This window comes from Lotus japonicus, chromosome 4, assembly GCF_012489685.1.
Source record: "Lotus japonicus ecotype B-129 chromosome 4, LjGifu_v1.2".
Lineage (NCBI taxonomy): Eukaryota > Viridiplantae > Streptophyta > Magnoliopsida > Fabales > Fabaceae > Lotus > Lotus japonicus.
Genome location: NC_080044.1, coordinates 30,057,941 through 30,130,029, shown reverse-complemented (window position 1 = coordinate 30,130,029; position 72,089 = coordinate 30,057,941). Strand labels below are relative to the sequence as shown.

Genomic DNA, 72,089 nt, shown 5'->3' with positions numbered 1-72,089 from the left:
GGAGGTAGTTATAGGATAAGTGAACCATAAGGCAACCTTTTCTCTGTTGATGCCACAATGGCAGTTAATGATGACCAAGAATAAACTAGCCGTTAACACACTGAGGCACGCTAACTGCTATGCATCAGAAAGACAAATCCCTAGACTTCCTCTTAATTTTTCAAAAGTGATTGCATCAAGGGGTTTTGTGAAAATATCAGCCAATTGCTTGTCGGTTGTAACATGCTCCAAATTGACAATTTTATCCTCCACCAAATCTCTAATAAAATGATGTTTAATGTCAATATGCTTGGTCCTGCTATGTTGTATGGGATTCTTAGAAATATTAATTGCACTGAGATTGTCGCAGTACAATGTCATGACATCCTGTTCAACATCATACTCCTTCAGCATTTGCTTCATCCACATGAGTTGTGTACAACTACTTCCTGCTGCAATATATTCTGCTTCAGCTGTAGACAATGAGACACAATTCTGCTTCTTACTAAACCATGAAATCAAATTATTCCCTAGGAAGAAACATCCACCAGATGTGCTCTTTCGATCATCTGCACTACCTGCCCAATCTTCATCACAGAATCCAACTAAAGAGGAATTTGTATCATGAGTATAGAGAATACCATAGTCACTTGTGCCATTGATGTACTTGATAATTCTCTTGACTTGTAGCAGATGACTTGCTTTAGGAGCTGCTTGATATCTAGCACACACTCCGACAGCAAATGTGATGTCTGGTCTGCTAGCAGTGAGATACAACAAGCTTCCAATCATGCTTCTATAGAGACTTTGATCAACATCTTCTCCCTGCTCATCCTTGGAAAGTTTGATGTGTGTAGCAGCAGGAGTTCTCTTGTGACCAGCCTTTTCAAGGCCAAACTTCTTGACTTACCCTTTAGCATACTTACTCTGTGATATGAACATAGAATCCTCCATTTGTTTGACTTGTAGTCCTAGAAAATAATTCAATTCACCAACTAGGCTCATCTCAAATTCAGATTTCATTTGTCGCACGAAATGCTCCACCATTGAGTTCGACATTCCTCCAAAGACAATGTCATCCACATAAATCTGTGCTATCATGAGCTTACCTTTGTCATTCTTCACAAACAGAGTTTTATCAATTCCACCGTTACTGTAACCATTGCTTACAAGGAATTCAGTTAACCTTTCATACCAAGCCCTAGGTGCTTGCTTCAAGCCATACAAGGCCTTCCTTAACTTGTACACATGATCTGGGTGATGTGGATCTGTAAATCCTTTAGGTTGTTCAACATAAACTTCTTCACTCAAATAACCATTCATAAAAGCACTCTTCACATCCATCTGATATAGTCTGAACTTCAAGAGACAAGCAACACCTAACAAGAGTCTTATAGATTCCAGTCTAGCTACTGGAGCAAAGGTTTCATCAAAATCAACTCCTTCTATCTGAGTATATCCTTGAGCAACTAGCCTTGCTTTATTCCTTGTGACTGTTCCAGTTTCATCTGATTTGTTCTTGAAGATCCACTTAGTGCCAATGATGTTTACTTCTTCAGGTCTAGGTACTAACTCCCACACTTCATTTCTCCTGAACTGCTCTAGCTCCTCTTGCATAGCATTTATCCAGTATTCATCAGTGAGAGCTTCATTGACATTCTTGGGTTCTATCTTAGAGATGAAACAACTGTGAGCAATTATACTTCTGGATCTGGTAGTCACCCCTTCTTGAAGATTACCAATAATGTTTTCTTGAGGATGATTCTTCTGAACCCTGATTGATGGAGCTATGTTTGATGTGATATCTTTGTCTTCCTTTTCATCAGCACTTGTTTCTGACTCATTGTCGAGGGCGGTTACTGGAGCATCGGCTGGAACATCAGCACCATCATCATCTTCATTCAAAACTGCTTCTTCCTTCTTGCTTGGTTCATCATCCACAGTCACATTCACAGATTCCATCATGGTCCTTATGCGAGAGTTAAACACTCTATAAGCTTTGCTGTTCATAGAATACCCCATGAAAATTCCTTCATCACTTCTAGGATCAAGCTTCCTCTTAGGATCACGATCTACAAGGATATAACATTTACTTCCAAATATGTGAAAGTATTTTACAGACGGCTTTCTACCTTTCCATAGCTCATACTGTGTAGAGGATGTCCCTGCCCTGATGGTGACTCTATTATGTATGTAACAGGCAGTACTCATAGCTTCAGCCCAGAACTGGTGTGGAATCTTCTTAGCATGTAACATTACTCTAGCTGATTCCTGGAGAGTTATATTTTTCCTTTCAACTATTCCATTCTGCTGTGGAGTGATGGGGGAAGAAAATTCATGGCTAATACCTTCTGTTCCACAGAACTCCAAGAATTTTGAATTCTCAAACTCCCTTCCATGATCACTTCTGATTCTCACAATCACACAGTCCTTCTCATTCTGAAGTCTCATACATAGATTCTTGAATATTTCAAAAGTCTCTGATTTTTCTCTCATAAATTCAACCCATGTATACCTTGAAAAATCATCTACACAGACAAACACATACATTTTTCCTCCCAAGCTTTCAACCTGCATGGGACCCATCAGATCCATGTCGTGGTCTGATGCTGGAGCATCTTGTGTGGCACCTTGGTTTGCTTACCAATCTGACATTCTCCACATAGCTTTCCTTCTCCCAAGCTCAAATTGGGCAATCCCCTTATTGCTTCATCTGCAAGAATCTTTTGCATGCTCCTGTAGTTGAGATGTCCTAGTCTTTGATGCCATACATTCACCTCATCTTCTTTAGTTAACAAACATCTGGAAACATGAGCTTTTTCTTCTGATGTCCACATATAACAGTTGTCTTTTGATCTGACTCCTCTCATCACAACTCTCTCATCATCAGTGGTCACAACACATTCTATCTTATTGAACTTCACATCATATCCTTGATCACACAGTTGACTTATGCTGATTAGGTTGGCTGTTAAACCATTTACAGGTAAAACATTGTTCAAGTTAGGAGATTCTGTGCTAACAAGTTTTCCTACTCCCTTGATCTTTCCTTTAGCTCCATCTCCAAAAGTAACATAGTTGGTGGAGTGACTCCTGATGTCTTGCAAGAAGCTCTTGTTTCCTGTCATGTGCTTTGAGCAACCACTATCAAAATACCAATCTTCCTTTGATGATGCTCTGAAAGACGTGTAGGCTACCTGACATCTGACTTCACCCTTGGGCTTCCATTGCTTCCTCATCTGAACAGGCTTTTTATCGTGCATCTGAGGATAACCATATAACCTGTAACAGTAGGGCTTTATATGACCATTCTTACCACAGTAGTGACACTTCCAAGGTACAGTTTTGTCAAGCTTAAGCTGGGGTATCAAATGCAGAGGTACATGTCGAGGCAATGAATCTGGCAACTGATAATTTCTGGGCTTCTTGAATTCAGTTTGTTTTGCAGCAGACACAAATTTCTTTGAACCTTTCTGATTTTCTTTGTTTGTTGTTCTATAGTCAAAGCCAATTCCCTTCAAACTCCCTCCTTGCTTGCTAGTTTCTTTCAGAATTTCATCAAGCATATCAGAACCACTGTTCAACATTCTAACAGATTTGTGAGTAGCTTCAAGCTTTCTTGTCAGAGTTGCCACTTCCTCTTGAAGTCCTGCATTAATCAACACTAGATTAGCCTTTTCCATAACATCAGCATTATTAAACTTACTTTGCCATTCCTCCAGATCTTCCTTCAGCTTTGTGCTGAGCTCTTTCAGCCTTTCATTCTGAGAGACAAGTTGTTCTATCTCACTTTGCTTTTCTCTCACAAGTTTACATGCTTCTTCCCACTTGATGTGTAGCAGCTTGTAAGTCTCAGCCAGTTCCTCATCTGTAATGTCCTCATCACTTGTATCAGACTCACAGATGGTTCCAGAGATGGCATTGACTTTGTTTGCAGATATCTCCTCCTCATCTTCAGTGTCTTCATCTGACCAAGTTACCATCATACCTTTCTTCTGCTTCTTTAGATAGGTGGCGCATTCAGACCTGATATGGCCATATCCTTCACATTCATGACACTGCACTCCTTTATTCTGACCAGATCTTTCTTCTTCTTTGGTCTTCCTCTGTGAATTAGAAAACTTGAGTTTGTTATCGAACTTCATATCCTGGACATTAGGCCTGGTTCTTTTGTCAATCTTTCTTAATGCTCTGTTGAATTTTTTTGCTAGCATGGCCAGAGCCTCAGAGAGATTTTCACCCTCACAGTCTTCATCATCACCTTCATCAGTGTTTGACACAAAAGCAATACTCTTATTCTTCTTCTCAGATTTTCCACTCAGTTTCAACTCAAATGTCTGCAAAGAGCCAATAAGTTCATCAACCTTCATGTTCTCAATGTCTTGAGCCTCCTCAATTGCAGTGACTTTCATAGCAAACTTCTGAGGAAGAGATCTCAAGATCTTCCTTACAAGCTTCTCATCTGACATAGGTTCTCCCAAAGCAAATGAAGCATTAGACAAGTCACGGACACGCATGTGGAATTCTGAAATAGTCTCTTCTTCAGTCATCATCAAATTTTCAAATTGAGTAGTAAGCATCTGAAGCCTTGACATCCTTACTCGAGTAGTTCCTTCATGTGCAGTTTTCAGAATTTCCCAAGCATCCTTTGCCACAGTACACGTATTGATCAGCCTAAACATATTCTTGTCAACTCCATTAAAGATAGCATTTAGAGCCTTTGAATTTCCAAGAGCAGCTTCATCTTCAACACTGGTCCATTCTTCTTCAGGTTTTTCCACAACAGTAGTAGAGGTGCCTTCAACCTCAGTCTTAGTGGGGTGCTTCCAACCCTTGACAATAGCTTTCCAAGTCTTGTTGTCAATTGATTTGAGAAAGGCTGTCATGCGAACCTTCCAGTAGTCATAGTTAGTACCATCCAGAATGGGTGGCCTATTGACTGATCCTCCCTCCTTGTTATCCATGAGAACTTGAATAAATCTCCCTGGATCTCACCCAACCAGAACAGGGTGCCTGCTCTGATGCCAATTGTAATTCAGGTTCCCTCTGATACGATTGTCCTGCACGATGCTGGGACAAGAGATTCGACAACCGCTTAACAGTAAAACAAAACTTAACAACAGAAACAATAACACACAGTAATTGTTAACCCAGTTCAGTGAAAAACTTTCACCTACGTCTGGAGGGTTTGCACCCAAAGAAAGGAAATCCACTATCTCAAGATTCAGGAATTACAGAATCTCATGAACAACTCAGTTCATAGTTCACTTCCTAATCTACCCAGTGTATTTCTACTTAGAATCTCAACCTAAGTATGAGAGCCCCTCTCACTTCCTCTCAATCACTGCCACAGTGATTGGTGAACACAATGAACAAGTAGAGTTTGAACGCAATCAAACACACATAACCTCCCTTTGCTTTATAGAATCAGTGAGCAAAGAGGATTCACAATTAACAAAGGACAAAGCACAATAACAAATCCTAAAACACTCGATCTCTCTCTATCAGCTTTGGTCATCTTCATGTTTTAGGTCTTCATCCTTTTATAGACTTCAGCAGCGGTAGCATGGGCTTCAGGGTTGGCACGGGTTGAAGAAATAGATTACTGTAACAACAATTCAAAAACGCAATCTTGATAGATTCGGTTTCTTATTGCACAAGTAAAGATAGAAACCAATCTTTTAACAAAGATTGTTTCAACAAATAACAACCCAACAATTAAAACCCTTCTGGAATAGCTACTTGCTCCTCAAGTAACTCAAAAACATATCTTCAGTAAATCTTCAAAGGGCCCACAACAGAAACACAAGCTGAGGACTGATGCCCTAGCTTCACGAGGACAGATGCCACGGCATCTGCTTCGACAATCGGTTGTTTTGACAAAATGCATGGCAACATGTTCCATGTAACGCCCGATTTCTCGGACGTCACGAAAAACCAAAAATCATGATTTTCACAAAGAATTTTCGCCGTCCATTTATTAATCTTCATTAAATGACAAAGATCCAATTATTACGAAAGTTCTCAGCGTTAAATATAAATCAAATAAACAAACGTGCGAGTAAGGAAAACGAACGATTGATATAAATCCAATAACTGAAATAATGTACGGTGGCCACACCCATGTGTGTAAACAAAACCACCCTAGTAATCTGACAAAATTGTTTACATTTGAAAATCAACTACAAGTACTTCAAAGTAAAATAAAAGCTCCAAAAATAAAACAGCGCTCTCAACCCAATCAAGGCCACTCGTTGCAGTCTGCATCTTCTCTGGCCCACATGTTGGAAGGCTCCGGCGTCTCCTCTCCTGGCTTCGGAAGCTCAACTTTCATGTCCAGGTTCCACTGCCTCAATGCCTCCAAGCTCCACCCAAACCCTAATGGTACGGGATCCATGAGTCCCTGATTCAGCTCTTGCTCGGGTGGTGCAATGGGGCTCACCGGCTCCTCCTTCGGCACCAAAAGTCCCTCTGTCGGATTCCGGTACTCGGAAGTCACTGAAGGCTCGCTCCCCTCGCCTGACTCGTAGCCTGGCCCCTCACTAGGGTCCGACTCCGAACCGCTGAGAAAATCCAGCCCTAAGGGGAGTCCAAAACGGAAGGGTGCGTGAGGAATCCGAATCTTCCCTCTGATAGGCTGAGTCTCAACAATCTGCCCAGCTTGGTCTCTTTTGAAGATGGTCGCGCCGCCGACGTACACGTTCTTCTCCTGGCGGTAGTCGACACCCCAGGCCGTGTCCTCATCAAAACTATGGAGATAAATCTCCCAGTCCTGATCCACTAGCTCCTTCCGGATCACCATCTGTTGGCGTTAAGCGCCCAAACGACAAATAGCAAATAGAGAGGGTCAACTTCTGACTCTCAAATATCTCTAGTCTCTAGCATGTTATAGACAATATAATATCATCATTAATCAACAGAACATAACTAAAAGGTTAATCACATAGCCTAAGTTTCAGTTAGTCTATGCGTCCTCACTTTTCACACAACCACCTTTCACCTTGGATCCAACACCATTCGTCCAGCAGACGAACAACACCATGAGCAAAGCTCACAACATCATGGCGTTCCTTGGAACGAACACAGCACACCATGGGTCAGACACCCACAAGTCATAACATCACGGTTCAAACCGCATTCACCCTCGCGTGCAAGTTATCCGTTTTGTCTCTAACGGAACCACTGTTCTCATGGTTCATAGTCCTAACCAGACCTATGTTCCACTAATCATAATTTACTTGCATGCGAGTAAACATCATAAAATCCTAGTCTCATGTTACTACTTCAAGTAAATAGACAGGCATTTTATCTCATGTTATTGAAATTAAATAACATCATGCATAATTTCACTTAGCAAATAAGGCATACTTGAACTAGCATACATCAACTAACTAGTTCTATAGCATACTAAGAATTTATCATATTAACTTAGTAATAAATCATACATCATATCATCACTTAGCATAATATTGAATACTAATACTAAGCATGTTATCAACCACACTCGCATACAACTTCACATGCAGGAAAGCAGTAAGACTTCTCTAGACGGAAGTGCCCTCACCTTGGCTACGCTTTCCACGTGAGATCGAGTACGTTCGATCTAACCTTTCCGTGCGCGAACCTGCACGGACCAACAAACTAGGGTTAGAATTTGAAGGAAAAAGGAGCATCATTTCCCCCCTTCAAATATTCGAACCCCATCCCCTAAAACCAAACAATATTTTATCTTCTTCTTGTAAACAAGAAGAAAAAATACTTGAGTTCACTACTTCCCGAAGGAAGCAGAGCTTAGTTACTATAGGAATTATTTCCTATAGAGGTCAAGAAGAACTCTGGAGAGGGAGAGATAGAGACTCACAAAAATTTGGAGAGCTCTGAGTTGTGATTTTCCCTTCACTAGAGACTCCTATTTATAGTGGAGGGTGTGGAGGTGAAAATACAATAAAACCCTTATTTTCAGCCCAAGCCCAGGGTTAAAATATAATTTTAATAAACTTTAATTCAAATTAATTACTTAATCACCAAGAAAAATCAAAATATCCCAAGATCCCCTCCAAGATGCCTTGGCCGCCCCCCTCATCTAGGTAGTTAGGATATTTTTCTGATTTTCTCTTCAATTAAACCCTCAAATCAAGGAAAATTGGTTTAAATTTCAAAATAAAGCCCTAAACCCTAGCAACTAGAGTTTTCGGCCACTCTCTCTCTCCTTAACCAATTTTCAAAAATTAAAAACCTTCCATATTAGTTTAAATAAAATCTGAATTTATTATTTTTTTTTTAAAATAAAGATGACCCAAAGCATTTATTTCATTATAAAATATCTCCAATATATTTGCCCTTTTAAACCAAATTTTCGGCCAACATAAAAAAAAAGTATATCTCCAATTTTCAAATCCTATCTTCTCAAAATAAATTAATTCAAAATAAAAATCTGATTTAAATAAATTCCCATAACACTTTATATTTATTTAATAAATAAATAAAACTCCTCCTCCAATATAATAGATATGAGTCTCGAAAATTCCCTTTTTGCATATTTTATGCACTACCCAAAATTATGCATGTGCATGCATGCATATCGACTACTCGCGCTTTACGTAATAATTAATTACGTAATAAATTACTATACAAGCGTTATAGTAACAATTAATCAGTATTTTCTCCTTACTGAAAATAAAACATCGTACTTTATATTATTCTTCAATAATACAAAACATAAATAAATCCCCGGGTCTTACATTCCAACAAAAGAAATTGCTTCTGAAAAGCTTGTAGTAAACACAATGAATTCAATGAAGAAAGAATGCTTAGAAGATTTGAATATAGCTTGCGCGTATGAGTTTCTTCCAACCGCATCTTTCAGTCTTCAGCCTCTATATATACTCCAAGGATTAGGGTTTGAACTCTGCATGGAAATGCTACCGTTGGAGGGCAGATCTGGGATTTCCAGCTTCTGCTGTGACTGAGTATGTTAGGTTAGGTCGTCAGGATAGTACATTTGCTTTTGTACTTTGGATAGTGACTTGACCTTTAACCTTGTTGACTTCTGATCAGAGGAATGCTTCGTGTTGGAACTTGTGAAGCTTGTTGATCAGAGTCAGAGGGATGCATGGATCCTCTGACCGTTGTACCTTCTGATTCTGAACTCAGAGGAGAAGTACTTGGTCTTCAGAGCCATTTTGCTTATGGACTTCAGAGTCTTCATTTTTCAGCTTCTGGATCTTTAGAGTCTTCTACACCATCAGAACTTCTGAGCCTTCAGAGTGTCTGGGTTATCAGAACGTCTGGATCTTCAGAGCTTCAAGTGAGTTGAGTCCACATTAGAGCTTGATTAACTTCAGATCTTCTGAAGCTTTTCTACTGTTCAGATTGAACATAGAGATTGTGAAAGCGTTGCTAGGGTCACTCTTAAGCAAAGTGCTTCTGATTTGTGTGAGATTATATTAAGGTCAGAGCCTGTTAAGAGCACACTCAGAAAACACGTTAGAGTACCATAATTGTTCATTAATGGCGCGAATGGATGAAGTTGTTAAGCAGCGTGGTTTGGATAATGTCTCTGAAGGGGCTGTGGCGAGAGTGCTCCACGCGTTCCACTACTATAGGCACTCCGCCCAGGATGCTGACGAATTACGATCCAAAGTGGCGCGCCTCTGCGCTCTCAATCCTCAACTTGCTGAGGATCGCGAAGTGCTCGCCGCTCAACTGATTGCCAAGGAAAACTTCTTTTCCAAAGAGCTAGCCGAGCAGTCCGCTCGTGCTGAAGTTAGCTTAGAGTTTCGAGATGGGAGGATTTCTGAATTGGAGAAAACCCTTGCAGAGCTGCGGCAGGAGGCGCAGCTAGAATCGAGCGCGAAAGCAGACCAAATAGCTTTGACGGAGGCCGACCTTGAAAACCTTCGATCTGACCTGGTGAAGAAATATGATCTTCTATCCTCAGCGAAGACTCAAGCCCATCTTGACGCGAAGGCCTTAGAAGAAAGATTGAGGTCAGAGGCTGCTGTTGCTGCCTTTCCTGAACGCGGCCGAGGCTTCTTCCTCGCCAAAGCCTAAGTCAAATATCTCCATCCTCTGATTAATCTCAGCCAGATGGGGGCATTTAAGACGGTTACACCCACAGGATTGTTCGGGCCTTACAATCCTCCAGGCTTCGTCGTCGAGCGTTTCCTAACGAAAGAACACGTAGAGCCAACTCAAAATGTTAGGAATCCTTAGATTATCTTTGTTATCTTTGTACCAAGGGTCTCCTTTTTTTTCTTCTTTTTAATGAGAACCCCAAGTTTTTACTGCTTTTGCTATGAGTCTTAATTGTACGCCTCCCGCTGGGAGATAAACTATGCGGGACGTTCCTCTTAGGGAATTTCAAACGTCTGCCCAAGTGCTTCTTTTCCACGTTCCAACGGTTTACTGTTGACCACCGGCCACGAACGCTCAAGCCTTTATTGCAAGTCGCTCCTTTTCTAAGAAAAACTCCTCGAGAAACTGCTCTAGCAATAACTTCCGGAGACTGAACCGGGCTTATAAATAAGAACCAAAACGCAACAAACTTCACATCTCATCCGCTTTCTAAAACTTCAAGGAAATGGCATCCTACATTGCCTGTTTGAAAGAGCTCAGAAAGAAAGCTTTTGATGAAGATCTCTTCATCAACGTTAGGCATCCGGAGGATCCCAACGTTTACGACCTGACCAACAAGCTGCTGGGAATGGATTTGAGTCCAAAGATGGACGCTATCCTCAGAAATTTCCTCTGCTTCGTGGAAGAGAATCAAGAGCTCTGCCAGCGGGAGCTGGATCTGCTGGAGGAGACAGGAGCAGTGAAAACAGCTCTGGAGACGGCAGAAGAAGGTCCTGAGAAGCTGGAGCTGAGCCGAAGACTGTGCAACCTAGAGTACAGGCAATACCGTTTGGAGCATGAGAGGACAGAGCAACGCAAAGAATGTAGGAAAATGAGAAGAGATCCTCCCTTTTGAATGTATAAAGTCAAATATTTGAATAAAAGTTTTGTTTCCTGAATTGTTTTGACGTGCATCATTATGAATCATACGAGCAAACAGATAACCGAGTTAGTAAATCGTCACGACACAAACAGATAAATGAAGGAATAAATGAATAATTAAATGAGCGAAGGATAGTTAAGTGGGCGAGGCGGGCGGCCCGCTACTTATCTTCGCCTTTCGTTGATCGCCGCTGAGCACGTGTTTTCAGTGCTAGTCTCCCAGTTTTGCGTGAGTAATTTTCGAGAGTGTGCTACGTATAACTAGGACTTTCGCTCCGTATTTTACCGAGGCTTTTGTTCGCACCAATATTTCCCGTAAGAGCAGGTGCGGCCCCTCCAGCCTTATTAGGTGGGGACTTACAGTTGCTCGGGGCCCAATGGCCATATGAGTTTACCCGAGACTTTTGGCCTAGTTAAAAAAGGCTTCCCGCGTTTCAGGAAGACTCGACTCGCCCAAATTTCGGGGAGGTTCTTTGGATAAGGAGCTTTATTCGCGCACGCCGCCAACGGGTGGCGACGGAAAGCTCATCCGCACACGTCGCCTGCAGGGGCTACGATCAGCGCCGGACTTTCCGGAGCGATCCCCAGACATCAAGGTCGTGTTGGGATCGCCACCTTCAGGGAATTTTTCCCACCAGGCTGCCGTCTTAGTTCGATAGTTAGGTGTATTGCTAAGAATATCCTTTTGTATTTGATTTGTTTAAATTTTTACATCGAGGGATGCCTCGTTAAAAAACTCCCGTGTCGGAGAAAAAGAGTGCATCTTTATTTTGGTCCTTGCTTTTTGGTCTCCTTTTCAATCAGAGTATTACTCCCAGCATCCTGTCTTCCTCGCCTTCTTTGCCTTCTCTGCCGTGGCGAGGGATTTCTCCTTGTCCTTCCTCGCGATTGGCGGGCCGAGCTGACTTCGTTGGTCTTCTGTCCCCATCCCTTTGTTGCTGGCCCTCCCTCTTGTTACCCCTTCCTTCTGCTCTTTTTTTTCCTTCATTCCCGGTCTGACGATGAGTTTCTCCCTTTCCTGCCTTCCGAGGGGGCCAAGCAAATGCAGGCGGCTCCCCACAAACAGTTTCTCTTTTCCCCCAATTAAAGAGGTCAACCTTATCTTCTACTAGTTCACCCAAGCGTTGTTCTTGTTCCTTGGTGAGTCTGGGCTCGATTGCCAGTATTCCCCTACTGGTAGCGTTCATGTCCCAGTTCTCGTCATACCACTCATTATCTTTTAGAGCGTAGAGCTTGCCTTCCCTTATCCTACGGGATTCTTCGCCCTGATTCCTCCCCTTCCTTTCGTCGCCGTCGCTCTGACTCTGTGCTCCCAAACGCTCTTGTTCACCTTCACCGCCTTCAGACGTCCCAATCTCGTGGCACTTGTGCCCGTCGCCAGCTCCTTTTCTGCCATACAGGTTGAGGCAATGGCTAAGGCACTTCCTCGCCCCCTTTTGGTCTACTGCCAGTTTCCTTATCCCTCCGCAAAGTAGGGGATACTTTACCGCAAGGTGGGCCGTAGATATCACTGCATGGAGGCGATTTAAGGTACCTCGCCCTATGAAGACGTTATAAGCTGCCACAACTTGTTGGACCAGATATTTTATCCTCAAGAGCTCGGCGTCCTCCCCCACTCCGAAAACTGTATCCAACTCTACGTAGCCACGTACCTGAACTTGCTTCCTGGAGAAACCTACCAAACTTCCCGTGTATGGCTTTAAATCCTTGTCTGTCAGCCCCATCTGTCTGAATGCGTCATCATAGATTATATCCGCCGAGCTGCCCTGGTCTAAAAGCACCCTCTGTACATTGAAACCTTTTATTCTTATCATTAATACTAACGGATCATCCGTATAGGCCTTGATTCCCTTGAAAACCGCGGTCGACATCACTATGTATGGATGTGGGCACCCAAATGGTCCTGGATACACCTGTACCGATGGTGTCGCCCTCACTGTCTCCCGACCCGCCGCCGATACGTTGTTGCAAACTTCGAAACCTCCAGCGATTGTGTTCGTTGCTTCAACCGTTCCTCCGCCCTCGCCGCTATCAGCTTCTTCAAATTCCTTCCCCTTCGCCTCTTGCGGCCGTTTTGCCCTGATCAGCTGCCTGATTCGACCCTTCAGCATGAAACAGTCGGTGGTGTTATGGCCCTCTAAGTTGTGGTACTCACACCACCTCAGCGGATTCCTCGCCTCGCTTCTGGGGTCCTTTCTGCGCTCGCCGACTCTGTTCCTGTTCTCAATTTCCGCCTCGAGAAGTAACTTTGCTAACTCCTTGTTTGAGCATCCCTGCGACCTCATTCGATGGCTTACCTTCGCTTCTCGGCGGGGGAACCAGTGCTTTCTATCCCTCGTTTTCAGGCGGAGTAGCTGTCCCTTATTCTTCTTTACGAACCGGCCAGCTTCCCCAAACCTCTGCTCGCGACTTGCTTCCTTGTCTTGTATCCTTTTCCTTGCCAGCGACACCTTTGCCGCTCGCTCGCCCTTCCTCTTGTGCGCTTCAATTTCCCCTTTTAAGATGTAGTCCTGCGCTCGGGCGCGGACTTCCACCATTGAGCATGCCAGCTCCCTACTCAGCTCGCAATAAAATTCTCCCCGAGACAGACCGCCTTTGAAAGCGCAAACGCACACGTGTGGCTGCAATTCCTCAAACCTCGCGGATATGGCACTGTATCGTTTCACATATTGTTTCAAGGTTTCACGTTCCTCCTGCCGAATATCAAACAGATCCTCGATCGTCCTCGCAGAGAAATGGTCAAGGAATTTTGATGAGAAATCGCGGAACTTAGCTATGGATCCTGGAGGCAGATTCCAACCATTCCTTTGTCGCGCCTCGAAACGTTGATGGAAGCATCCTGCATTTCACAGCGTCGGAAACCGCGTACTTCGCCATCTTCGCATCAAAACGAGACAGATGATCCTTGGGACTGGTTTGTTCGTCGTACGCCTCCAACACGAGGTTCATCATGCCGTCCGGTACAGTCACCTCTTGTGCTGCCGCCGAGAAAGGCTTGGTTCTGGCCGTAGCCGCAGCTTCCTCCTCCTCTTGATTCCACTGCCGGAGGTGATAGTACCTTAACTGCTCCTGTAAACACTCATTTTGCATCTTCAAGTCGCCACTTAGCGGTCGACGTGCTTCTGCACAGCGATTTCTATCGCTCCTTGCGGTGCGCGGGGAAGAGACGTTGTTGCCACGTCGTTGGCATGAAAACGAAAATTCCGCCAAAAACCTTCGAATTACGGAGATTCTCTTAGAGGATCAAACTTTTCGAAATCAAATCGCAATAACCCGAGAACCAAGTCTGGATGAGGAAAATCGTACAGAAAAGCAAGCTTCACTCCACTGAATCATAATCCACATAGTCTGGGAATAGAAATCTACTGATCCCCACAGACGGCGCCAAATGTCCCGTGCTAGAACATAGAGAGGAAGGGTAGTACCCAAAGTGTGAGGAAAGTGATGTGAATGCTTAGAGAGAGAAACTCTAACTGCTTAGAGAGAGAAAATATAACTGAATTTCGATGCTATTATTTCTCAAATGAGCTAAGAGTCCCTTACAATTGGTATTCCCCTCCTATTTATAGAGGTGAAGTTGGGCTTTGGCGCCTTTAGTCTGTCTAAATGGGCTAGTTGGGCTTCGGGAAGGGAGGCCCAAGGTCATGGCGTGTCCTACGCCCAAGGTCAGGTCTCCTGGGTAAGGGACCCTGAGGTCTCGCCCAGTCCAGTGTTAATGAGTTTTATGATTAAACAGTTTCATTTCTGCAAACATTTACTCACATTTTTGGAAAATGGTTACTAAAGTGACCCTCGAGAAATCGGGGTATTACAGTTTCGGTAAGTTTGACACGAAGTCAGACAAAGGTATATTTCTTGGCTACTTTCCAAATTCAAAAGCTTATAGAGTTTACAATTAAATAACTATGGTTGTAGAAGAATCCATTATTGTCAAATTTGATGATCGTACTACTAGTGATGATCTAGTGATGACCCATTATCGTCTGACAAGGATGCTCCACTAATCCAAATTTGATCGTCCACACTATAAGACATGGATTTTGAGAAAAAATATATTTAATAATTTCTGACTTATGCCTAGGTTTTGGTGTTGGCGCAAGGGTGTTTGTAAGAAGTGTGTGCTATAGCTTGCGAGTGAACGATATAAAAACCTTATTTATAACTAGAAATGCCATGTTAAGAAAAAGGATATCAGGAAGTTTCTTGATGATATTTATGTTAGTGAGAAGGGAACCGTAGTTGAAGAGTAGATGGTGAAACTTAAAACATGCATAATACTGTTTTTTAGTTTGATTCGAGCTTCTCTTTTGTTTACAGTTTTATGTGATGAGTACTTAGAAACAACTTTTATTAGCTTCTTGAGATTGGATATTAAAGTTTTGTGTCATGGAAGTTATCTGTTTTGGGATGATCTTGTTTGATATTATTACTTTTATATGAATTGCTGCATCTTTGTGATTTCAAAAAAAAAAAATTATAGCTACTTCGAATGCTAAGTCTAAATCTTATTCACAGCCTAATTACAATTTGGAATATTTGAAACGTGATTTCTTGCCGTAAATATACAAATTAAGTCTGATTCTTAATCAGAGTGGAATAAGACCTGGCAGGGTTCTAATTGTGAATGTATGTCTAATCTTTGAACTTTCGACATTAATATTGATATGGTTTCGCTTTAGAAACCTGAAAGAGGTTTTTCTCGTCGACTGAAAATGTTCAGTAGATGACTTTCGGGTCACGACCAGGTACGTTCAGGACCACGGTTCGAAAATCCGTGATTTCAATTAAGAAAACAGATGCAGCTATAAAATCAAAAATTCCTTCGCCGAGGAAAATTTTTGGGTCGAAAAACGTAACAATCGGTCTTGGAGCAAGTTGCTCCAAGATGTTTGTGGGCCCCAAAGATATTTTCTTTGGAAGAGGGACCCACATGGACATATTTCTACTTCTTGTGGAGGGATACATGTCCAAAACATGTGGCGGAGGAGGCTCCATGCTTCTCCACCACATGTTCCTTTCATTCTGATCTATTTAAGAAGAAAAAAGTAACTATTCAATCTCATTTCTTTGTCTTGACCGTGAGGTAGAAAGAGGAAGATGTTAAGTTCAAATGTTTAATCATGTTGTTTGAAATGTATTGTATGATAACAATTTTAAGGATTTATGTGGCATACTAAAATTTCCATATTTTAGAAACACTTATCGTCATCATCTAAATCCGAGGGAGCGCTGACCAAGCACAAACAAGCTACACAAAGCAAAGGATCGAGATAGTCTGTGAAGAATGGATCGTCTGAAGAATGCGCGCCAGTTTTGAAACTCAAAAAGATCTCAGAAAAGCTTGTAGAATAAGTCTCAAGAGAGGAAGAGCACGTGATCTGACAAAACTCAATGGCCAAAGCTCAAGTAGAATGCTGTCACGGTCAAGTTGTCATTCTTGCTCTTCAATGGATTAAAATCCAGACTTAAAGCAACCTACCAACAGACAGACTACATCCTTACGGAAATAAGCCTTCATCAAATAGTTGTATGCATTTAATGCACCTGACAAAGGTTCACAAAAGCACTATTTGATCCAATGGCTAGTTCTCAAGATGCTCTACACGCTTAAACGACTCTTAACCTAACCAAGCAGCACTTGAAGTATAAAAGGATAAATTGAAGTTGTTTAGACTCAAGAAAATAAGCTAGAACTTTTCATCTGAATCATTTTCTTCAACAAGCTTAAGCGTCAAATACTTATCGCCTGAGAGAAGAACCACAGGTCAAATCCTCTATTAAAAACTCTTTAGATTCTGAACACAAAGTAAACCTTAGAGTCATACCTCATCCAAACACTTTGTAGTTCATTGTACTGAAAACGACTACAATCCCTCTTGTAAGAAAAGAAACCCGTAGAACCAGAAGATCTTGCAAAAGACCTTAGGAGGAGTCCTGTAAAATACTTGTTAGGAGAAGTCTTTAGAATACTTGTTGGGAGAAGTTCTGTAGAATACTTGTTGGGAGAAGTCATGTATAATACTTGTTGTAGGAAGAACCCTTGATACTTGTTAGTGAAAATCTTGGCACTGCCAAGGACTGAACGTAGCCCCATCGTTTGAGGGTGAACCAGGATATATCGCTCTGTGTGCTTATCGTCTATTTCTTTATTATATTATCCGCTGCAACCAACAATTGCTAAAACGTTTTGAAAACTTATAATTGTTTGAAAAACTTAAGTTTTGGGGAGACACAATTCAAACTTCTTTAAAGTATGGAACATCTGTAACACCCAACAACATAGCTGCTCCAACAGCACAACCACAATAGCTGCTCTAACAGCACAACAACAAACGCTGCTCCAACAGCACCACAACATCTACATACTCGAAGCCCCTCAACTTTCTCAATGCTGGGATCCGACGACACTTCTCATTTTCCAAAACTATGATTTGCATCCAAAGCTTCCTTCCGAGATTATTACCATTACTTAAAGATTTAGAGGTTGTTTAATGCCTTATGAGTTTTCTTTACAAAATAATTATCCTTTTAGTCTTATCGCGAATCCTATAAGTTCTCGAGATCTCCTAATCCCCAAATGACTCCAGAGAATGTCTCGATCCATACAACACCACAACAAGGCCCGAATCTCATTCGTCCTTTCAAGCTTTCTCAAAACTCTCAAAATAAAATCGGCATGACCTGCCCGCTTTTCTCACCGTTCAGAAACTCAGATTATAGTGCAAAAGCAGAATTAACTCATCATAATCAATCAACATGTCATATGTCAATATCTTAAGCAATAACCACATAGCACCTAGCATATAAGGCATGCACCACACATCCTAAATTACCCAATTAGCACTTAGCATGTCATTCACTCATCAAAAACATTCAGTAGATGCATCATCTACATTGTCAGCCGAAGCCTCAGAAAACATTTTCCAATCACACACAATTCCAGTGCATAAACAGTAAACAATGTTGAAACATCGACCCTAAGCATTAACTAGAGATTCAGTGAGAAGCCCTCACCTGTAGATTCTCCAGGACGATCTCCTAACACTCGTTCACAATCAAAGGCTTGCTCCTCTGGGAATTCCTCAAAATCACCTTTAGAGCAAAACCACAGAAATACTATCAGAATCTATCGAAAACTAAGTTATCGATACTTACTAAGGTTACTCGAAGTAATCTATACTCTAAGGTACGATAATCTAGCGCGAAAGACAAGTTTTCGGAAAAGGAAATTTTCCTCCTCCTCCCCTATAGGGCTCGGCCACTTTTGGTAATTGTGGGGCTCGATTTTTCTTCGATCAAACTTGGTTCCTATGCTTTCATAAGCCGTAACTAAGGGTATTCTGAACTCGGAAAAATTATCGGATCAAAAACTGTCGCAGGGGTATTTTGGTCATGATTTTTAACTTAGGATTTTCAAAACTGAAATCCCAAAAATAAAATTTTGCAGGGACGTCACCAACGACGTTTATGACAACTAATCCTACTAGCACTAAGCTAAGGCGATAGTTTTCAGCCTAAAGGTTGAAGCTTTACACCAAAAACTCCAAAAATGGGTATTTTAGGCTCAAATTGATTCCGGCGGAATTCCGGCGACATAACGGAAAATCTAATCCGGCAGAAGTGATCTTGGGCGCATAAGGAAGAGGTTTAGAATCAGAAATGAAAGATTCAGGATAGTTTTGCAAAAACCCATAAACTATCCGCTCAGAAAACTCTACAGAAAAGCTATGGAAAAAGCGATCAGAGGTAAGGATTAGCGACTATACCTCGAAGCCTTGAAGTAGCAACTGATTGATCGACGATCAAGCAAGAAATGAACAAAAGCTCTTCTTCCTTCTTCCTCTTAGCAAATTCGCAGGTTTTGGAGAGAAATGGTGGAAATTTGTGATATTTTCTCATTTCTTGGCTATATATAGAGGTTGGCAAAACGCGGTAAAATGAAAGTTTCGCGAATCTGATTTTTCCGGCTTCATTCTCCATGAATTCTAAGATAGGTTTTGGCGAAAGAATTCCAAAACTAAAATGAGGTCTCCTTATATTTTAGGTGACTAATGCAAAGTCGGTGTAAAACTATTTTACCCGATAAGTTACTTTTTGCATCGAATGTCGGAATGGAAAACTTCCTTCTGAAGAAAGATTGAAATCATCAAGAGAAATGGGTGTACGCGTGTAGAATATTCATTTGAAGCTCTGAATAGAAAAAGTCTTCATTGACGGTTGATTCTAGGGTTTTGAAAAACCAGGGATTCGGTTTCGGCAAACTTCCGATGATTGGAATCGGACGTTCGTAGATCCTAGAGTTTCGCCTCGAAATGATTGTGATATATGGAAAAAGAGAAGTTCTAATATTTCTCTAAAGATTTTTGGACTAAATTCCTACAGTGTTCCAAAGCTGGAAGTTTGTTGGAAATTATATTCCTATAGTGTTCCAAAGCTGGAACATAGTTTTGTTTCCTAAGGTTCTTGTCCTAGGTTTTAAATGCGAATATTAGTCGTGCTATAACTTAAATCGACTTCGATACAATCCTTAGACTTTTCCTGAACTTTCTCCTTCATACATTTATTTCATTTACTAAACTCTTGTTCAGGTTTCCCTTCGCCATGCATCAAACCTACTGGTGAATAAGAATTTATTCACTTGGTATAAACTGAAAAACTTGGGCCTTACAACATCAATATTATATATTGGTGCCCCCTTAGGTGACAACCCAAGGAGGAGAAATTTTTTGCAACTGTTCTGGTCTAAGGTCTAATAATGGATATGAAGTACCCTTGATAAACCCTAGCAGAGCTAAAAGAATATAAGTGATGTAAGAATAAGGAAATTATCTCATTAATGATAAAAAAGGTACCTAGTACAAGGTGAGGACACCCCTTTTTATAGTGGGAGTGGTCCTTATCTAGAATATTCATGGATTTGGGCCTTACATGCAAGGCCCAAATCCCAATGTCGAATAAGACAAATACATACATCATCAATATGATTAATACAAAGCAACTCGGGCACACTTCTTTGCTCTGGGACCCATGTCCTTATCCAGTGGGTGTCTGTCTTACTGGGCGGGTCCATGGGCTTGTTCTGACCCGCCCAGTCCAGCAACCAATACTAGAAAAGATGCGTGTAAAACTGTCATCCTAGAACTCCAAATTTCTATCAGTGAGTGGTAGACTAGTACTCTTAAAATCAGCCATCGCTTCCATCCCTGTCTACTACATGTCGGTCTTCAAAGCACCGGTTGGGGTGATAGGTGATTTTGAAAAGCTTATTAGGTATTTTTTATGGGGAAGCTCCCAAGGGAGAAAACAGATCTCATGGGTTGTGTGGGAACAAATTTGCAAAAGCCAAGAGCTTGGGGGCTTAGGTCTTGGTTTTCTTGGGTGGAAGAATAGAGCTTTGCTCCTCAAATGGGCATGGCGCTATGGCAAAGAGAAAGATGTGCTATGGAGGAAAATTGTGACTTCAAAGTATTTTTGGAAAGCTAGGACTCTTGTCCTTCACTTGGTGGTGGATGGCTACCCGGTTTGCTCTACTATGATGCAGGATATTCTAAAGAATCTTCTGAGTGATGAGGTCATGGCCAAAGCATTTAGAGAGCAACTATTCTGCAAAATTGGTGCAGGAAACTCGATCAGATTCTGGCTCGATCCTTGGGTAGAGGTTGTCCCTCTTCTTATGTTTCCTCGCTTATTTGCACTGTCTACAAACATAAATGCACTGGTTCAGGATGTTGGATGCTACATTGGCGGTAAATGGAGTTGGCCAGTGAACCTACGAAGGCAATGCTTTGGCTGGGAATTGGAGGAAAGGACCAGATTTTTCCAATTTATTAACTCGGTTCTGCCCAGCAAAGGTGAAGACTGCCTCTTATGGTTAGGGGATCAAATGGGTAACTTTTCGGTGAAAGCTATCTATAATGCAACTAAACTCAAAATTCTTGGAGCTGATCCTCTGATTATATCAAGAAAAATTACGAAAATAGTACCTCCAAAGGTAGTCATTTTCCTTTGGCAAGCTGCACTAAATAGAGTTGCAGTAAAGGAAAATCTGATGAGAAGAGGTGTGGTGATTGAGAATGATGGCTTGTGTAGTGTTTGTGGAATCTCTTTGGAATATACCTCTCACCTCTTGCTCCACTGTGAGATAGTTTGAAGCCTATGGTCCTCTGTTATTAACCGAGAAAGAATACATTGGTGCTTCCCCCAACCTCTCGAGGTTGTTCTACTAGAATGGAATACTCTTAGGCACTCCACAGATCTTGTGTTATGGGAACTGGTACCATTCTCCCTTTATTGGAGCATTTGGCTGGAACGAAATAATCTCATATTCCAGAATTCACAATTCTCCAGCGATGGCATTTGGGACATGCACATCTCTCGGATTTCTTGGTGGATTAAAACATGGAGAAAGCATTGCCCGTATGCAATAACAGACTTCTTACTGAATTTTGAGCTAATTTCTCTTAGCAAAAGTATTGCCCCCTCGCTCTGTTTGCTGGTTCCCCCCACTAGTGGGGGTGCTCAAGTTCAATGTAGACGGGTCTTCCCTCGGCAACCCAGGTCAGAGTGTCTTTGGAGGCATACTAAAGAACTCGGAAAGGCAGACCTTTGGGCTTATGAAGCAGAAGTAAAAGCGATATTGAACGCCTTACTATTCTGCCAGCACTTTGGATTCCGCCGCGTTATTATTGAATCAGACTCATCCCTTGTTGTGGGATGGGTGGCGTCTGATCAGAATAGACCATGGAAACTGGCCTAGGATCTAATCCAAATTGAATTTTTGATGAACGAAGTTGAATGCCTTGGTGTAAACTATATCTATAGAGAGGCTAACAATTTAGCAGATTATTTAGCCAAATCTGGTTGCCACAGAGAAAACGCCATTTGGGCTAAATTCTAATATGCGTTATGGTAGTTTTTGATGCTGCAGGACTCTCGATCCCAAGTCATTGATATTGTGGCTTTTGGTGGGTTTTTGGTCGCTTGATATCTGTGCCTAGTTTGGGGAGGTTACTCGTTGGTGCTCCTCGCCTGTAGCTGTTTTCTCTTTCTAGTTTGCTGCTCTATGCTTTTCTTTGTGTGGTCTGTTTTGCTTGTTTTCCTAGTTTATTTCTACTGTAACAGTGTAAGACCCTGATTGTATTAGTATTATTATTTTGAATAATAAGTGTGAAATTCAAGTGAAGAATGAATTTATTTGTTTGATGATGTATGTCAAATTTATTATTTTGAGATATATGAGGTTGGGTGTTTGAAAGTGATTATTTTGTGGGGTTGTGAACCTCAAAAATAAGATGATTTGTGTGTTACTTGGAGGCCAAGGGTTGTGAACCTCAATAATGCCATAACAATCTGAGCGGAGAATCAATGACTATCAGGGAAGCCCCATTTAGGAACCCCACAAGACAACATCGAGACTCCTCTAATCCTATGGTTTTTCAAGACTCGGGTATAGAGTCTAAAATGTGTTAGGTAAGTGACAACAATTTTACAAACTACCCCACCTGTAAGAAACAACAAATATATACAACTGATCTAATATCTAACACAAGTAGTCATCTATCCTAGTGTTCATAACAAATAAAACATATGTACAAAAGTGATCAATAATATATACATAAAAAAAACAAAAGGGGTAATATGAATAAAAATAAAGTTATAAAGCTTTTCACAATCAATCATGTCAGACTTGACTCTCAAAGTCCCCAGCAGAGTCGCCATCTGTCGCAATCGGGGTCGCAGCGGAACGACGCATAAAAAGTTTATAAAACAGAAGAGTCGCCAATAATTTATTAAGGGAAATTGGAACCCTTGAAATAAAGAGAAAACTTGGTCTGCTTCAGAGTTCCGAACTCGGGAGTCATTTACGCATGGGGAAGGTATTAGCACCCCATGACGTCCGTAAAACGGTTACCTCTGATTGATTGTGCAAAATTAAATAACTTTAGAGATCTTCATTTTACCCAAAAAAGAAGATTTAAATTTTGATATTCAATGATTTAATATTTACAAATGAGAGAAAAAGATTATTTACATGGAACCCTAAGTTTTTTTAATTTTTTAGTGCCTGTCGGGAATTAAATCCCGGCCTACGTATTCTCTGTGAGGAGACATCAAGGCTACGTAGTTCTAACATAATTTAAATTGATTAAAAAAGAGGATTTTTTAAAGAGATGTTGATATTATTTTTTTTGTGATTTTTGGAAAAGATCTTTTTATTGTATTTTATGAGATTTTTGGATTTAAAAATTTTAATAATAAATGAAAGCATATTTTTTGGTTTTTTATGTCTAAGATTTGAACACATAACACACATTATATTAATTAGACCCAACACACACTACTAGAAAAACTAGTTTTCACATCGGGTATTTTTGAGTTTTAACATCGGTTTTTATCCGATGTAAACAATGTTGATGTGGTATCTCCTAACCTTTTCACATCGGGTTTATAACCGATGTGAAAAGTACACTTTTCACATCGGTTCAGTCAGCCAACTGATGTGAAATGTACACTTTTCACATCGGCTAAGTCAGCCAACTGATGTGAAATGTACACTTTTCACATCGGTTCTGTCATCCAATCGATGTGAAATGTATACTTTTCACATCGGTTAGACTAAAAACCGATGTGAAATGTGTATACTTTTCACATCGGTTAGACTGAAAACCGATGTGAATGCTCAACCAGTTTTTTTTTTTCACACGAATTTGACCTGAATATACATATTTTTTTAATGAAAATTTATTAAAATAAAAAGAGATCTTGAGAACACACTCTCTCAAGTGAGTTAAACATCCAAGGTCCCAGCAAAAAAGAAAACATAATAGCCTAAAAAACTAGAACAATTCAGCAATTCTAGTTCTTTAAATGTAGTTAAACAGCAACTGCTCATGAAATTAGGACAAAATAGTTAAACAGCAACAATTCAGCAAAACAGCAACAGTTCAGCAAATTAATGCCCCAAGCAGGAAAGCCACCAGCACCATAAGCATAAATTAGGAGAGCAGCGGAGGTGAGCAACTTTGAACCCTATAAACATATGCAATAAATACAGAGATCAACAATCCATGTTATAATGTAAAAAACAAGTTGCCCAAACTTTAATTCAGACTGTTTAGGCATAATCACTTCTAAGAAAGCATCATAATCACTTCTAAGAATCACTTTAAGAAGATGCTTGAATGAAGAGGCAAGGTTCATGAAAATGAGAAGAAAAGGTTAGCACAAGAGCCAACTAAAATTAAAATGCTCTTTGGCTTAGAATGATTCCATTTGATCTTTTACTTTGTTCTGATCTGAATTTTTATAATAAAAGATGGGATTGAACTATTTAAGAATTGGCAATAAGATAGCATGTTTGAATTTTCTAAAGTCATATATCGGTTTGGTGTGTTAGGCTCATTTGGCTTACATTGACTTTTGAAAATTAACAACTTGTAATAATTAGCATAAACATTCAAAGAGCCTTCATATAGATATGTTAATAGTATGATTTACAATGTAGATTAGATGTTAAAATTTATGATTTCCTGAAAAGATGACAGCAACTTTTACCAAACAAGTTGTACTACTTCACTAACACAAGCTGCTCCAACATATAAATTACTCTCCTCCATCACCATATATATGGCTTCTTCCTCTTTTCCACTGTTCTCATTCTCATTTTCCTTGAATTACTCTTGAGCATGCATCTAAATTTCCCATGTTCTTGGTCATAGACCTATCTTTCTTCATTGCATAAAAGTGATATTTACTTGAGAAATGTGCAGAGGAAGATCTTCTTCAAACTTCGTTTTTGTTTGATATGCGTTCCCATTAGAAAGAACCGAACCAAATCCCTTCCATCAGTAGTGTAAGAGAATTAGAACCATTCATCAATTTTAACCTGATAACTTGTACTTTTAGGAGTCTTGGTTAACAAGAATGCAAGTGATTGAATGATTCAATTCAATGATCTCTGGAATCAGAGTAAGGTACATATATACACTGCCAAATAGAAATGAAGATCTAACTAACTTCTATCTAAGTCTAACCAATAACTAAGTTAGTGAAGCTAACTAAAAACTAATCAGTTAGCAACTGGTTTACAATTAACCATGTGACTAAATTGATCTATATTAGTTAGTTGTAATAGTCCCCCTCAAATTGGAAGATAGATATAAAAAATTCCCAACTTGAACATGTGAGGCTTGGAAGGTGAAGCACTTTTAGGGGTTTAGTAAGGCAATTAGCCAACTGATGGATGGAAGGAACATGAATCAACTTGAGAAAACCAGAATTTACATCTTCCCTGATGAAATGTACAACAATATCCACATGTTTGGTTCTGAAAACTTCAAAGTTGTGAGTTTTACTGTATTCTGAATTCTCTGGAATGATGAATTTGGCTACTCCTCAGTCAACTCAATAAATTTCCTCCTTAATGACTGTTGTGATCCCTGCTAGTCATTTTTTCAGAAATTTAGCCTTACAATGATTAGCTTAGTACATTTTGATTTGGCAACCTGATTCATGAAAAAGGTTAAAATCTTACTCTCACTAGGTATATGTTAATCTTAATTCTTATGTCAATCTATATAATAGTCAAACTTGAGTAAATTTTATATGCCAGACAGCGACTGTTCTATTGACTTCAGCTGATTGAAATTAGTACTGGTTTATGTTAATCAATTCATTTCTAAACTATTATTCAGCTAAGGTCCAACATTAAACTCTCTCAATCAACCAAAACCTAAACGACGCTAATAATCTCAGTCCACATCAAATCAAGTTTCAACAACAAGCACTCAACCAATCAAGCTTTCAAAGGATTTGTAACCAATTAGAGCCTGGGTACAGAAACTAACCCACTAAGAGTCTATTCACATCATAAATTATCAACTTGTAATGACTAAGTATATTGCATACTCTAACAGAATACAATATATCATGGAAAAGAATTCCCAGAAACCAACTACCCTTGAGCTCTGATCACACACCTCTCTTACATTGAAAATATTTACTCCATCCAACCAGAAAAATATCACACTTCAATGTTCAAGACATGCTCAAAGACAACCTAAAATAGTTTTAAAGTGAATATTAGATAGGTAAGCTTCTGCAAAGTACCTTTCAACTCAGCTGCTACTGTTTTTTCAACTCAAGCTAAGTACCTTTCCACAACAGGTGCCAAGCTTCTGCAAAGTATCAAAAGAAAGGTAAGATAAAAACAAACTCAGACCAAGTCAGAATTGTCAAAGAAAATAGCTCATCCATTATGTCAGCAGTGCTTTTTCAATAGACTAGATTTGTATTCTACTTGAAAAGAAAATGTTTATGCTCTAAAGGACTACACACGCCCAACCCAACGAGAAAAAAGTTTACATAAAAGAACCTCCACTAGTCTCAAATTAACAATTGAACGCATCCATGGGAGACAATGAAACGAACGTGTGGAAGACGTAAAATATCAGGACTGGTTCTGCGTTTTCATAATATTATTTCATTTTCCAATTGCAGTTTCCATTATTATATAACTTTTGTGACTCAATCTTTAGTGATAAGGAGAATGTAGGATTAAGATCCTCCCAATGCAAACCATACAAGGTTCCTTGGCCTACCTATCTTTCATGATTCTCTCTGCACAAAATATGTCCTACCAAACTAAGCATAATCTCTTCCTTATTTCTTCTATCCATAGTGTGATATTGTTCAGTGAGCTGACACTATCTTTAAGTGAAATAAAATATCAAATCAACGCTTTGCGTAGGTTTGGACAACAAAATTGTTGTTTCTTGCGGTGTTCTATCGTAAATACTAACTTCTTTACTTGGTAGTAATTTTTGTTTGGCAATAACTGCTTAACACATATTATTAGGAGTGTTCATCTGATGCCACAATTAGGTTACACGAAAATATCCTCCCAGCTAATTGCAGTGCGCAACTAACATGATTTTGTATTGCAGAGAGAGCACAAAATCTAGCAATGAGGCCTATAATGCTTGTAAAATATAACTAGGTGTTCAATATAGTCTAGCAACAAAGTACATTTACCTGGAGTTGCAAGGTGTGAACAAGAAAGTTCTAGACAACCCAAGTTTCTCCCTTGAGCAAAAAAGCAAGAGATACAATTCTAATATAAAAAGTGTAGAAGAAAGAATTATGAACAAGTTAAGTCAAGTGTTAGTGTTTCTTTATGAAAAGTTAGTGAGTTTAAGTGTTTAACATCTAAAACTCAAGAAGCTACCTGAAAAATAAGGGTCCCAATAGTCACTTGAACATGAAGTGCATTATTACTATTCAGCTCCACTAAAAACTGCATCACATGGCAAACACTCAAAGTAGTTAATGAATCATGCTTGGAATCTGTTAAGCACCAGCAATAACAATACACAGAGTAAGTTTCAGGAAATGGTGTGAAAACATACCACTGCTGGTGCAAATAATGTTTTGAATTAAGAGGCAAATAATGTTTTGAATTAAAGAGGCCAATAATTTAGCTCCTTATGCCACAAAGGAACATGACTAAAATACAATTTGAAGCAGCCCTCCACGAACTGCAACAGGCTCTGTAACTTTTAATTGCATGGAAAAATAATGCAAAACAGGTTCCCTTAGAAAAATGGAAATGGAAACAAGAGTTTTACTGATCTATAGCCTCAAATCAAAAGCCTCAGGTGAGGACAATATAAAGTTCCATTCAATCTGTTCATATGATTTGCAACAAGAAATAGCAAACCTTCGCCAAGGACGAAAAATTTGTAGCAACCATAATCAGTAACCAAGTCAGACCAGTATCAGTGAAATCATCAATTTCATGGCTAACCCGGTTGCTTGAAATTTTTCCTTTTCAGCTAAGGTCCAACATTAAACTCTCTCAATCAACCAAAACCTAAACGACGCTAATAATCCCAATCCACATCAAATCAAGTTTCAACAACAAGCACTCAACCAATCAAGCTTTCAAAGGATTTGTAACCAGTTAGATTCATTCATTCATAGATTGAAGAAAAAACCAACAGTATGTTATGAACACTGCAAACTTCAAAACCCATATCAAACAATATGCTCCAATCCATGAAACAAAGAACAAGAAAGCAACGCACCTTAACGCAAGGAATCAAAGTGGACCACAGAGCTGCACGAGCGACGACGAGCGACTGCGGAACAACGGCGAGACTGAGAGAGAATGAGAGTGAGGTGAACGGTGAGCTAGCGACGGCGAACAACGGCGAAACAGGACCTGCACAACGCACGAGCGACGGCAAGCGACGGCGACCGACGGCGAGCAACGGCGAAAGAGGAGCAAGAGCGTAGGCGACTTAGGTTTTCAACGGTGAAAGAGGAAGAAAGCACTTTGAACGAATACTGATCTTTGTATCCTGTGTAAAAATTAAAAAAAGAGTGATCTTTCACAACGGTTATAACAAAACCGATGTGAAAACTCAAAAACTGAGACTTTTCACATCGGTTATAATATAACCGATGTGAAAACTAAAGAAAAGATGTGCTTTTTACATCGCTTATATTATAACCGATGTAAAAAATACTTCATTAAAATTTCAAAAATGCCACCGCATTTAGCTTTCACATCGCTTATTCTAACAACCGTTGTAAAAAGTGTTTCCTAATTACTTTTCACATCAGACATATTCCTAACTGATGTGAAAACTATCATAAAAGTTCACCATAATTTCAATATTGCCACCGCGTCATCTTTTACATCAGGTAATTGATTAACCGATGTGAAAAACCTGATGTGAAAAGTCTTTTTTCTAGTAGTGACACAAAGAAAATAAAACGCACACACATATAAAAAACATAAAAAAAGGTGTTTTTAAAACAAACAAAACAACAAAAAATAAAAACAATGGGCCGTGAACCCAATACACACATATTTACCCTGATTTTAATTCACACACATGACACTAACCTAATCACATATTCACACACCCTAATACAAACTAACACACACATACGGCCACACACACACACAACACAAATCACTCACACACTGTAGTACAGAAAAATAACAAAAAGAGCAAGAGTTCCAATTTGAATTAGCCATTTTCCAAAATTAGGGAGCACGCTTTGGAGAGGGAGAAAGCATAACATACAGGTTCAAATCACATGTGTTGAGAGCATATTACAGTATGAAGTTTTTAGAGGAAGAAGAAAGTGTGCTAATGGAACCTGGACCTGGTACTGAATATTTCCTCTCACTTCTTCAGGTTCTGGTGTTGATTAGTGATGCTCTCTTCCTCCTTCAATCTGTTCGCTCTATAACAGGTCCTCCAAACTATTTTCTCTCAAACTAGGTTGGGATCTGAAGATGAGCCCCCAACCTTGTTCTCTATCTCTCCCTCTGTTTTTTTCCTCCGTTTTTTCCTTCTCTTTCATGATCAACACCCCTTTTATAGGTGTCAAGGGCGGTGCTTTTGCAAATTTCCCAACAGAAACTGACTCATGGTGATGCAACTCTGATTGTGGAGTCAATTAAGCAAGCTCTGCCTTGGTAAATATTCTAAAAAAACGGCTCTGCAAGCCAGACCTGCAGCACCTCCCTATCGTACTTTCTTTTAATGTTTTCTATCCTTTTTTGTACTGTCAGAAGGTGGTGAAAATTGACGTAGAATTGCAACTTGATCAAGTAGCTTAGTCATGGTGATGGAAATTTCTTGGGAATTATATTTTTGAACCTGCAAAAATTATCCTCTACACCTTCCGCTGTCTAATTTTCAATCATCTCCCTGTTCTTTACTTGCCTGCCACTGTCAATAATTACTTTCCCACAATTTTTTACTTCTTAAATCCTTACCCATTAAGTTTTTCTTGGTTTTTTCCAATTCATGGCCCTGTTACGTAACACTTCTTCTTTCTCCCTTTGTTTTGTTTTCTTTGTTTTTTTTAACAACTTAAAACAAATAATAATAATAACAATTATAATAATACTAATACTAATCATATAATTTAATAAATACATGACGAATAAAATTGGGTGCTGACAATTCCAATTAGGCATGTATTAAAAAAAAAGGGTTTTGGAAACCCTAGAGCTAGTGTGGCCGCCGGCCACTTAATGGGGTCAAGGGGGTTTTGCTTTGGTTTTTATTTCATTTAATTAGTAATTAAGTATATTAATGACTTGGGTTTGGGCTTGGGTAAGAAGTTGAAAAAAAAAAAACCCTAATGCTAGAGAGGAGCCGCGGGTTTGGTTAAGAGGTGAGGGAGGATTATTTTCTTTTTCCTTTCTATCACAAACTGAATTGCAAGGGAGCCTACTTCTATATACACTCCAGCAAAGAGAGAAGAAAGAAAGTTTGAGAGGAAAGAAAGAGAGAGCGGTCGTGACTGAGTGAGAGTGTGCGTGAGATAGAGAGAAAGCAAGGGAAAGAAGAGAAAGCTTGTGAAGGAGATCAAGAGGAAGAAGGAGGACTCAAGCAAGAGGATGAAGCAAGGGCAAACCTCTTCATATTTTCATCTTCTTTTCATATTCCTAAGGCTAAGGTGAGGGTTGATCTAGTTAGGGTAGAGTCTACGAGAAAACATGTTGAAATTGCATGATTTTATGTGAAAATTTCATGAGAAACGTTATGTTTTTGGGTGATTCTTAACATGAGGGGTTTGTATGTATGATTGGGAATTCTTTTCATGCATGCTTAGTATGTGAAGGTTCTGTTTTGCCATGCCTTGTTGCTTGATGCTTTGATCCATGATGATTACATGACAAAACCTTGCTATTTTCACTATTTTCTCCTAGATCTGAATTGTGATGAATAACATGTCCTAGATCTGATTATTTGATGATGTATAATGATGGAAACCTTGCTGGAATTTGGCCCATGAGACTTGATCAAGCATGATCAAAAATTTTGAAAAAAACCCAAGGCTTAAAGAGGCCACGACCGAACCCTATTTTGGGGGTTCTGGCCACTTTTCTCGTTTTCTTTTAACTACATGTTGAGCTGATGATTTGTTGCTGATTTTATTATTTTTGGTCTTAACCAAAGTATCCCCACAGCCGACAGCCGTGAGACTAATCCCTCGCCCCACGGTCAGCGCACTAAGCGGTAGGGGGCTGGCCAAGGAGTTTTTTCTATTCGCAAGAGTTGGGATTCGAACCCCCAACCACTTGCTTAAAGGATGAAGTGCTGAACCACTACACCAACCCACTTGGTTTTGCTGATTTTATTATTGAAGTTATGAAAAGCATGGATTAATTGTTATTTTATGTGGTGTGGCCGAACCCTTATACCCTTTAGGGTTTCGTCAATGATTGGTTTACATGCGAGGATTGTGTAGATCTAATGTTTGTGGGAAATGGGGTAAAACCCTAATTGACATGATGACTATACTATATATGGAGACTTGTGAACTTATATTAACTTATGATATTGGTATTGTACCTTGAGAAAGAGAATTCGCTTGCAAGTAGTAATTGCATGGCTATAGTGCTAGTTGTAGGCTATGGACCATGATAACGATGGTGTCGTTAGAGACAAACGGTTACTTGCACGCGAGGGAGAATTTTATGGATTGACTGTGTGGTCTCCACGTGATAACCATGATTGAGTCATGGGGTCGGGATTGACTGTGTGGTCTCCCTAAGAATTGTGGGTTGACTGTGTGGTCCCCTCGTGATTGTTCATCTGCGGATGATCGAGATTGGCCAAGGTGTCGTGGTGATGGTGTGAATGGTGAGGTCGTTAGCCTAACTAAACTCTAGGTTGCTAACTGAGATGTGAAACTATGTTGCTATATTAATCGTATGATTTATGTGTACTGTGACTACTTGTGCGTTTTGCATGAGATCTAACCCTCTCTATGTGTTTTACTTGTTATTTGGGGGGGGGGGGAAGATGGTGGTGCTGACCACGAGCACGATTCATTCCTAGACACTGACACTCCATGATGAGGAGAATGACGAGGCCTGGGTGCCCGACTCACACCAGGTACGTTGCATCTATGTCGGCGGTGCCACACTTTCGGGTCGCGACAAGGAGGGAGAAGTCATCAAGGTCCAACAGCTTGAGAACGGGAGGGTGAAGTTGCCTTTTGCACCTCATCATTTCCATTTCCCTATGGACTTAGAGTCTGGGACGTCATCTGTGCGAGAGTCTGAGGGGGAGCTGGATCCTTCCGAAGATATGACGGTTGATCAGGAGAAGCTACCAGTGGAACCTGAAGCACCACCGATGCCAGACCCAAAGATCGACCTTGACGAGCAGGTGGCTATGGATCCTAGTGATCATGCTGAGGATACCGAGCAGATGCCACAAGAGCCTGTAGCGGAAGAAGAAGAGAATCTGAAGTTCGAAGGCGAGAGGAATGCAAGAGTGAACGGAAGATTCAGCGGTTCTTTAGTTTGTAGGGACATGGGTTGAGTGACTTCCACTTTTCTTTGGGTTGAGAGTCGGAGTGGCACCGAACTATCTGTTTTAGTTTTCAGTTGGATATTTTCTTTCAGATGATGTAATTTACATTGAGATTTCTTTCGGTGTAGACTTGTTTGCTAAGATGGTTGCTTGGCTGTGAGATTGTCTGCAATTAGTATCATTGTCGTGATACTTGAGATAAATTGTTTGTTTATACATTAAGATATTTACTTTATTTGAGGCACTGACATTGGGTTGTGGTTCTATTTTTAAGCAGGATTTCATCATGCCTCAAGACAGGACCCAACCAATGCTCAGCTTGCTCAAGCCATGGCCTAGCTAGCCCAGGTGATGGCCCAACAGGTTACCACGGCTCCTGCTCGGACTGCAGCACAGGCGCAGCGGGAAGCTGAAGAGAATGCTAAGAGAGCACAGAGAGCTGAACGGGATCAGGCACAAGATCAGATCCGAATGAGAACTGATTTCAACCGCCATGGTCCACCCAAATTCCAAGGCGAGGTGGAGCCTGAGAAAGCTTATTTGTGGGTGCAAGAAATGGAGAAGATTTTCGAAGCTCTCCATACTCCGAATGGGGAGAAGGTGAACTTGGCGACCTTCATGCTGAAGGGCGATGCCGAGTATTGGTGGAGGAGTGCCAAACAACTAATGACCGCGAATCACGTGGTTATTAATTGGGACTCTTTCAAAGGAGCTTTCATGGAGAAGTACTTCCCTAAGACTGCTAGGGAAGACATGGAACATCAATTCCTTGGTCTGAGACAGGGAGCGATGACAGTGGGAGAATATGCTGCCAGATTGGAGACGTTGTCAAAGCACTTTCGCTTCTTCCAAGCGCAAGTGGATGAACCATACCTGTGCAATCGGTTCATGAGAGGACTGAGGAACCACATATAAGATTCTGTGAGACCGTTGGGGATCAGAGTTTTCCACCAGCTGGTTGAGAAAGCTCGTGAAGTCGAGACAATGAAGAACCGTCAGAGGGGCCGACCTGAAAGTGGAGGACCAATCCGTTCTGGGCAAAGACAAGCTGGAAGGTTTGATAAGGGCAAAGCACCGTAGAGAAAGCCTTACCAACGTCCTGCTGACAAAGTACCTTTCGTTGGAAAAGTTGGAGCAGTTATACCTAAGGAGGTGGTTGTCTGTTTCAAGTGCAATCAGAAGGGGCACTGTGCAAATGAGTGTGGGAAAGAAATCATGTGCTGGAAATGCCAAAAGCCAGGGCATATTGAGAGAAACTGTCCTAATGCCGCCAATACTGAATACTGCTAGAGGAAGGCGACCTACTGCTCCAGGACGTGTGTTCGTAATATCTGGGGAACAGGCTGCAGTTACTGATGACCTTATCCAGGGTACGTGCACTATCGCTGGAAACTCCTTAATGGTTTTGTTTGATTCTGGTGCAACGCACTCGTTTATTTCTGAGGAGTGTGCGAAGAGACTAGGGTTACTAACTTTAGAGTTACCCTTCGATTTGGTGGTGACGACCCCTGTCGCCGATCGTCTAGTTACGCGCACGACATGCTTGCAATGTCCGTTGATCTACGAGGATCGGAAGTTTCTTGCGAATCTTGTCTGCTTAGGGTTTAAAGAGCTCGATGTGATTCTGGGAATGGATTGGTTGGCACAATATCATGTCCTCTTGGATTGTGCCAACAAGGCCGTAGTGTTTCCAGATTCAAGCGTTACGGATTACTTGAATTCGTACACCTTGAGGAAGGGTTCACCGACATTCATGAACTTCATTGTGGTTGAAGCAAAGAATGAAGGCGGCATGCGCAACATCTTGATAGTACAGGATTATGTGGACGTGTTTCCGGAGGATGTGCCTGGATTACCACCGGTGAGGGAGACGAAGTTTACCATTGATGTGATGCCCGACACGGGACCTATATCAATGACGCCTTATGGGATGGCACCAGCGGAGATGGCGGAGTTAGCCAAGCAGTTGGAGGATCTCTCTTCGAAGGGATTTATCTGACCAAGAGTGTCGCCTTGGGGTGCACCAGTGTTGTTGGTGAAGAAGAAGGATGGAAGATCTAGACTATGTGTGGATTACCGACAACTTAACAAGGTGACGGTGAAGAATCGTTATCCGATGCCCGGATAGTCGACTTGATGAATCAACTTCGAGGAGCTATTGTTTTCTCGAAGATAGATCTGAAGTCAGGATATCACCATATGTGTGTCAAGGAGGTTGATATTCAGAAGACTGCATTTAGAACTCGATACGGGCACTATGAGTATCTCATGATGTCGTTTGGAGTTACAAATGCACCCGCAGTGTTTATGGACTACATGAACCGAGTGTTCAGGCCATTCCTGGACAAGTTCATGGTGGTGTTCATCGACGATATTCTGATTTACTCGAAGAGTAAAGAGGAACACGAAGAGCATCTACGTCTAGTGCTGGAAGTTTTGCGGGAGAAGGAACTCTATGCCAATGGGTCTAAGTGTGAGTTCTGGATGGAAGAAGTGAAGTTCCTTGGTCATGTCATATCAAGTAAGGGTGTGGCAGTTGACCCCAGCAAAATTGAATCAATTTTGTCGTGGGAACAATCTAAAACGGCAAGCGACATTAGAAGTTTTGTTGGACTTGCTGGATACTACCGACGATTTTTCAGGGATTATGCGAAGTTAACTTCTCCGTTGACGCAACTGACGAAGAAGAATCAACCGTTTGCATGGACGGAAAAGTGTGAGGCTAGCTTTCAGGAGATGAAAAAGCGACTAACTACTGCACCCATACTAGCCTTACCCATGGAGGGAGAACTCTACGACGTATACTGTGACGCTTTGCATAATGGGTTGGGTTGCGTGATGATGCAAGAGAAAAGGGTGATCGCTTATGCTTCGAGAGAGCTGAAGATCCATGAGAAGAATTACCCTACGCATGATTTGGAGTTGGCTGCTATAGTTTATGCTCTCAAGATTTGGAGGCATTATCTCTACGGTAGTACGTTCACGATCTATAGTGATCACAAGAGTCTGAAGTACTTGTTTGATCAGAAGGATCTGAACATGAGGCAGCGAAGGTGGATGGAGTTCTTGAAAGATTACGAGTTTACCTTACAGTATCATCCGGGGAAGGCCAATGTTGTAGCCGGCGCTCTCACTCGAAAGGCTATACATGTATCCCCGTTGATGATCAAGGAGTTTGAATTATTGGAAGCGTTTCGAGATTTAAGCTTCGATGTGAAGTTAGCACCTGGAAAGTTGAGTTTCGGAATGGTGACAGTGTTGAGTGGACTCTTGGAGGAGATAAAGTCGAGACAAGAGACCGATGAAGAGCTGATCGAGAGGCGTAAACTGGTGACACAAGAAAAGGCGCCAAAGTTCGCTATCGGAAGCGATGGTTTACTGCGTTACAAAGAGCGGGTTTGCGTACCCAACGACGCAGCAATGAGGAAATTGATCTTGGATGAAGGACATAAGAGCCAATTGAGCATTCATCCGAGAATGACAAAGATGTATCGGGACTTGAAGCTTCATTTCTGGTGGCCTAGAATGAAGAGGCAAGTAGCTGAATGTGTCTACGTGCTTGACATGTCAGAAGGCGAAGGTGGAACACCAAAAGCCTGCGAGGAAACTGCAATCGTTGAATGTTTCAGAGTGGAAGTGGGACAGCATATTCATGGACTTCGTGATGGCATTACCGCTAACACGAAAGAGGTTCGATGCGATATGGGTGGTAGTTGATCGGTTGACAAAGACTGCTCACTTTGTACCAATCAATCTAAGCTACAAGGTGGAGAAGCTGGCAGAGAATCTGTCAACCTTCAAACTTAACTTAAAAATTCATTTTATTCAAAGTTTTGCATAAATGGCACTAAGACAAGTCTAGGGCCTTACATAACTAAACTCTAGGTTGTTAACTGAGATGTGAAACTATGTGTAAGACTCAAAATTTAATAAACCGCTTATTTACTTAATTTCTTTAAATTACGGTAACGTGTATTATTTATTAATTATTTGTGATTGAATATTATTCGCGCCACGACGGTGAAAAATAATTTAAGGAATATTTTCCTTATATTTGTTTAACTTCGTGTTAATATTTTAATATTGTCTTATTATTATTTTCCCTTCTCAAATCTAATCGCGATTCGTGAAAACTTATTAAGTAGTAATTAATTTCAATATTTTGATTTTATAAAGTTATTTAAAAGTAAGGGTTTAATCATAATTATTTTTATGTGTACTATTTTATTTTTAATTTTAATAATTTCTATTCTTTAATTATCTCTTTTTATGAAGAGATGACCTGCTCTAACAGGTCATCTTTGTTATTTACTTGTGATAGCCTATCAAGCATCACAAAGGAATATCTTTTATTCTTTTCTCACCTCAACCACAAAATTAATTCATTCTTATCGTTCCACCTCACCATCTCTATTTCCAACCACTTATTCAAATTTCAAATTTCCACTCTACCTTCCTCTCTCACTTAAATTATTCAATTTTATGATCACACTCTCTCTCCACGTGGGCCCCACCACACCCAATCGGAATTAGTTTTTCCTCACTCTCTCTCATGTGCACCCCTATCTTCCTCACTCTCGACATCTCTTTCTCTCCCTCACGCTTCACTTTCTTCTTCTTCACCTGATTTCCCTGCAACACCTCAACATAATCTTCTTCTCCTCCAAGGTGCAGCACCCAACCATCATCATCACCAGACCTTCTTCTTTCTCTACTCACGCGAGCACCACAGCCGCCCTGGTCACCACCGCCACGCCTCCTTCATGAGCGAACGCACCACCCCCATAGGTGACCGCCGCCGCCTCTCCTCCTTCCTCCAGCAAGGACGCGAGTCACAGCCACCATCACGATGTTGTTCTCCACGGACTCGACGGCCACCGCCACGTGAACACGCAGAAATCAACACCACCATGAAACCCTAAAACCGCCACCTTTCTCCTCCGATCTCCGGTGAACTGCTCATCGTTTTGGGAAACCAACACCACGATTAGACTCCCCTCGAAGCCAGCTTCAAAACCCCTAAACCAATTTCTGATTCCGACCATCTCCGCCGCGAACCGCCGCCGGAGGTGATTTCCGGCGAGTCCCTCAACCTGTAATCGACCATTGCTTCCTCCTTTGAGCTCTGTTTGCAACGAGACCACCACAATCGTGCTCCACTCGAAGTGGAGGTCACGACCATCCTCTCCCTTCCTCTCCGGCCACAACGCCGCCGTGCACCTCCGTTTTCTCCGGTGAGACCTTCGCCGGAGAATTTCCAGAAGGTTGTTCAGTGAGTTTCGACCTTTCTGAACTCAGTTTTGGACTCCAAGCTTCGTTTTATGAATGAAAAATAATGTTTTTGCTTGCTGTGATTTTTATCTTAGGTGTTTGAGGAGTTAAAGGTTGTGAGCCATGCTCTGCCCTCAAGAAGAAGATGGTAAACCCATATGAATATTTCTTCTGTATTATTGTTGCTGTCACGCGATTATAGTAGCTGCTGATCTGTTAAATAGTTAGGTTTAGTGAACGAATTTGAAGTAGTCTTCATAAAAATTGTAGCATTTTCGGTTAGCAAACTTTTGCCACTGGTTTCATGTCATTTCGATTTCTCTAGCTCTAGTTATACGCATTTTAGTGAGCACGGGTTAAGCTGTCCCATTTCTCACGAACTGCTGTAGTATTTGATTTTTCCTGAATTTTGTACTTCGATTTTGGACTTGAAAATTTATGAGGATTTACAAAAGCTGTAGATGAAGTCAGGATATAAATATTAGATTTTTCGGAGTTTATTTGATGTATTTAAAAATTATCCAAAGTCGTTGTACAGTTTATAATTGCTTGACAAAATCACTTATTTCAAGCGAAAAGCGTTGTTTATGGAAAAGTTTGATAAAACCTTTTGTTTTAAAATTATATTACAATGTTTGGAGTAGGAAAACATATTTCGAAACTTACTTACCTACGTTGTTTATTCGTTTATGAAAATCAAGAATGTTTGAGTCTTTACGCACGTCTATTCGTTAAAAAGAGATTGCGAAAAGTTTTGAAAGTCGAACAAGTTTTTGGAGTGTTAGAAACTAAGTTTTCGAATATTACCTCTTTGTTAATGGATGCTTAGGAATAACATGGTTGGATAGAGACAGAATAATTAAGTTTGAATTTCCGAGTGAGGAATTAGACTTCGAAAGGTATTAATTAGAATGGATTAAGTTGTGATGGAAATCTTGATGTTGGAAGATGACTTAGGATTGAATCTTGAATTCCAAGAAGTTTATGAGCTTTATTGTAAATACTTGATTTTAGAAGGTATAGATTTTAAACTTTGGAAGTGGATTTAGATGTAATTAAGGGATTAATTGAGGACTAGAACTCGTTTCTTAGAGATTGAGGACTAATCTATAAGTTTGAAATTTTTGTAGAACCAAAGTGGAGCTTCAAAGAGACTAGGGTCTTTGTCTAACGAGATATCACGAGTTTAAGTTTAAGAGAAATGATTCGATCGTTTTGAAGGAGCTCATGAGTCTTGAATGAGTACATAACCATTAGATAAGGAGAGTTGTTTGTCTTGGAAGTTAACTATGGTTTATGGATTACTTGATAAGAGTTAGTGGATTTGATAAGAATTGATAATGATACAACGTTGGCTTGAGGAATAGATTGTGAGAGCAAGTTGAGACATTAAGTTGTTGTAAGTGACTCGATAAGTAAGTATTCCTTATTTGCTCTTTCCATTTTAACAAAGATATGAGTATTTGGTTTTAAAGCGGATTTACTAAGTCAAAAGCTTTTGAAGCATTGTTATTGTTTTGTTGTCATTATGATGACTTGTTTTAATTTCGGTGATTGACCTTAATGGTTTATAACCATTGCGAAGATTCAGTTTAACTTGTGTTTTCTATAAGTCATTTGCTTGAGGTTGTAGCTCTAGACTTAAGTAGTAAGTAGCGCGATTAGTGATTTCGTTAAGTATGCTTATGAAAGGTACGGAGAACGGAAGCACCTTGCATCGAAGCTACACAATGGAATAAAGCGAGTCTACACGGTAAAGCAAAGACGGGATTGGATTGGAGTTGCAGCTTTGTAAGGGAGTTGGCTAAGGTTAGGGCAATTTTACTTACTAGCTATTGTATTGTAGGCGTCGATAAATTCGACTTGAATATTGCTTGATATTGAATATTGCTTGGATATTGATTATTGCTTGGAACTGGGAAAATGTATTCTGGAGGCTTCGGCCGAGTGAACTTATATGAGACGTGTGTCTCCGTTTTCTGAGAGGCTTCGGCCGTTTATTGGTTTCTGTCTTATGATTTCCGCACAAAATTATTGTTGTAATGCTTCTTATAGCTTGGGATATTGATATTGTTGTCGAATTGTGCGCTTGACGCGATTGCGGAGTGTAGGACATTTGAATTGATCTATTTCGATCATTCTGGTTGAAATAATAACCCTAGGCAGGTTCTGACGGGGGTCAGAGACCTAGCCCTCCTTTGAACGCTTAGACTTTTCCCGGGGATTATATTTGGGGGATTTGGGAAACTTTGATTAGTTAGAACATGGAACTTGATAATTCAGGAAACTTAGATTTTTTACAATAAACCTCATAATTGAATAAACTCAACTTGAAACGCTTTAATTAATTATCGATGACCTTAGGGAAACTTAGGAAATTGAAATGATTGTGAAATACGGGAATAAGTCGACAAGCCATGACTTGAACAAAAACTGAGCGTGGGTAATACCTTTCTCGCTCGTTGAGTCGTTTGCTTGACCGTCAAGTAGACGAGTCAACATGACTAATATGGGAAATAAGTGCTTCCTTGCACTTCTTGAATAATTTAGTGGACGCCACGGGGGTGATCCACGGTGACGAGAGGAGGTCACCGAGTACTCTAGTACTCTTCCATTGGACGCCACGGGGGTGATCCACGGTGACGAGAGGAGGTCACCGAGTACTTTAGTACTCTCCCATTGGGGTTTATGTCGTCAGGTTCGACATTAAACACTTGGGTTCTTATTGGGTTTTGTAGTTAACTTTTTACCTGTGAGGACGAATCGTTGTTTTGCTAATCATATTGCACTCATGCATACACGCGATGAAGTGCCAAGCGGAGTACTTCGGTATAGCAGGAAGCAACGATCAGCCTTGTAGAGTTGAATCGGTCCTGAGTATACCTGGTACAACAGGAAGTAACGATCATCCGTGTAGAGTTGTATCGCTCCTGTTGATGTCCGGCATAACAAGCAGAAATGGTCGAACCGTGTAGAGTTGGATCGTCTTGACAATAGCCAAAGCTGATAAGCGACGCCCGAGCAGAAATGGTTAAACACGAGGCCAGTGTTACGACCGTCTCGAGGTGCCCAACCTTTAAGTGGCAATACCATTGGTTTGTCCCGTCACCATGCAGAGTGACGTTTTTCGGATTGTGTCAGCATATTTTGCATTGGCACACCATGCATCTTATTATGATTGACGTCGCATGACATATCATGCCCTTTAATTATATTTGTTTAGATGTTGATGATTGGATTATTATTAGGGACTTGATAACATTCTATGTATATACCTTAGGGTAGGCAACTGAGAACCTATATAAGTATATACCCCCCTTTGTCAAATGTTGATTGTATATTTATTATATTCTGTAAGTTGACACTAGGGCCTTGGCTTTGTTTGTATGTTTGTGTTTGGGCGGTCGACCTGCTGCCAGACGACGAAAGGTGGAGATGTGAGCCGATGCTACTCCATGTGGAAGAATTATAGAAGACTCGAAGAATAGAGTCGGTGTAAGGCTAGAGCCTTTGGCTAGAATAGCTTACCGTTATTGGTTTAAGCTTGTAGGATCATTTTATGATTTGTATTTGAGGTTTTGGGTAGGTTCCGGTGCATGGCTTTCCTATGGTTACACAGTGTGGAAATCATATTGAGTATATCGGATCTATGGAGTCATTGCATAGTGGGTCCGTTGTTGGATCTTATTTTATTTGTCCTGTCTTTTATGTTGTGCCTTGGTAAAGGCCAGATGTAAATTATTTATGGTTGGGAGCATGCATTACATATTTTAGAAATGCTTCGAAAAAGAAAAAAAAATACTCACATTTATAAATCTAGTTTGGAAAATATTGCATATTTACTTTTACATGTTACTACCGTGGCACCCGAAAATCGGGATGTTACACTATGTTGCTATATTAATCGTATGATTTATGTGTACTGTGACTACTTGTGCGTTTTGCATGAGATCTGACCCTCTCTATGTGTTTTACTTGTTATTTGGGGGGGGGGGGGGGCAGATGGTGGTGCTGACCACGAGCACGATTCATTCCTGGACACTGACACTCCATGATGATGTAAGACCCAAGTTTTAAGCTTATGCTAAGTGAATAAACTTCCTATTCACGATTAGGGTTGATGTATCGTGAAAGGAAAACCTGAACAAGAGTTTACTAAATGGAATAAATTATGAAGGAGGGAGTTCAGGAAAATTCAAAGGATTGTATCGAAGTCGATTTAAGTTATAGCACGAATAATATTCGCTTTAAAACCTAGGACAAGAACCTTAGAAAATCAAACTATGTTCCACCCTTGGAACACTGTAGGAATTTAGTCCAAAAATCTTCAGAGAAATGTTAGAACTTCTCTTTTTCCATATATAACAATCGTTTCGAGGCGAAACTCTAGGATCTACGAACGTCCGATTCCAATCATCGGAAGTTTGCCGAAACCGAATCACTGATAGTTCAGAAACCCTAAAATCAACGGACGATGAAGACTTTTTCTATTCGGAGCATCAAATAAAGATTTCATCCGCGCACGCCCACTCTAATCGACGTTCCAGATCTTTCTTCAGAAGGAAGTTTCTGCATCCGAGGTCAAAATCATAAAGTGCATAAAGTGCATTTTAAGCCGGTACACATTAAAAACAAGCCTCGAAAACCAAAAATCATACTGATATTTCTTTGGAGAATTAGAAGATTCAACGGGATGAATATCGTGTCTAATATACGTTTGAATCAGTAGGAAAAATCGGAATCGCGAAATTCTCATTTTTCCGCATTTTCCATTTCCTATATATAGTATATGAAAGAAAAAAGAAAAAAAAAACAACAAAAAAATCACAACACACACACACGGCCGTAGCTTCAAGAGGAGGAAAAGGAAGAAAAGTGATTTTTCCAATTCTTGACCGATCGTCGTTCCGTTCGTTGCTACGCGTAGGCCTCGAGGTACTGATGCTTTTCCTTACCTCTGATCGCTTTTTCCATAGCTTTTCTGTAGACTTTTCTGAGTGGATAGTTTATGGGTTTTTGCAAAACTATCCTGAATCTTTCATTTCTGATTCTAAACCTCTTCCTTATGTGCCCAAGATCACTTCTGCCGGGTTAGATTTTCCGTTATGTCGCCGGAATTCCGCCGGAATCAATTTTAGCCTTAAATACCCATTTTTGGAGTTTTTGAGGTAAAGCTTCAACCTTTAGGCTAAAAACTATCGCCTTAGCTTAGTGTTAGTAGGATTAGTTGTCATAAACGTCGTTGGTGACGTCCCTGCAAAATTTTATTTTTGGGATTTCAGTTTTGAAAATCCTAAGTTAAAAATCATGACCAAAATACCCTTGCGACAGTTTTTGATCCGATAATTTTTCCGAGTTCAGAATACCCTTAGTTACGGCTTATGAAAGCATAGGAACCAAGTTTGATCGAAGAAAAATCGAGCCCCACAATTGTGAAAAGTGGCCGAGCCCTATAGAGGAGGAGGGGGAAAATTCCTTTTCCGAAAACTTGTCCTTTCGCGCTAGATTATCGTACCTTAGAGTATAGATTACTTCGAGTAACCTTAGTAAGTATCGATAACTTAGTTTTCGATAGATTCTGATAGTATTTCTGTGGTTTTGCTCTAAAGGTGATTTTGAGGAATTCCCAGAGGAGCAAGCCTTTGATTGTGAACAAGTGTTAGGAGATCGTCCTGGAGAATCTACAGGTGAGGGCTTCTCATTGAATCTCTAGTTAATGCTTAGGGTCGATGTTTCGACATTGTTTACTGTTTATGCACTGGAATTGTGTGTGATTGGAAAACGTTTTCTGAGGCTTCGGCTGACAATGTAGATGATGCATCTACTGTATGTTTTTGATGAGTGAATGACATGCTAAGTGCTAATTGGGTAATTTAGGATGTGTGGTGCATGCCTTATATGCTAGGTGCTATGTGGTTATTGCTTAAGATATTGACATATGACATGTTGATTGATTATGATGAGTTAATTCTGCTTTTGCACTATAATCTGAGTTTCTGAACGGTGAGAAAAGCGGGCAGGTCATGCCGATTTTATTTTGAGAGTTTTGAGAAATCTTGAAAGGACGAATGAGATTCGGGCCTTGTTGTGGTGTTGTATGGATCGAGACATTCTCTGGAGTCATTTGGGGATTAGGAGATCCCGAGAACTTATAGGATTCGCGATAAGACTAAAAGGATAATTATTTTGTAAAGAAAACTCATAAGACATTAAACAACCTCTAAATCTTTAAGTAATGGTAATAATCTCGGAAGGAAGCTTTGGATGCAAATCATAGTTTTGGAAAACGAGAAGTGTCGTCGGATCCCAGCATTTAGAAAGTTGAGGGGCTTCGAGTATGTAGTTGTTGTTGTGCTGTTGGAGCAGCTATTGTGGTTGTGCTGTTGGAGCAGCTATGTTGTTGGGCGTATCTTCGACTTTGCGGCGCGAATCCGTATGTCCAAACCCGACGGGTTGGGCCGATTCGGCAATAATTGTTGACACGCGCGAATCCGTATATTCAATCCGATGGATTGGATCGATTCGGCGGTAGTCACTCAGGCACACGTGAGTCCGTATGTTCAATCAGAGGGATTGGATCGATTCAGCGATTGCCATTTTACCTCGCGTGAATCCGTATGTTCAATCCGAGGGATTGGATCGATTCAGCGACAACTTTTCGACACGCGCGAATCCGTATATTCAATCCGATGGATTGGATCGATTCGGCGGTAGTCACTCAGGCACGCGTGAGTCCGTATGTTCAATCAGAGGGATTGGATCGATTCAGCGATTGCCATTTTAACTCGCGTGAATCCGTATGTTCAATCCGAGGGATTGGATCGATTCAGCGATAACCTTTCGACTCGCGCGGATCCGTATGTTCAATCCGATGGATTGGATCGATTCGGCGATAGTCATTGGACACGCGCAATGTCCGTATGTTCGACTCTTTTGAGTGAACCGACTTGGCGTTGTCATTTGTTGCGTGTGCGAGTCCGTATGTTCAACCCAAGGGGTTGGATCGACTCGACATGCCTAATTGTGGGAGTTGCGTGTGCGAGTCCGTATGTTCAACCCAAGGGGTTGGATCGACTTGACATGCCTAATTGTTGGGCTATCCTGGGGATAAGTCCGGGAAACCGGTAGTTTCCGAGTATGTGATACTCTTTGCTTGTTGAGCAGTTGTGACCATCGGATTGAGATGAGTCGGATGATCCGGAGATCATCATGAGTTACTATGTTGATGTGAAGAAGTGTCTTTTGTCGCAGAATCGACTTTACCTTAGGGTAAGCTTTTAGAGACTTTAATTTACCTAGAACACGTGGCGGCGTGTCGAGTGAGAGTCGGAGACGTTGTTTGACTAATCATCCCGCATTCATGCATACTGATTTAGTTGTCGAGTGTGATTGTTATTTGTTAATCCTATTTGGAACATGTTAATTGTTATTATTGCCGTTAAGTTCATTATGGAATATGCAACCCTAGGATGTTATCCCTAGCTATAAGCCTAAGTGGCTATTCTCTTATCTATATCTATTGGTGCTATTATTTATGTAATTCTTTGGAGTTGACCCTCGCGTCTTCTGTGTGTGCTTTGGCGGACAAACGCCCTTTGTCAGATGTCTTTGGCGGACTGGTTCACGACGGTTCACCCTTCGGGGGAAACTAGAGTTGGGATGCTGGGACAGGAGCGCATCGCGATAGCGAGCGGAGGACGGATGGTGTACATAGACTAGGTCGTTCTGGATTTCGAATTCGGACGACGATCATGCTAGCATGTAGGTTTTAGTGCTGGTGTGAGCTCCTCGAGATGGGATTAGTGTAGGAGTAGAGTCTTAGCTCTGAACATCATTTGTTTTCTTTGGGGACAGGGTAGTTTCCCACCTATAGCTTTTTGTGTGGTTCCTTTACGGGAATCACAGAGAGTTGGTTGGACTTAAGAGGTCTTGTTTTAGGCCATCTGGGCTGACTTATTCTTATTTTGAGGGACAGTGTTGCAGACACCTAACCTTTCTTTTGGATTATACCTTTTGCCTACGGGCGTTCTTTTCTACTACTTTCCGTCACTGGAGGTTACTCGTGACGAGGTTGGGTACTTACAGCGGGGGGTTGTAAATATATATTGGATAATAGTTTTATTGCTTTTCGCATTTGGGTTTTATTTAATTCAGTCTTGTCTTAGTTATTATCAAAAAAAAAAAAATTTACGTTTTTCCGCATTAAGTTTACTTTTGGTTACTAAAGTGACGCCACCGAAATCGGGGTGTTACAGATGAGGAGAATGACAAGGCATGGGTGCCCGACCCACACCAGGTACGTCGCATCTATGTCGGCGGTGCCACATTTTCGGGTCGCGACAAGGAGGGAGAAGTCCTCGAGGTTCAACAGCTTGAGAACGGGAGGGTGAAGTTGCCTTTTGCACCTCATCATTTCCATTTCCCTATGGACTTAGAGTCTGGGACGTCATCTGTGCGAGAGTCTGAGGGGGAGCTGGATCCTTCCGAAGATATGACGGTTGATCAGGAGAAGCTACCAGTGGAACCTGAAGCACCACCGATGCCAGACCCGAAGATCGATGTAACACCCCATTTTTTTTATTAGTAGAATATTTATTAATTTATTTTAATTATTATTAGGTTATATAGTGATTTGAATAAATAGGTGATTTTACTATATAATAAGGTGATTATGAGAGTTTATCGTATAATAAGGTAATTAAGTGATTTTATTAGATAATTAGGTGATTATGTGATATATGGAGTGAGTAAATTATTTAAATTGTATATGAGTGATATATGTGATTATTATTTAAATCTTATGTGTGATATAGTATAAGATTTAGATAAATAAGAGTTTTAGGTTTTAAGTGAGTAGTTGGGAGTGAGGCCCATTGTAAGACTATTTAAGGGTTAGGAGTGAATTAGAAAGAGAGAAATCAGAATTTGAGAACTGGAGAAGTTAGCAGAGCAGAAGAAAAGAAGCGTGAAAGAGAGAAGGGGAGAAAAGAGAAGAAAAACCTAGACTTTGATCTTCAAGAGGTAAGAGTTTGAATTCATATTCTACGGATTAGTATGATAGTGGGTAATGATAGGAAGCATGATTTAGAAACCTTAGGATGCATAAATTCCCAAATTGAAATAGTTAGGGTTTGATTTTAAGATGAATTTTGGGGGTAGAAGATAGGCGCGCATGATGCGCGGGTTGCGCGCGGGAAATTTACGAGCTCTTGAACCCTATTTCTAGCTGTCTTAATGACCGAATTTGAAGAAGTTTTATTCAAAAAAGTCGTAACCCTTTCTGTTATAAAACTTTTGCCGCTGGTTTCACGTCATTCCGACGTCTGTAGCTCGAGTTACATGCGTTTTAGTGAGGATAGGTTAAGCTGTCTCGTTTCTCATGAACTACTGTTAGTGTTAGATTTTTCCTGAATTTTGTACTTTGAATTTATACTTGAAATTTTACAAGGATTTACAAAACGTGTATAGGGAACCATGATAAAAATATTGGATTTTTCTGAGTGTATTTGAGGTATTTAAAAATTCGTCTAGGTTGTTGTATAGTTTATAACCATTTTGAATAAAATGAGTCATTTTAGGTGCAGTTGTTGTTTTCGAAAAAAGATATGGTGCGTGCGTGGTGATGCGCAAGGCACGGTGGCGCACGGTTATGGTGAGGGTTGCGCGTGTCACGCCCCCTTCCATAAGTGACGAGTTCGCCCTAACTCCATCACTTAGGAGTGAGCACGCGACGTGAAATAGTGAATGTTTTTTTTTCTACTTAGGGTTTTCTCGTTGGATCGGGATCGCGAGAGTAAAGTGAACTCGAGCATTCCCTTTTCATCCCCAGGTAATTGACCTCCTAACCTAAGACCGCGGAGAATAACGATATAAATCACACAGAACATACATAACATGCATAATCGGTGGGCGGATCCACCACATAAGTCTACAAGCAAACAGACAACACATAAAGAGGACATAGAGCCCTCAAGCACATAGTCTGGTACAGATAATCAAAATACGGAAATGGAAACATAAATCATTATCATCATCATCATTAGAAACTCGGACCATACGGCTTCTCCCCTCGGATCTTCCTCCTCTGGATCCTCCTCACTGACTCCCCCACCGGCTGCTGGCACTAACACTGGCTCTGGCATAGGACCCTACTCTGACTCTCTGTCTCCGGACGCCTCGCCTCTCTGGAATCTGCGACGGTAAACTCTGGCATCTCGGGAGAATCTAGGGGATCTCACTCGCTTGCGGGCCGTGACCCGAAAGCAAGACAAGTTCCTCCGGGGTGGAGGAGATCCCATAGACTCCTGGGTCTGCGGAACCCTCTGATCAGGAGATCCCTGTGGACTCACCACGGTGACTGGTACGGCTGGGACAAGCTCTCCGGTCTTCATAGGCTCGCCTGCCTGTGGGTTTGGCACCTGTGGACTGCCTGGACTCTACGGACCAACGTGCTGAGCGTGGGTCGGCAGGAAGAATGAGAACACCATAGGGAGTGTCACGGGAAAACAGATATGCCCTGCTCCTGGATCCCTGCACCACAAAATCGTGAGTCCCTGATAAAAGCAGTATCCTGTAACTGGGTCAACATGCCAGCCAGCACGGGACGGGAAATCAGCGTGGATCGCGAGGACTGGAGGGATGCTCATTGTCACACCTGTTATCTGCTTTCATAAAATAAGTGCAAGGGTGAGTCATACGCAACTTTGCACAATAATACACATCAGATAAGATAAACGCTAAAACTCAAGTTAACATATCATTAATTACACACATGTTAGCAAACACAAGTAATAATGCAGTATGATTAAATCCACCTTATGTCTCTGTCCTTCGAATTGACTTCTCTCACTACTTCGTAGGAAATGGTGAGTTCATCGCCAACCTTTTTATTATTTTCTTTATCATGTGATGATGAGTATGATTTATGGGCCCGAAGCTATTGCTTCGTTATCTTCGGAAAGTCGTCTCGGGAACATGGAAACTCCTTACAGTCCACTCTTTACCGGACAATGATCGCTCAGTAGCTCACAGACAGAAGTACACGACGCAACTCTTTGCCTTAAACATCATGCCAATCCCGACCTCAAGGGTCCTGCCGGAACAGACAAGAGAGGTGTACTGCCGTGTAAATCCCGGGTCAATTCATCTCTGAACATGACCACCTTTGGCGTCTCTGTATTCCCACTCTCTTAGTGGTAGTGACAATACTTTCCTACTCCTTATTGCTCCTTAAGTGTATCTTCAAGTATCAATCGTCTCCCCCTTATACTTCCATTAAGTTTCTAATAAATTAGAAACAAGTATCTGTTGCCTTACTTTGAGTAAGTACACCATAATTTTTATAGAGGTGGGATCTTTAATAAGATCAGGTAGTTTTAGGAATACAAGCGGGTGTTCTAATCCGTCATTTAATGGTTATGTACTTTTTAATTACTTAGAGAAAAGGGCTCACTTGCCTATTCCATTATCATTATTTATTTATTTACTCTATCTATCTTACGGGTGATCCTAAAGCGTTATAGGTAGGTCAATTTCCAAAAGAAAGTATCGATAACTCATTAAATCGGGGATTATCCTTTCCCTCTTCCCACTACCTCAGATGCTTCAACGTATCAGAGACAATCCTGATACCATGCCATTTAGGCTCATAATCCTAAGTACCACTATATCCCATAGTGTACTGTCATCCCTTACTAATGTGCATCACTTCAAGCATGAGTCACAACCATAGCAATTCAGCACAACATTTCATCCAACATTCACTCTTCAAGTACAACATCCAATCATACATCCAATAACACATAAGCAAATAATAATATGTTTTCTATCGTAATAACGATTTACTTATGAGTCGTGTACCAAAACAAGGTCTTGTATAATCCCTCTTACCTCTATCCTTTACAAATTGAGGATCTTGTAGGTCTAAGATAGCTCCCTCTGCATCATTGATTATGCTTGGGTTACGATAGGCTAATCAAGGCATTAAATGTTTGTTATTATTATTATTATCATTATTATTATTACTATGATTATTATCTAGGTCATTAACTATTAAACTAGTATCACCCTATCTTAACCTTGGTCTCAACTAACTAGGGTGTGACCTTATATTCTTATGTCCACTAATTTGACCTAATCATTTTTGAGTCATTAAACTATCCACTTAGCTTAATTATTAATCTAAAATACCACAACTTAATTATCTAATCATATTATGCAAACTAATTTCATTTTTAATAGCTAAATTCCACAACTCTTTCCTCATTATCATCTCTGACCTCATTATTCTTATTCTGTCATAAATCTCCTGCCCTCATTGTTCCTAAGTCATTATTAGTCTACTAATCTAACTTAAGCTAAAATATTACTATTTAATTATTTTAATTACCTAAGCCATATTATGCAAATTAAATTAATAACTAGGTAATGACTTCTAAGTCTTCATCTGCTCATTGTTCTAATGATTTTAGGTTCTGTTAAGTCCAATTTACTGTTCTCAGCTTATGCTCAGGTTCAGAATCACTTATTTTAAGCACTTAATTCAAAGTCTACTTGCAAACTAAGAAATCTATAAACTGAGCCTAAAACTAATATCTAAGAGTCCATTCCTATAGTTTTCTACCTTCTGAGTTCAATGGAATCATCGATTTTAGTTTCTAGGCACTCTATCAGTGCCAATTAGCGATTTCAAAGGCTGCCCGCGAGGTGAAATTGGGGCTTTCCTCTTCAGGGTTCAATTGCTACAATTAGCTATCCTAAAAGCTCCTACGACCTTCCTGTAGTGCTGGAGGATCAATTTGGCGCACCAATTCGTGGCCAAATGTCCAACCCGATAGCTCAGTTTGAGCTTCGAAGTTCATGAATTGGTTTCATCAATTCACAACGATTCAGGTCCTAAAACTAGTCTAAAGCTTCCTAATTATGTACTACCATGCTTAAGGGATCAATTTGGATCAAAATCGAGCTAAAACGAGCAAGTTGCAGAAGCTTACTCGCCGGAGACGATGATGCTCGCCGGAGAAGATGATCGGAGAGTCGTGAAACGTCACCGCCGTGCTATTCCGGGTACTGGAACTTGGTCTACAGGTTGTGGGGAGTTGAATGGTGATCGTGGGTGTGGCTGAAGTGCTCGGAGATGGGAGAAAGGGTGGGTTACAGGTCGGGGACTCGCCGGAGCTTCGCCGGAGATGGTGAAGTTCTGGTTTCTTGACCAAAGCTTCGCCAAAATGACTCGATTCTCTTCCTCTCCTCTCCAGGAACACAATGGAACAGAAATCAGGACCTAACTCTCTCTGGTTTGAGAGATTCGAAGAGGAGAAGTTCAAGAACTTCCTCTCAGTCTCACTCTCTTTCTGGGCTCTCTCTTCGCTCTCTCTGGGTTCTAGGGCACTCTGTGGGTAGCTGGGGTCGCGTGGAGTCGAGTGGTAAGCTTTAATAGGCTGTAGGATGGTTAACTTGCTAAATCAAGCTTAACCCTAATCAAAGTTGCACCACCAATGGCTTTTCATGCATGGGGATTCGCTTGAGGTTGCGTAGCTGCAGCTTGGGAAGGGTCAGAAGCAATCAGAGGTGAGGTTTGCATGGTGTAATGGCTGATTGCATGCCTAGGTCATTTGCACACAAATCCTAGGGCACCGATTGATAGATTTCTTTATCATTTTCCATGTCGGGACAAAACTGATGCAATATTATACTGGTTCAGGTCTGTTAGTGCTAAATTAGAGTGTATTTCCCTTCTCAAGGTTCAATATTGTAACACCCCGATTTCGGTGGCGTCACTTTAGTAACCAAAAAGAAAACTTAAGCGAAAAAAACGTGAATATTTTTTTTCGATAATATAATTAGAAACTGAAAGAAATGAAACTCAACAACAAAAATAACAGAACTAATATACAATAATAATTACATCCCCCGCTGTAAGTAGCAAACCACGTCACGAGTAAACCTCCAGTGACGGAAAGTAAGAAAAGTAACGCCCGTAGGCAATATGTACAAACCAACAGGAAAGGTTGAGTGTCCGCAACACAAACCTTCAAAAATGAGAATAAGTTGGCCCAAACGGCCTAAAAACAAGACCTCCTAAGTCCAACCAACTCTCTGTGATCCCCGTAAAGAACCACACAAAAAGCTATAGGCGGGAAATTACCTTGTCCTCAAAGAAACAAATGACGGTCAGAGCTAAGACTCTACTCCAACACTAATCCTATCTCGAGGAGCTCACACCAGCACGCAAAACTATGTGCTAGCATGTTCGTCGTCTGAATCTGAAACCAGAACGACCATGTCTACAAACACTATCCGTCCTCCCCTCGCAACCGCGATGCGCTCCGGTGCTGGACTCACGGGCTTAGGGCCCGAACCATGATCATCAATGATAGCAACCGTGGGTGAGCTGGACTCTGAAGAAGTCACTCCCACCGGCTCCTCCTCTGAGGGGTCCTCATCATCAGAAGATGACGGTGGTGGTGGTGGTCCTAATCCTGGTCCGCAGTGCACTCCGGGCGGCAAGTTGAAACTGACAGTGCACCTCCTCAGCACTCCCTCCATCAAGTGTCCTACTCTGTCTACGCGATCCTCCATGATCCTCCCCGAGTACGTCGCGCGATGGCTAGCGGGGTCGACCACCCACGCGCCGGGGTCATCCTGATCTATCATCTCATATCTAGTCCCCCCCAAAGGGTGGACCATCATGAACCAATCCGCTAAAGACATCTGACAATGGGCGTAGTCCGCCAAAACACACACAGAAGACGCGAGGGTCAACTCCAAAGAAATTATGTAAATAATATCACCAATAGATACAGATAAGAGATTAGCCACTTAGGCTTATAGCTAGAGATAGCATCCTAGGGTTGTATATTCTACAATGAATATAAACGACAGTAATAACAATTAACATGCTTCAAATAGGATTAACAATTATCAATCACACTCAGCAACTAAGTCAGTATGCATGTTGCATGAAATGCAGATGACGGTTAACCCAGTTAACCAAATGCATTCCGGAAAGGATGGACATCAACGGATCAGCCCTAGCACCAGCCACAATGGGACCATTTCGGCCCGCGTGCCTCTTATACCAACAACAACGGTAGTCAGATCAGCATAAAACCCGAAGGCCTGCCATTTCGGTCTGCTACTAAGAGTCGCCTAATAGCGTTCTTACGCGGAAATCCGGGTCTTATGACCATTTTGGAATCCACCGAGGTCCGAAGTCCGTCTCGTGTTAATACCTCATTAATGGTGCATGAATGCGAAATGATTAGCCAAACAACGTCTCCGACCTCACTCGACACGTCGCCACGTGTTCTAGCTAAATTAATGTCTCTAAAAGCTTACCCTAAGGTAAAGTCGATTCTGCGACAAAAGACACTTCTTTACAACAACACATTCTCTCATGATGATCTCCAAATCATCCGACTCATCTCCATCCGATGGTCAAAACTGCTCAACGAGCAAGAGTATCAACATACTCGGAAACTACCTGTTTCCCGGCTTATCTCTCAGATAGCCTAACAACACAACTGCTCCCAGAGCACAAGAGTACCAACATACTCAAAACTTATAATTTTTCTCAACACTTGGATCCGACGACACTTCTCGTTTTCCAAAACTAAGATTTGAACCCTAAGCTTTCCTTCGAGATTATTATCATTACTTAAAGATTTAGAGGTTGTTTAATGTCTTATGAGTTTTCCTTACAAAATAGATTTCCATTTAGTCTTATTGCAAATCTTATGAGTTTTCAAGATCTCCTAACCCCAAATAACTCCTAGAGAATGTCTCGATCCCTTAAAACAAAACTAGGCCCGAATCCTCGTTCGTCCTGTCAAACTTCCTCAAAACTCTCATAAAAATCGGCATGACTTGCCCGCTATTCTCACTCCTCAGTACCACAGTATATATGAAAAGGCATAGTTAAATCAGCACAGTCAACAAACATATCATATATATCAACACATTCTAGAATAACCACATAGCACTTAGCATATAGACATTTATCACACATCCTAGATTAACCATTTAGCACGTACCATGTAATTCAATCTCAAAAACAGTCAGTAGATGAATCATCTACATTGTCAGCCGAAGCCTCAGAAAACATTTTTCCAGTCAAACACAAACAAGTGCATAAATAGTAAATCAAGTCGAAAGCATCGACACCTAAGCATTAACTAAGGATTCAGTGAGTAGCCCTCACCTGTAGATTCTCCAGGATTCTCTTCGAATGCTCCTACACAATCAGCTCCTTGCTCTTCAGGAAATTCTTCAAAAGAACCTTTAGAGTAAAACCACAGAATTCCATCAGAATCTATCAGAAACTCAACAATCAATACTCCCTAAGGTTACACGAAGTAGTATATACTTCGAGGTACGATAATCTAGCGCGAAAGGACAAGTTTTTGAAAAAGAATTTTCTTCCTCCTCCTAGGGTGTTCTCGGCCACATTTGGTAATTGTGCGGGTCGATTTTTCTTCGATCAAACTTGGTCCTAGGTTATCATTAGTCGTAACTAAGGGTATTCTAAACTCGAAAAAATTATCGGATCGAAAACTGTCGCAGGGGTATTTTGGTCAATATTTTTAGCTCAGAATTTCAAAATTGGAATTTCGAAAAACAAATTGGATGGGGACGTCACCAACGACGTTTATGACGACTAATCCTACTAGCACTAAGCTAAGGCGATGGTTTTCAGCCCAAAGGACGGAACTTTGTCCCAAAATGGGTATTTGAAGCAGAATTGAAACTCGACGGTAGTTTTTCGAGAATCGACGCAGTATTATTAGCTAAACATGCTCTTGGGCACGTAGGGAAGATGTTTAGATAGAAAAATGAAGTTATCTGGATAGTTTTTCAAAAACCTCAAAACTAGGAGCACAGAAAGACATAGTGAAAAGCTACGGAAAAGACGATCAGAGGTAAGGATTAGCGACTATACCTCGATACCTTCAAGTAGCAACTGTTGAATCAACGATCAAGCAAGAAATGAAGAAAATCTTCTCTTCTCCCTCCTCTAGCAAACTCGCGGCCTCTTGGGAAGAAAATGGTGAAGTTTTGTGATTTTTCTCATCTTTCTTGCTATATATAGAGGATGGAAAAACGCGGGAAAATGAAAGATTCGCGATTCCGATTTTTCCGGCTTCATTCTCCGTGAATTCTAAGATAGGTTTTGGCGACATAATTCCAAAACTCAAAAGAGGTTTCCTTGTATTTTAGGTGACTAATGCAAAGTCGGTGTAAAACTATTTTACCCGATAAGTTACTTTTTGCATTGAATGTCGGAAGAGAAAACTTCCTTCTGAAGAAAGATTGAAATCATCAAGAGAAATGGGTGTACGCGTGTGGAATCTTCATTTGAAGCTCCGAATAGAAAAAGTCTTCATCGTCGGTTGATTCTAGGGTTCTTGAACTATCAGGGTTCTAGTTTCGGCAAACTTCCGAGGATTGGAATCGGACGTTCGTAGATCCTAGGGTTTCGCCTTGAAACGCTTGTTATATATGGATTAAGAGAAGTTCTAACATTTCTCTGAAGATTTTTGGAATTAGCTTCCATCGTGCCTTTAAGTGAAAACTAGCTATTTACTAGGGTTTCTGCCCTAGGTTTAAGCGTATATCGATCGTGCTATACCTTTTATCGATTTTGATACAATCCTTAGACTTTTCCTGAACTTTCTCCTTCATAAATTTATTTCATTTAGTAAACTCTTGTTCAGGTTTCCCTTCACGATACATCAACCCTAATCGCGAATAAGAATTTTATTCACTTGGCATAAGCTTAAAAACTTGGGTCTTACAAATATCATCTCTTTAGAGTGATTAAGGTATCACTCTTCTAGCTTGATTCGGGTTTCGATCACTCTGAGACAATGTATCTATCATTGCCAAGAGATGTGACCAGATCATCTATTTAGCCTATCCTACCTCTATCTCGAGTTCATCCTCTTTTGGGGTTATTATGACCATGTCTTTGATACTTCTATTGCCGGGTCGATTCAAAGGCGACTGACCGACGTCTCGATTTACATGCAAACAAGTACTAAAATAAAATATTCACACATACACGCATACACACACACACATATATATATATATATTATACGTATATTATATAGTATAGTTATACTATTAGCGAATATTCACCTATTCCGACTCTCTAGGGTTTCACGTTGCCTGTGAGGTCTTTACTTGGTTGGTGGGATGTTACAGCGCGCGAGGGAGGTGGCGCATGTAAATAGTGGTGCGCGCTGTAGCGCGCGCATGAGGGGGATGGTGTGGGGAGATGACGAGTTTTTGGGGAAAATTAGGAAGAATCCATTTTTTGTAGAATAGTTGCAGAACCTGTTATATATGAATTATATTTAATTTACATCTGTTTAATGGTTTATTTTATGATGTTATTTTTGAATTGATGTTATGTGTTAAGTTGTTAAGTTACTGTGATTGCAAGTTGTGTGATTGATAATATGTAAGTGTGTGTTTTGTGAAATTGGAGATGATTTGAATTGTTGAGCTGGTGATGAGGTGATGAATATACTAAAATAATTAAGACTTGGAGATGGTCTGAATATGCATATGTTAGTTGAGTTTTGCACAATACACTGCATAGTTGTCAAGAGGCAATGTTTGCTAGTTCTCGTGGAGGCTAGTAACTTGTCCCAAAACTTGAGTGGTTTTGAAGCCTAGAGCGAGGGCTTTATTGGTGGTTATCTGTCTGGAGTGGACGCGGTGATACCGCTAAGGATAACAACTTTGGTACCAAAGACATATGCACGGAGTCACACTTGAGTCATATATGTTATTGTAGGGAATTGTTGATGTTAAATAATGATAACTGCGATATTTTTTGAGAATTTGTTGTTGTCGTAATTGGAGATATTTATATTTGTTTTATCTGAGTTGTTAATTATGGATTATTGTCATATCTGTGAAGTAGATTGATTATATAAAATTACATAATTTATTATTCGTTTGTGAAGTGTGAGGAATTTAGGTGGAACACATATAAGCTTTTACATTACTTATTATTATGTTTATCCATATGATATGATTTCTCACCCTTCTGTTGGAATGATTGTAAGATCAAGTTTTGATCGTGTAGTACAACTCTATGTTTTGATGATTACAAGTTAACGTTTTAGTATGAACAATTATGGTACTCTAACGTGTTTTCTGAGTGTGCTCTTAACAGGCTCTGACCTTGACATAATCTCACACAAATCAGAAGCACTTTGCTTAAAGAGTAATCCTAGCAACGCTTTCGCAATCTCTATGTTCAATCTGAACAGTAGAAAAGCTTCAGAAGATCTGAAGTTAATCAAGCTCTGATATAGACTCAACTCATTTGAAGTTCTGAAGATCCAGACGTTCTGATAACCCAGACACTCTGAAGGCTCAGAAGCTCTGATGGTTTAGAAGACTCTGAAGATCCAGAAGCTGAAAAGTGGAGACTCTGAAGTCCAGAAGCAAACTGGCTCTGAAGACCAAGTACTTCTCCTCTGAGTTCAGAATCAGAAGGTACAATGGTCAGAGGATCCATGCTTCCCTCTGACTCTGATCAACAAGCTTCACAAATTCCAACACGAAGCATTCCTCTGATCAGAAGTCAACAAGGTTAAAGGTCACGTCACTATCCAAAGTACAAAAGCAAGTGTACTATCCTGACGACCTAACCTAACATTCTCAGCGACAGCAGAAGCTGGAAATCACAGATCTGCCCTCCAACGGTAGCATTCCCATGCAATGTTCAAACCCTAATCCTTGGAGTATTTATAGAGGCTGAAGACTGAAAGATGATGTAGAAGAAACTTATACGCGCAAGCAATATTTAAATCTTCTTTGCAATCTTTCTTCATCGAATTCATTGTGTTTAGTTTACCTTTAGGAGATCAAGGTTGATCGGATCCTAGAGAAAACTAAGAGAGTGAATCTTAGTGTGAGCTAAGTCAGTGTATTGTTAGTCACTTGTAGGTTTCAAGTGCAGTTGTAACAAATCTCTGATTAGTGAATTGCCTTCATTCTAAGAAGGAAGAAATCACCTTCACGGGTGGACTGGACTAGCTTGAGTGATTCATCAAGTGAACCAGGATAAAATCCTTGTGTGCTTTTCTCATCTCTTATCTTAAGCACTTTACTTGTGTCTCTAAAGATTTGTCAAAATCTTAAGTGGGAAGTTTTATTCTGAAAACGCTATTCAAACCCCCCCTTTCTACCGTTTTTCATACCTTCAATTGGTATCATAGCGCAAGTTCTGATTACCACACCTAACAGTGTTCAGTGATCCGGGCCGGTGTGAAAAACAAATGGCTACCACCAGTGAAACGCAAAAAGATGGTTACAATGCAAAACCTCCTATGTTCGATGGTCAAAGGTTCGAATATTGAAAAGACAGATTAGAAAGTTTCTTTCTGGGTTTCGACGCAGATCTCTGGGATATCATTGTGGATGGCTACGAGCGTCCAGTTGATGCTGATGGCAAGAAGATCTCCAGATCAGAGATGACTACTGAGCAAAAGAAGCTTTACTCACAGCACCACAAAGCTAGAGCTATTCTTCTTAGTGCCATTTCCTATGAAGAGTACCAGAAGATTACAGATCGTGAGTTTGCCAAGGGTATCTTTGAATCCTTGAAAATGTCCCATGAAGGAAACAAGAAGGTGAAAGAATCAAAGGCGCTGTCCTTGATCCAGAAATATGAATCCTTCATCATGGAACCTAACGAATCCATTGAGGATATGTTTTCCAGATTTCAGTTGCTTGTAGCTGGAATAAGACCTCTCAACAAAAGCTACACTACAAAAGATCATGTCATAAGGGTCATTCGTAGTCTTCCTGAAAGTTGGATGCCTTTAGTGACTTCAATAGAGCTTACAAGAGATGTTGAGCATATGAGTTTAGAAGAACTCATCAGCATACTGAAATGCCATGAACTAAAGTGCTCAGAAATGCAGGATCTGAGGAAGAAGTCTATAGCTTTGAAATCTAAATCTGAGAAGTCTAAATCTGAGAAGTCAAAAGCTCTCCAAGCTGAAGCAGAAGAATCTGAAGAAGCATCAGAAGATTCTGATGAAGATGAGCTGACTCTGATCTCCAAAAGGCTCAACCATATCTGGAAGCACAGGCAGAGCAAGTACAGAGGCTCTGGAAAGGCCAAAGGAAAGTTTGAATCCTCATCAGGCCAGAAGAAGTCCTCAGTCAAGGAAGTCACATGTTTCGAATGCAAAGAATCAGGGCACTACAAGAGTGACAGTCCAAAGCTGAAAAAGGACAAGAAGCCAAAGAAGCACTTCAAAACAAAGAAAAGTCTGATGGTGACTTTTGATGAATCAGAGTCAGAGGATGTTGATTCTGATGGTGAAGTTCAAGGACTCATGGCTATTGTCAAAGATAAAGAAGCAGAGTCAAAAGATGCAACTAACTCTGACTCAGCATCAGAGGAAGATCCTAACTCAGACGATGAAAATGAGGTATTCGCTTCTTTCTCAACCTCTGAACTAAAACATGCTTTGTCTGATATTATGGATAAGTATAACTCTCTACTGACTAAGCATAGAAAGTTGAAAAAAGGATTTCTCTGCTGCTTCTAAGACTTCTTTTGAACATGAGAAAATTATTTCTGAATTGATAAGTAATAATCATGCTTTAGTGAATTCCAACTCTGTGTTTAAGAACCAGATCACTAAGCTAGAAGAAGTGGTTGCTTGTGATGCCTCTGATAGTAAGAATGAATCTAAATATGAAAAATCCTTTCAAAGATTCCTGGCTAAAAGCGTAGACAGAAGCTTAATGGCTTCAATGATCTATGGCGTAAGCAGAAATGAAATGTATGGCATTGGCTATTCTAGACCCAGTAGAAATGAGCCTCATATGCCTAAGGCTAAATCCTTGTTTGAACATTTTGTACCCTCTGGTACTATATTGCCTGAACCATTACCCGTTAAAGTAGCTAACCCCCCTCTCAAAAAGGGAACTTTCTCCATGTCTAAATATCATGCTAAAATTCCTTTACACTATCATGTTGAGAAACCCAAGGTGATCAGAACCTCTGAGGTAACTAACAAGAGAGGACCCAGAAATTGGGTACCTAAGGATAAGATTATCTATGTTGCAGATATCCTTGATAGCTCCACTGAAACACCAGTCATGGTATCTGGACAGTGGATGCTCGCGTCACATGACGGGAGAAAGGCGTATGTTCCAAGAGCTAAAACTTAAGCCTGGAGGCGAAGTTGGCTTTGGTGGCAACGAGAAAGGTAAAATTGTTGGTACTGGTACTATTTGTGTTGATAGTAGTCCATGCATTGATGATGTTTTATTGGTAGACGGCTTAACTCACAACTTATTGTCTATAAGTCAATTAGCTGACAAGGGTTATGATGTTATCTTCAATCAAAAGTCTTGCAGGGCTGTAAGTCAGATCGATGGCTCTGTTCTGTTTAACAACAAGAGGAAGAACAACATTTATAAGATCAGATTATCTGAGTTGGAATCTCAGAATGTGAAGTGCCTTCTTTCTGTTAATGAGGAGCAATGGGTATGGCATAGACGGTTAGGGCATGCCAGTATGAGAAAGATTTCTCAGCTGAGTAAGCTCAACCTTGTCAGGGGCTTACCCGCTCTGAAGTTTTCTTCAGATGCTCTTTGTGAAGCATGTCAGAAAGGCAAATTCACAAAAGTCCCTTTCAAGGCAAAGAATGTTGTCTCTACCTCAAGACCGTTGGAACTTCTGCATATCGACCTGTTTGGACCAGTGAAAACTGAGTCTATAGGTGGCAAAAGATATGGGATGATCATTGTTGACGACTATAGCCGCTGGACATGGGTAAAATTCCTTTCCCGCAAGGATGAGTCTCATTCTGTGTTCTCTACCTTCATAGCTCAAGTGCAAAATGAGAAGGCTTGTAGGATTGTGCGTGTTAGAAGTGACCATGGTGGAAAGTTTGAGAATGACAAGTTTGAGAGTCTGTTTGATTCCTATGGAATTGCACATGATTTCTCTTGTCCTAGAACTCCACAACAAAATGGTGTTGTTGAGAGGAAGAACAAAACTCTTCAGGAGATGGCTAGAACCATGCTCCAAGAAACTGGCATGGCAAAGCATTTTTGGGCAGAGGCAGTAAACACAGCATGTTACATTCAGAACAGAATCTCTGTGAGACCAATTCTGAATAAGACTCCTTATGAATTGTGGAAGAATATAAAACCCAACATTTCTTATTTTCATCCTTTTGGTTGTGTTTACTTGGTTACTCTGATCGATCTAAAGGTTTCAGATTTTATAATACTGATGCTAAAACTATTGAAGAATCTATTCATGTTAGATTTGATGATAAGCTTGACTCTGATCAGTCAAAGCTAGTTGAAAAGTCTGCAGATTTAAGCATAAATGTTCATGACAAGGGCAAAGCTCCAGAGGAAGCTGAGCCACAGAAAGATGAACCAGAAGAAGCTGGTCCCTCTAATTCACAACCTCAGAAGAAGAGCAGAATCACTGCGTCTCATCCTAAGGAATTGATTCTGGGTAACAAAGATGAACCAGTCAGAACCAGATCAGCCTTCAGACCCTCTGAAGAGACTCTACTCAGTCTGAAAGGATTAGTGTCCTTAATTGAACCCAAGTCAATTGATGAAGCTCTTCAAGACAAGGACTGGATTCTGGCTATGGAAGAAGAACTGAATCAATTTTCAAAGAATGATGTTTGGAGCCTAGTGAAGAAACCTCAAAGCATTCACGTGATCGGAACCAAATGGGTTTTCAGAAACAAGGCAAGGCTAGTTGCTCAAGGCTACAGTCAGCAAGAATGAATAGACTATACTGAAACGTTTGCTCCGGTAGCAAGACTGGAAGCTATCAGACTACTGATCTCATTCTCAGTGAATCACAACATAATTCTTCATCAGATGGATGTTAAGAGTGCCTTCCTAAATGGTTACATCTCAGAGGAAGTCTATGTTCATCAACCTCCAGGTTTTGAAGATGAGAAGAACCCTGACCATGTTTTCAAATTGAAGAAATCTCTCTATGGTCTGAAGCAAGCTCCCAGAGCATGGTATGAGACTCAGCTCATTCCTTCTGGAAAATAAGTTTGTAAGGGGTAAAGTAGATACAACTCTCTTTTGCAAAACTTACAAAGATGATATCTTAATTGTGCAAATTTATGTTGATGATATTAACTGCTAATCCATCTCTGTGCAAAGAGTTTTCTGAGATGATGCAGGCTGAATTTGAAATGAGTATGATGGGAGAACTCAAGTACTTTCTGGGTATACAAGTTGATCAAACACCAGAAGGAACCTACATCCATCAGAGCAAGTACTCTAAAGAACTTCTGAAGAAGTTCAACATGACAGAATCTATAATAACTAAGACTCCAATGCATCCTACATGCATCCTGGAGAAAGAAGATGCAAGTGGTAAAGTTTGTCAGAAGCTCTATCGTGGTATGATAGGATCACTTCTATACTTAACTGCATCTATGCCAGATATTCTGTTTAGTGTTCATGTATGTGCTCGCTTCCAATCAGATCCGAGGGAAACCCACTTAACTGCTGTTAAGAGGATCCTGAGATATCTGAAAGGTACCACTAACCTTGGCTTGATGTATAAGAAAACATCAGAGTATAAGCTTTCAGGTTACTGTGATGCTGATTATGCTGGAACTGAGAGAAAAAGCACTTCTGAAAATTGTCAATTTCTGGGAAGTAACTTAGTCTCATAGGCAAGCAAAAGGCAATCAACCATAGCACTTTCCACTGCAGAGGCAGAATACATCTCAGCAGCCATTTGCAGCACTCAGATGCTCTGGATGAAACATCAGCTGGAGGATTATCAAATCCTTGAGAGCAACATCCCAATCTATTGTGATAACACTGCTGCAATCTCACTGAGTAAGAATCCTATCTTACACTCAAGGGCAAAACACATTGAGGTAAAGTATCATTTTATTAGAGACTATGTTCAGAAGGGCGTACTTCTTCTGAAGTTTGTTGATACTGACCATCAATGGGCAGATATCTTTACAAAGCCCTTAGCAGAGGATAGATTTAATTTCATTCTGAAAAATTTGAATATGGACTTTTGTCCAGTATGAAGATGGATCAGAACCTCTGACTGTGATGTTTCTTTATCAGAAGATGTCTAGTTCAGAAGGTAACTCCATCAGAAGTTATGTACCCATTGGTGCTTACTCTGAAGCTGAGACAGTAAATGTGTGTCAGTAGCTATGATACATCGTTCCTTGTGCCCATGCTGACAATCTGTCGTAATGAGTGTAGATGTGCTTCTCTCCACCATGTGATATGTGTATTAACTGTTTGTAATGATTTTTTTTAATTTTTAACCGTTGATTTTACTTTGCTTTTTAATCAACAACGGTTATTTTAAAAAACCACTACGCACACACATTCTCCATCACTTATTGTTTTACTCTCTCTCCTGTTTGCAGAAGAATGATAAGCCTAAGAGGAAACATGAGGAACCCTCTAAGCCAGATGCTCCATCTGATGGTGATGATGATGATGCTCCTCCACCAAAGAAGATGAAGAAGCTGAAGGTGTGAAAAACGACTAGAAGGGGGGGTTGAATAGCGTTTTCAATATAAAAACTTTCCCCTTAAGATTTAAAGTAAATCTTTTCGGTTTCTCTAAGATAGATGGTGCAGCGGATAAAGATAGAGAGAAGAGAGAAGCACACAAGTATTTTATCCTGGTTCACTTGATAAATCCCTCAAGCTAATCCAGTCCACCCGTTAAGGTGATTTCTTCCTTCTTAGAATGAAGGCAATCCACTAATCAGATAATTGTTACAACTGCACTTGAAACATACAAGTAACTAACAATACACTGACTTAGCTCACACTAAGATTCACTCTCTTAGTCTTCTCTAGGATCCGATCAACCTTGATCTCCTAAAGGAATCAGCACTAAGATTCACTCTCTTAGTCTTCTTAAGGATACTGACCTACCCGGTCCCTTAAGGAAAATCAAACAACTGTTTGAGGTTGGTGTTTACAAAGGTTTGCTTCTAAATAAGCTGAGTGTAAACTAAATAAGAACAGATGAAGAAAGTAGAGGCTTGAATCTTTTCTTGTATTGCAGCTCTGGGTTTCTCTCTCTTAGCTTTCTTCTTTTCTTCAGCCTTTTATAGTCCAAGGTGCAAAGGATATTTCTGTTGAGAGAATATGACCGTTGGAGGGCATTTCTGGAACTTCCAGAACCTGCTGTGGCTGAACCTTGGTAGGTAGGCTTGTCAGAATAGTACACTGCTCTTGTACTTCTTGATAGAGACATTTGCCTTTAACCAATGACATCTGATCAGAGTTATGCTTCGTGTTGGAACTTGTGAAGCTTGGTGATCAGAGTCAGAGGGATGCTTGGATCCTCTAACCTTCGTAACTTCTGCTTCTGGACCTTCAGAGCTTCTGGACCTTCAGAGCCTCTGGTCCCTCAGAGCTTCTGGTCTTCAGATCTTCTGATCCTCAGATCTTCTAATCCTCTGATCTTCTGATCCTCTGATCCTCAGATCCTCTGATCTTCAGATCCTCTGATCCTCAGATCCTCTGATCCTCAGATCCTCTTATCCTCAGATCCTCTTATCTTCAGATCTTCTGATCTTCAGATCCTCTGATCCTCAGATCCTCTGATCTTCAGATCTTCTGATCTTCAGAACTTCTGACGAATATATCTTCTGGTGTTAGAATCAGAACCTGTTTGTCAAAACACTCAAGACAAACATTAGAGTATCATAGTTGTTCATCCACAAATAAATACTTGTTATCATCAAAACATAGAGTTGTACCACATGACCAAATCTTGATCTTACAATCTCCCCCTTTTTGATGATGACAAAACCATGTATTTTGATGAACAACTCTAAACAAATAAACTGAATACACTCAGAGTATAAGGTATCAGAGTTAAAACTTATCCTGATGTGTATAGTTTATCTTGCTCCTTCTGAATCCAAGACTCGTGCTTGATTCTGAGCTAAGCTCCCCCTGAATCTAATACTTAATATCAACGTTAGTAATATCTAGATTCTGAGCTAAATAATATAGGAGTTGTCAAGATACTATAAGTTCTCCCCCTTTTTGTCATAAGCAAAAAGAATTAAGGTGGAAAAAAAATAGTAAGAGCATAAGACGAAATACTCCCCCTCAGAAGGAATACCAAGGGATACTTGGCTGCTGATTAGTATATCTTCTTATGAGAGCAGAAGTGTCAAAGTCCAGAGGTTCTGGTGACATCTCCATTCTGGAAAAAATTCCATCTTCAGATGCTTCAGAATGAGAAGCTATGAACCTACTCTTCTTCTGATGACGCAAGTCAGAAGTTGTAGTAGCATCTTCTGATGTTGTTGCTTCTGGTTTGACAAGTTCTGAGTCTTTGTTTCTATCTGAAACATTCATGCTCATCTCTACAAGCTTTTTCAGCTAGCTTTGACTTGACCAAATCTTACTCTACTGATGCCTCCAAGATTAACTTCACCTTCAGGTTCAAGTTTTGGATCTTGGGACATATGCCTTTCTCCCGTCATGTGTTACCTGCATCCACTGTCCAGGTTCCATGGTTGGAGTTTCGATGGACCTATTGAAGATATCTGCAACATATATAATCTTATCCCTAGGTACCCACTTTCTGGGTCCTTTCTTGTTAGTTAGCCCAGAAGTTCTGACAACTTTGAGTCATTCAACAGGATAATATAAAGGAATTTGAGCATGATATTTTGACATTGAGAAAGTTCCTTTCTTAAGAGATGATGGAGCAACTTCAGAAGGTTTAGAATGACCAATGTCATATATTCCATTTATGCTTACGCCATAGATCATTGAAGCCATTAAGCTTCTGTCTACGCTTTTAGCCAGGAATCTTTGAAAAGACTTTTCATACTTAGATTCATTTCTACAATCAGAGGCATCACAAGCAACTATTTCTTCTAACTTAGCAATCTGGTTCTTAAGCACAGAGTTAGAATTTACCAAAGCATGATTATCATTTTTCAAATCAGAAATAATTTTCTCATGTTCAGAAGGAGTCTTAGTAGCAGCAGATAAGTCCTTTTTCAACTTTTTATGCTTAGACAATAAAGAGTTATACTTATCCATGATATCAGACAAAGCATGTTTCAGTTCAGAGGTTGAGAAAGAAGCGAATACCTCATTTTCATCGTATGAGTTAGGATCTCCTTCTGATGCTGAGTCAGAGTCAACATCATCCTTTGACTCTGCTCCTTTGTCTTTGACAATAGCCATGAGTCCTTGAACTTCACCATCAGAGTCAACATCCTCTGACTCTGATTCATCAAAAGTCACCATCAGACTTTTCTTTGGTTTGAAATGCTTCTTTGACTTTTTGTCCTTTGATGAGCCTTTGTATTTGCTCTGCCTGTGCTTCCAGATGCAGTTGAGCTTTCTGGATATCAGAGTCAGCTCATTTTCATCAGAATATTCTGATGCTTCTTCAGATTCTTCTGCTTCTGCTTGGAGAGCCTTAGCCTTTTCAGATTTGGATTTCCAGGCTATAGACTTCTTCTTCTGATCCTGATGTTCAGCACGCTTTAGTTCATGACACTTTAGTATGCTTATGAGTTCTTCCAAACTCATCTGCTCAACATTTCTAGTTAGCTCCAAGGAAGTTATCAAAGGCATCCAGCTTTCAGGAAGACCTCTAAGGATCCTCATGACATGATCAGCAGCGGTGTAGCTTTTGTTGAGGGGTCTTATTCCAGCAATAATCAACTGGAATCTGGAAAACATATCCTCAATGGATTCGTCAGGTTCCATTTGGAAGGATTCATACTGCTTGATCAAAGACAACGCCTTTGTCTCTTTCACCTTTTTGTTTCCTTCATGTGTCGTCTTTAAGGAATCAATGATACACTTAGCGGAATCACGATCAGTAATTTTCTCATATTCTTCATATGAAATGGCACTTTGCAGAATAGCTCTTGATCTGTGATGATCTCTGAACTCCTTCTTTTGATCTTCACTCATCTTCTTCCTTGGGATCTTTACACCATGTTCATCGACAGGAGGGGTGTAGCCATCAACAACAAAGTCCCAGAGATCAGGATCAAAGCCAAGAAAGAAGCTTTTGATTCTGTCTTTCCAGAAATCAAATCTCTGACCATCAAAGATAGGTGGTCTTGCACTGTATTGATATTTGCTTGTAGTAGTGGTGGAATCCATGAGTTTTTCACACTGGCCCGGATCTACTGAACACTGTTAAGTGTGGTAATCAGAACTTGCGCTCTGATACCAATTGAAGGTGTGAAAAACGACTAGAAGGGGGGGTTGAATAGCGTTTTCAATATAAAAACTTTCCCCTTAAGATTTAAAGTAAATCTTTTCGGTTTCTCTAAGATAGATGGTGCAGCGGATAAAGATAGAGAGAAGAGAGAAGCACACAAGTATTTTATCCTGGTTCACTTGATAAATCCCTCAAGCTAATCCAGTCCACCCGTTAAGGTGATTTCTTCCTTCTTAGAATGAAGGCAATCCACTAATCAGATAATTGTTACAACTGCACTTGAAACATACAAGTGACTAACAATACACTGACTTAGCTCACACTAAGATTCACTCTCTTAGTCTTCTCTAGGATCCGATCAACCTTGATCTCCTAAAGGAATCAGCACTAAGATTCACTCTCTTAGTCTTCTTAAGGATACTGACCTACCCGGTCCCTTAAGGAAAATCAAACAACTGTTTGAGGTTGGTGTTTACAAAGGTTTGCTTCTAAATAAGCTGAGTGTAAACTAAATAAGAACAGATGAAGAAAGTAGAGGCTTGAATCTTTTCTTGTATTGCAGCTCTGGGTTTCTCTCTCTTAGCTTTCTTCTTTTCTTCAGCCTTTTATAGTCCAAGGTGCAAAGGATATTTCTGTTGAGAGAATATGACCGTTGGAGGGCATTTCTGGAACTTCCAGAACCTGCTGTGGCTGAACCTTGGTAGGTAGGCTTGTCAGAATAGTACACTGCTCTTGTACTTCTTGATAGAGACATTTGCCTTTAACCAATGACATCTGATCAGAGTTATGCTTCGTGTTGGAACTTGTGAAGCTTGGTGATCAGAGTCAGAGGGATGCTTGGATCCTCTAACCTTCGTAACTTCTGCTTCTGGACCTTCAGAGCTTCTGGACCTTCAGAGCCTCTGGTCCCTCAAAGCTTCTGGTCTTCAGATCTTCTGATCCTCTGATCTTCTGATCCTCTGATCCTCAGATCCTCTGATCCTCAGATCCTCAGATCCTCTGATCTTCAGATCCTCTGATCCTCAGATCCTCTGATCCTCAGATCCTCTGATCTTCAGATCTTCTGATCCTCAGATCCTCTTATCTTCAGATCTTCTGATCTTCAGATCCTCTGATCCTCAGATCCTCTGATCTTCAGATCTTCTGATCTTCAGAACTTCTGACGAATATATCTTCTGGTGTTAGAATCAGAACCTGTTTGTCAAAACACTCAAGACAAACATTAGAGTATCATAGTTGTTCATCCACAAATAAATACTTGTTATCATCAAAACATAGAGTTGTACCACATGACCAAATCTTGATCTTACAGAAGCAAGTGAGAATTGTGGTGAAGCCAACTCGTGTGGAACCAGCTGTTGAGGTAACCAGAACTGAGGCTCCTGCCAGGGTTACTCGGTCTGCAGTGAAATCATCAAGTAAGGTTGCTATTTCATTTATTGATGATGATTTAAACTCATTAGATGCACTACCAATTTCTGCCCTTCTAAATCGCACTGCTACCCCACTCTCTCCCATTCAAGAGTCTCAACCAGCTGACCAAATCACCTCTCCAACTACCTCACCTAGATCTTCATTCTTTCAACCCTCTGATGAAGAAGCACCTCTTTGGAATATGCTTCAGACTTCCAAACCCTCTGAACCTACCTCACCTATTACCATTCAATATAATCCACAAGCCTCTGAACCCAGCATTTCTGACCAGTCTCACCATGAACCCAGAACCTCTGATCACTCTGTCCGTAGAGTATCTGATCATACTGCTCGCAGAACAACTGATACAGACAATACTGCTCCTTGTCCCTCTGTATCCTTTCCCACAAATGTTGCGACTCCTCACCCTCAAATAACTCTGAGTCTATTCGCCAATTTGCTCAAATTGCGAAACAGAAAGAGTCTGCTATCCCTGACCACTATCAGACCATTCCTAGCCCAAGGACATATCCTGGACCTAGACCAGAACGTCTAGTTGATCCAGATCATCCTATTCCAGTGGTCCCTCTGAATGCAGCATCTCCTCATGTACAACCAGCACTTCCCTCACAACCAGAAAATGTCCAACCAGAAAACTCCGTCTCAAACCATTCCTCGGTTAAATCTCCAAACCCTGAGGTTGAGATCTCTCAGCCTAACCTTGAGATCAACACTTCAAACATCAAACTCTAAATGTTGGTTCTCCTCAAGGTGCCTCTGAAGCAAATAGCAGTAATCATCCCACTTCTCCTGAAACTAATCTCTCCATTGTTCCCTATACATATCTTAAACCCAACTCCCTTCTTGAGTGCATCAGTGTGTTTAATTATGAAGCATCATTAATGGTTCGCAACGTGCAAGGTCACACTGACCTTCATGAGAACCCTGACTCTGTTGCTGAAGAATGGGACCATCTGAGTGACTGGATGATTGCTCAAGTTCCTATCTTGATGAGTCATCTCACAGCTGAAAGGGATCAGAGGATTGAAGCTGCTAGGCAGCGTTTCAACAGAAGAGTGGCTATGCATGAACAACAACTAAGGGTTGAGTTACTTGATGCTATTGAGGAAGCTAGAAAGAAGAAAGAACAAGAAGATGAGGCTGCACGTCTGGAAGCTGAACGACTTGAGAATGCAAGGTCAGAAGCTCTGAAAGAAGCTGAGAGGCTACAGGCTGAAGCTGATGCCCTCCGAGGTCAAGTTCTTGCACCAGTGCCTTTCACAAGTGATGCTTCTCACTCCACTCAAGCTCCTCACTCTGCTCAAGACAGTCTTCAGGATATTCCATCCAGTTCTACTCGGACAAGACCTTCCAGACTTGATACTTTGGAACAACGTCTTAACTCTCATGAGACTCTCTTGTTCACCATGAATGAAGCTATTCAAGAACTCCTTCGTCGCACTGAAAAACCTTAGTTTTAGGATCTCTCTCGTTTTCTTCCGTGTTTGATATATTTGTAGTTATTTGCCTCTATGTTTTAAGTCTCTTTATTGCGTTATGTTATTTTTTCCGTATTTTTTTTTTTTGCATTTTAGCACTACATATATCTGAAATTTTTCTATAATAACTCAACATTTGCATTACATATTACATCATCACTCATTTGCATTACTCTAGAATGGAGGATCCTTCCTCATTCTCCTACACTCTTGGCGCTGCTCTACTCTTTCCTTCTCCAGACGATCGAGTATGTACTCTATGTTGCAGAGCCTGTTGCTCAGTTCATCCTTCTCCATGCTCTCCTCCATCGTCTCCAGATCCTTCTCCACTGCTTCCTTCTCTTCCAGCAGATTCAGCTCCAGCTTGCAAAGCTCCTGAGTCTCCTCCACGAAGCAGAGGAACTCCTTCAGATCTTTCTCCAATTCTGGACTAAGATCCTTCTCAAGCAGCTCCGTAGTCAACTCATGTATGGTTCTCGTACCCTCTGGGTGCCTAACATTGATGAAAAGATCTTCATCAAAAGCCTTCCTTCTGAGCTCCTCTAATGCAACGATGTATGATGCCATTTGTTATTCGAAAGTAGTCTTGTTGTGAAGCCTACTTTGTTCCTAATCGCTTTATATAAGCATCCTTCTCTCTCCAGAAGTTATTGCTCTTGCAATTTCTCGAGGATAAGTTATTGGTAACTGAAGCTGTAAGATCAAAGTTTTGATCTAGTAGTACAACTCTATGTTTTGATGATTACAAGTTAACCTTTTGATATGAACAATTGTGGTACTCTAACGTGTTTTTCTGAGTGTGCTATTTACAGGCTCTGACCTCAACTCAATCTCACACAAATCAGAAGCACTGTGTATAAAGAGTGACCCAAGCAACGCTTTCGCATTCACCATGTTCAGTATGAACAGTGGAAAAGCTTCAGAAGTTCTGAAGTTATACAAACTCTGAGGTGGACTCAGTCACTAGAAGCTCTGAAGATCCAGAAAGTCTGATAACCAAGAAACACTGAAGGCTCAGATGTTCTGATGGTGTAGAAGACTCTGAAGATACAGAAGCTGAATAGTGGAAACTCTGAAGTCCAGAAGCAAGAAACTCTGAAGGCCATGTTCTTCCCTCTGAGTTCAGAATCAGAAGATACAATGGTCAGAGGATCTGTGCTTTCCCTCTGACTCTGATCAACCGGCTTCACAAGTTCCAATATGAAGCATTCCCCTGATCAGAAGTCTCCTAGGTTTAAAGGTCGCGTCGCTATCCAAGTACAAAAGCAACTGTACCTTCCTGACGACCTACCTAACGTTCTCAGCCACAGCAGAAGCTGGATTTTCCAGAACTGCCCTCCAACGGTAGCATTTCCCATGCATCGCTCAACCCTAATCCTTGGAGTATATAAAGAGGCTGAAGACTGAAAGAAACGGCTAGAAGCATTTCACACGCGCAAGACATATTCAAAATCTTCTAAGTTTTCTTTCATCTGAAATTCATTGAGTTTACTATTAGCTTTTTAGAAGCAATCTCTTGTAAACGATTCTTTGAAAAACAGTTTGTTTAGTTCCTTTAGGAGATCAAGGTTGATCGGATCCTAGAGAAGACTAAGAGAGTGAATCTTAGTGTGAGCTAAGTCAGTGTAATTGTTAGTCACTTGTAGGTTTCAAGTGCAGTTGTAACTCTTACCTGATTAGTGGATTGCCTTCATTCTAAGAAGGAAGAAATCACCTTAACGGGTGGACTGGAGTAGCTTGAGTGATTTATCAAGTGAACCAGGATAAAATCCTTGTGTGCTTTTCTATCTCTTATCTTTAGCACTTAAGTTCTCGAAAGATTTGTCAAAATCTTTAAGGTGGAAGTTTTATACTGAAAACGTTATTCAAACCCCCCCTTTCTACCGTTTTTCATACCTTCAATTGGTATCAGAGCGCAAGTTCTGATTACCACACCTAACAGTGTTCAGTGATCCGGGCCGGTGTGAAAAACAATGGCTGCCACCACCAGTGAAACTCAAAGAGATGGTTACAATGCAAAGCCTCCTATGTTCGACGGTCAAAGGTTCGAATATTGGAAAGATAGACTGGAAAGTTTCTTTCTGGGTTTCGATGCAGATCTCTGGGATATTATTGGGGATGGCTACGAGCGTCCAGTTGATGCAGATGGCAAGAAGATCCCAAGGTCAGAGATGACTGCAGATCAAAAGAAGCTGTACTCACAACATCACAAAGCAAGAGCAATTCTTCTAAGTGCTATTTCCTATGAAGAGTACCAGAAGATTACAGATCGTGAGTTTGCAAAAGGCATTTTCGAATCTCTGAAGATGTCTCATGAAGGAAACAAGAAAGT

General features: G+C 40.6%; 1 protein-coding gene and 2 long non-coding RNA genes across 5 annotated transcripts; 2 read left to right on the top strand and 1 right to left on the bottom strand.

Moving 5' to 3' along the window:
* Positions 1–23,694: 23,694 nt before the first annotated feature.
* LOC130710013 (uncharacterized) lies at positions 23,695–29,474 on the bottom strand. 2 transcript variants are annotated; one of them, XR_009010257.1, is made up of 6 exons: positions 29,155–29,474; positions 28,062–28,337; positions 27,203–27,271; positions 27,010–27,088; positions 26,086–26,153; positions 23,695–24,006 (listed from the first exon to the last, which is right to left on the bottom strand). It is a non-coding gene; the product is annotated as an uncharacterized LOC130710013 (long non-coding RNA). The 2 variants fall into 2 exon arrangements; XR_009010256.1 differs by lacking the exons at positions 28,062–28,337; positions 29,155–29,474 and adding an exon at positions 27,384–27,518 and having other exon boundaries at positions 23,698–24,006.
* A 4,051-nt stretch (positions 29,475–33,525) lies between these two features.
* Positions 33,526–34,329, top strand: LOC130712594 (uncharacterized). The gene has a single exon (XM_057562421.1). The coding sequence runs from the start codon at positions 33,526–33,528 to the stop codon at positions 34,327–34,329; it is 804 nt and encodes a 267-aa protein (XP_057418404.1).
* A 2,368-nt stretch (positions 34,330–36,697) lies between these two features.
* Positions 36,698–38,172, top strand: LOC130715660 (uncharacterized). Of its 2 annotated transcripts, none has more exons than XR_009011724.1 (2): positions 36,698–37,602; positions 37,697–38,172. It is a non-coding gene; the product is annotated as an uncharacterized LOC130715660 (long non-coding RNA). The 2 variants fall into 2 exon arrangements; XR_009011725.1 differs by having other exon boundaries at positions 36,698–37,594; positions 37,697–38,110.
* The last annotated feature ends 33,917 nt before the right edge of the window (positions 38,173–72,089 follow it).

Coding starts and splice junctions, on each gene's coding strand:
- LOC130712594 (XM_057562421.1), top strand. CDS start 33,526: ATGAGTGTGGGAAAGAAATCATGTGCTGGAAATGCCAAAAGCCAGGGC.